This window comes from Symphalangus syndactylus, chromosome 12 (genome assembly GCF_028878055.3).
Source record: "Symphalangus syndactylus isolate Jambi chromosome 12, NHGRI_mSymSyn1-v2.1_pri, whole genome shotgun sequence".
Lineage (NCBI taxonomy): Eukaryota > Metazoa > Chordata > Mammalia > Primates > Hylobatidae > Symphalangus > Symphalangus syndactylus.
The window spans coordinates 81,686,719-81,753,774 of record NC_072441.2 but is presented as its reverse complement, the minus strand read 5'-3'; the positions used below and the strand labels follow the sequence as shown (position 1 = coordinate 81,753,774).

The following is a 67,056-nucleotide window of genomic DNA, read 5'->3' as shown; positions in this document are numbered from 1 at the left end:
GTAGAGACGGGGTTTCACCGTGTTAGCCAGGATGGTCTCGATCTCCTGACCTCGTGATCTGCCCGCCTCGGCCTCCCAAAGTGCTGGGATTACAAGCGTGAGCCACGCGACCGGCCAGGATTAGGTCATCTCATAGCACATGGAAAGCACTTGACACAGTATCTGATGCAGAATAAGCACTCAACAAACATTAGCAATAACAGTAAGATAATAATTCAGACAGGAGGTGACGATTGTAGCTGACCCACACTGCCACAGCACAATAGGTATAGATTATTTTAAGGGGTGGCTTGGATAGTTAAAGTTGACAAGTGTAAGATAAGGAACCAAGGGAATTTACGCAATATCTTCCTCTAAAGGCCTTTGAACTAGACTAAGCTGTTCTGCAAACTAGGTCACTCCCTTGATGCACTCACCTTGATTTGGGACCACTTCTGATATATATAGTAGTATTAGAATCTGTTAAAAAAAAACCAAACAAAAAAACCAACAACTAACCGATGAGAACAAAAGCCCAGCACATTTGCTATTGTGAAAACATTCACCAGCTGTAATTTTGTTTCAAAATAGCCCACTGAACCACAAATTGAACTTAAATCATGGCTAGAAAAATTTTAAGGGCTGCTAACCTTGGTCAAAATCCATCAGTCAGCGGCACCTAAGGACGATGACAAGGGCCCTTGACTTGGAATCAAATGAGCTTGGGCTTGGCTCTGTGAGTTTGGGCGGATGGCTTCCCTTCTCTGAGCCTCAGTTTTTTCATGTATATAGTGTGCTGTTTGCACAAGTGATCTCCAGTCCCTTCATGAATACACAGAGACTAGACCCTGTGACTGTGGCTGGTGTCACGGAACAAGCAAATGAACACAAGTGCTGTTAGATCCACAGAGCTCAGGGATTGGCCCTGTTGTTTCTGGAGGCCCTGTCTCACTGTCACCCTCTGTCCACCCCCAGAGGCCTTATTCTCCAGCCACTCCAGGACAGTCTCTAGTTTCTCCATGGCTTTCAAACTTCTTGGGTTTTGCTCCTGCTGTCCTCTTGTTCTCTTTGTCTGAAGTGCCTTTTCACCCCTTCATTCACAAACATTTTTTTGTGTCTGCTCTGTTGCAGACACTAGGCTACCTGGGCCCTTCTCTGGCTCTAGAACACCTGCTTATACACCATGGCCCGACTCAACCGTCACATCCTCCAGGGAGCTCACCTGTTCATATCTTCCTCATGAATTTCCATCAAGAGTAGACTTTAGGCCCCTCCCAATTTGGGGCTGACTCCCTCTTCTGCTCTCTGGCTGCTGCTGGAACGATCAGCCTGACAAAGCTGTCTGGGAAAAGGCATTGCTGAGTGATAAAGGACACCAATAACACTCTTTTGGGTGCTATATGTGCAATACTTTGCCCTCAGGAGGGTATTTCGGGCAGGCTTCCAGTACACCACAAGCCAAGCCATGCCAGCCTGTGCATCAGGCTCTTGGAGCTCAGGAGAAGGATCTGGGCTCAACAAAATGGCTATCAGAAGCCCCTGATGTGAGAATGGCCAGGTCTTATCATTTTGACTTGGCCAACACAAGAAGCCTTTCAAGTTAAGATAAAGCAAACTAAAAATCTGGAGGGCAAGAGCCCTTACTTCCTATGTTTCTCTGATTTCTCTTATTGCCTAACACAGCACTGGGCACACGGAAGTACAATCCTTGCCCTTTCAAAACTCAGCTTGGGCATTAGTCCAAGTAAGCTTTCCTTCTCCCTCCTTCCCTCTACCCCTGCCCCCCAGCTCCCCTCTACCCCCCTCCCCCACACCACAGCCAATAAGACGGCAAAAAGTGCCTTCTGTACTCTCAGGGCATCTTGTGCTTATCATCTGCCTTTGCTTGTCTTTTGCCCACAGCATTGTGTTGTAGAGAAAATATCTGTTTGGTAATTGTGCCCCCACTGGACTGAGGGCTCTGTGAAGGCAGGGAATCTAGTACACTATTTGACATAAGACCAGGCTCAGCAGCCTCCTAACTGGTCCTCATGCTTCTACTCTGGGGTTCTCCAGGCTACCCTCCACACAGCCACCGAATATTCTCCTCCAGATACATCATATCACATCACCTGCCTGATTAAACCTCTCCAAAGGCTCTCCAATGTGTTTGGGGTGAAATCTTTGTGGAGATGGCTTCTTGTCATCCAGGCCTCATTTCCAGCGTTGCTTCCTTGCCTGGCTGCCGGCCCACAAAGCAGTCCTATTAGCACGTCCCCTTTATTTTCTGTGTGCAACTCATCACCATCTAAAATGATCTGGGCTATCTATTTCTTGACTTGCCTCTTGTCTGACTCTCCCCTAGACGCAGTTTTGTTGACCCGGCACCTATAACAGTGCTCTGCATTTAGTTCTCACTCAACGAGTATTTACAGACTGAACAGCTGATGAATGTTGGCTTCTTTGCATAGAGCTGTTTCCTACCGGAGGGAATGAACACCTGCAGTAGAACGCGAGGGCGATGCTTGAGGCAGTGCTGGGAGAGTGGGAGGGCCTGGCAGCAAATGAGCCACACCACAGCGGGTTTTGGAGGCCTTGCCCCCAGGGTGGGCTCCTCTCCCTGGACCCTGGTGATATTTGAAGGCAGTTGTCATGGCTCCCTTTCTTACCTTTTCCAGACTTGATTCCCCAAGACCTTCAACAATTTTCCCTTGTGATTGTCTCCTTTCGTTATTAGGAGTAGACTCGAAATTGGGACATCCTGTGTTTTGAGGGAGCCATTTCTGGTTAGATATGACCCCTAGTTACTTCACAAAGTTTAGATATGACCCCCATTTGCTTCTCTGAAAGCACCCAGCCACATAGAACTGCATTTTACCACAGAGAACAGGAGGGCAGAAGGCAGTAAGTGAGAAAAAGCTCTGGGAGAGGATGTAGAAATGGTAGAGAGAGAAAGAGAGGGGGCAAATCAAGAGGGAAAAGGTTGGGGGAGAGACAGGGGAGAGGAGGGAGGATCAGACTCCAAGTCAAGGCGGGGGCTGCTGAAGGTGCGGGCTGCATGCTGGAACCCTGAAGCCCCTGTCGCCCCTGCCGGTGGCCACCCTCCTCTTCCTCTTCACCTTGGGTCTTGGCAAAAACCCCCTTCCTCACTGTACAGTCTACATGCAGCAATTTTGGGTACGTGGGCAAGAGTGGGAGAACTCATGCAGGAAAGGAAAGCCTAGATGTAGTTGTTTTGAGCCAGCACCAATAGCGGTGCTCTGCGTTTAGTTGGGACTCTGCATTCCGTGGGACACTCAGGAAGGAGGCCAGCTGGCTGTCCCTCAGGGGCTCCCTTTCCCTGTCTCCTCTGTCTGGGAGTGGATCTCTGAAGACAGGGGTGGTCTAATCATCCAGGGACTGAGTGTCGTCTTGGAATAGAGAAACTGTTTCAGGTCAGAGCCTCAAGGGGCAATAGGACTTGAGAAACTAGTTGTTTCAGTCCTGCTGTCACTTTGGTAATTGGAGTGTCAAAATCCATGACACAGGGCTTTCTAAAATATTGTTTTAAGCAACTGCTGGAAGAAGGGGCAGTGTATTGGGGTTGGATTACGGAGCTTACTTCAGAGCAGGGCTGCATCAGGGTTGTGTAAGGTTGGCTCACCGGGCTGGTGAAAGCTGAGATCTTTCTTCCTGGAAAGGTCTTGGCAAACAGCATGAAATGATCTTATTTATCATGTTGCAGTCACACCTCGCCTAATTGAGGTGAAGCTTGGGGTAGTTTGAGGCTCTAGCTTTACTTTTTCTGAGAAGCACCGCTTGTACTCTTAAGTGCTCACCTGTGCTATTGCAACAGACTCCCCACAGGCCATGTGCCTGGGGTCTCACTCCCACCCCAAACCCATCCCATAAAACACAGATAGAGAAACTTCTATGAAACGTAAATGTGATTATATCATTGCCCTCCCTGAAGCCTTCGGGGCTCTGCCCCTGTTCTGCTGAATGCAGTGTGAGCTCCTTGGCCTGGTACCTACCCTGTTCTCCTCTGTCTCTCTTACCTGTCCCTGCCACGCCCCCAGTGCTCCTCATTCCCCCTCAAACCCCACGCCTGCCCATTTCCAGGCCTTTGCATACACGGTCTCCTGAAGCACCATCATGTTTATCCCAGGATGTCTACAGGTACCAGCCTTGATGTCACACTGATACTCACCCCTCCATGGAGATGGCCCCAGTGAAGGGCATCATTCCCACCTCAAAGTCCCACCAAATTACATCCCACTGAAGTCTTTTAGCTGGACCTCCCTGGCCTCTCATTTTCCACATCAGATTAATTTGAGGAGCTTTCTTGTCTCCCTGCAGGCCCGAGAACTCCTTGACAACATGGACAAGCTTTATTTATCATGAAGGCCCCTCAGAGCATTATACTGTGCCTGACACATAGTAAGTCTGCAGTTAATGTCTGTTGACTGAATGAAGGGACATACAAGTGAATGGACAAGTGAATTCATTTCTCCCCCAAGTTCTGGAGCCATCCCACCACCACCCAGGCCCCAGACCACATTCAGAGCACTGTCAAGTGTCTGGGAAGAGTTTAGCAGCTTAGACCACTTCTGATCCTTCCTCATTCCTCCCAGAAAGGCATCTAGCAGTTCAGGTTCCACTGCTAACACCAGACTGGAGGGCAACTCATTGTTGCAGGAATTGTTGGATAGTCATCTGAAGACAGGTTGTCTCTGGTTCTTTAGTCACCATGGTGCTGGGAAGGTCCCCAAAGGTCATGTTTCCCCAAAGGACTCATTATTCACAGAGTTAGCTACTAATTCTCACTTGGAGTGGGAATCTTAACCTTGACATGGACATGGACATGCTTGCTCTATCTGAGAAAAGAAGCCCACTCTGCTCTACTCAACAGAATGAATTTTTTTTTTTGAAATGAAAGAGGCTAATGGGAATGAAGAGGTTAAGTCACCTTGATGAGTTCTGTTCAACTACGTTTAAAGAAAATTCCACAGGGTGCAAGTGGCTTGTTGTCAGACCTTCACCCGGGGTCTGAAACAATTGCCTATGTGCAGACTGAGTTACTAGAGACAAGGCCAGTAGAAGAATCCTTGGTACCTGAGGAGGTCTCTGGGTCATCCTGCTACTCAGCTGCTCTGCTCTCTGCCAGCCCGAGGTCTCCAGACAGCTGGCACCCCCCCATCCCAGTTCCTGAGAGCCACTCCTACCTCACACCTACATTTAAGCAAAGCACCCATTTCTGCTCTAGAACCATCCTATCTTCACTTTGTGGATGAACAAGAGGATGGTCCATGCTGGGATCTTGAATGTGGGGGAAAATCAGCCACAGTCCCTGCTTTCAGGGGTTCATAGTCTTGGCAAATGAGTATTTGCAATTCAGTATTTGAAGTGCAATGGTGGAATTATCAGAGTTCTGTGGGCCTGGAGAAGGAAGTCCCTATCTTCTTGAGAAGGGTGGATGGTGAGGAAGCAGTAACACTGGCTCTGAGGCTTGATGGATCCTAAGGGACTTACAAGAGACACCAGGATGGAGCACAGCATTTTTGGTGCAAAGGTGAAGAGGCTGGAGAAAGCCTGGATGTAATTTAGGGAGGGTGTTTTGAAGAAGCGGAGAAATAAACATGTGGATGGGAGGATGATGATAAAGGTTGGATTTGTTCTCTGTCCTCAAAGGGGAGGAAAAGTAGGACTAATGCTGGGTGGGCATGAGGAGATGGATTTTGGCTCAGTATAATGAGGGACATTCCAAGTGCCACTCCCAAAGGAGGAAACTCTCCTTTCCTGGAGGAATTCAGGCAGGGTTGGTTCAGTCACTTGGCAGGGATGTTGGCAAGAATCACTCTAGTGTGGGTGGGGCAGATTGGATTAAGTCCACAGTTTTCACACTTTTTTCAAGAAAAATCTCTTCCTTCAAATCAAATTGGTCTGATTGAACAGGGGGGTGGAGGGGCCCTCAGATTCCATCAACTTGCTGCTCCTTACCTTCAGGGTTGAGATTCTGTAATGCTAATGCAGAAGACTTTCATTTGCAGGTTTTGATCTCCTCTTGCCTTTTTTTCCCCACACCATCCCTTGAGAAGAGAGCATAGAACAGGTGGGAAATTTAGGCCATTATACAGGCAATATTTGCTGAGAACCTTCTATGTAGCAGCCACTGCTCTAGGTGCTGGGAATAAATCAGAAAAAAAACAGATGGACTTTGCTCTCTTGGAGTTATCAGTCTGGAGGGGTAGGCAGAGTCATAAACATATTTAGGCACATTGTGATAAGTAGTGGTGGGCAGAGGGCCTAGGGGGAGCACTTACCACTCTACTGGAAGCATCTGGTCTAAGGCCCTCCAATCCCCAGGATGCTTCTCTCTCCACAGTACCAAGCTGTGTTCAGAAGGGAGTGAAGACAGTGACTCCTCCTTGAATGTGAGCATGGTAGCAGAAGGGCTGTCAGAAGATGAGTGTCCCCAGCTGTCAGTTCTCCAAGTCAGGCACAGAAGGGACTGATGAGGGCTTCTAGACTCTGCTGCCTAAGCTCTCAGCCTGAGATGGTTCCTGGAAACATCCTCATACCCTTGAGTGGGAGCCCTTAAAAACCTGCACCCAGAGCGGAGCCCCCAGGCCCTTAGAGCAGGAGTCTGCAATAGGCAGGCTGGGGGCACAACCATAGCCAGGCTGTGAGGGGAGGGCTGAAATCCAACACTGGCAGCTCTATATCTTCCTGCTCTGCACTGGGGAAGGGGTTGGGGAGGTGCAGCCAGTGTGGCAGATATGATTCAAGCTACTTTTCGTACTGCACTATTTTGAGCAACTCTGTCATTTGTGTGACTTTAGACTAGTCTCTTCTCCATATTATGCCTTGGTTTCTTCACTTATGAAAAGGGAGAGTAGATGACTGCTAGTCTTCCAAGCTTCCCCAGATCCTAATTCTGTGAGTCTTCCTTCTGCTGAAAGGACAGGGGTCAGAGGACCTTGATCTGGACTCTGGTTTTTGGAAGGCCAAACTGCACTGGTTATAAACTAGGAAAGGGACTTTATAGCCAAAGGGCAGGAAGATGGCAGAGGAGTCCCTGAACTGAGCACTTGGATCTGGGGCAGCTTGAAGGGGGAGCAGCAGCAGTAGCCCTGAGGCAGCTGGGGCCAGGCCTGGTAGTAGGCTTTGCAGAGAGAAGCAGATACTTGTGCTGGCCCCAGCTCTCAGCTACCCACCAGAAAGGATAGCTGGCCCTCAAAGCTTAAAATCAGAATCTTCAGACCCCCAGGCTTTCTGGACCCAGAGCACAGACTCCTTCTGGTAGTCACTGAGTCTTTTAGCTGCAGAGCCAGGACTGGAGCTCGTTTCTTCACTCTGCCATTCTGTTGAGACCAGGGTGGGCATAGGGCTAAGCTCCCAGACTCCCACTTGTGTGAGCACTCCCGTCGATTAGGGTGGCAGGTCTGTTAAGAGAGACCCAATTGCTCTCTTGGATCCAGAAAAAGTCTGAGAGTAAACACACCGGATCTGTCCTTGTTTCCACTGCCTGAGTGCCAGTATTCCTCCCCAGACATGACACTGTCTAGGTCCATTTCTGGAAGACTTTCAGAGGAATAGAATTCTATTAGGAGAGAGAGGGCTGCGTAGACAGTGATGGGTGAAGACAGGGTTGGGGCTGGTTGGTGAGGTAGCTGGCATATCAAGGGGTAGGGATATGCCCTTTTGCTTTCTACAGTGTACAGTGACAAGGGCCATTTGTCAGGCTGGACAGGCTGGACAGGGTGTCTGAGATGGGGCAGGGAGCCTGGGATCTGAGCAATGGGGCCTGAAGTCAGAGGTGAGGACATGGTCAGGGAGGTGAGCCCAAGGGGCCCAGCACAGACCCATGTTTTGCTGCTTCTCATTTTGTTAATACTGAATGAGGGGCCTGAGTCACAGATAAGGACAGGGCTGTCTAATGCCCAGAGCCCTGGGAAGGAAGGGTTGGAGAAGAGTGGAAGAAGCACACAGAGCACTGACTTGGAGGAAGCGACTTTATTTGGCCCCAGCCCCTAAGCCCATAGCCAAGACAGTTTGGCATAACAGGCCCCGGGCTCTGGTTGGGTAGAGGCAGGGTGGCCTGGCCTCCTGATTAGTGGCTGTGGCCGTGGCCACCATGGCTGTGGCCGTGGCCGTGGCCACCGTGATCTTGGCCACTGTGGTCTTAGGCCTCCCCGAGGCCTGGCTTATGGTGGTGGCCGGGGCCCTCGTCACCCTCGTGCATCTTCTCGTGGGAGGCCCAGGTTAACCTCGCCATCAGCATGATGAACTCCTCGAAGCTCAGCTGCTTGTCTGCGTTTGTGTCCAGGTCCTCCATGATGTGCTCTATGACCTTTTCTTTCTTATTCTCCTTCTGCGGTGGGGAGAGAAGGCTGTGAGAGCTGGGTGTGGCCAGAGGTGGGGACTGGGAGCACAGTAAATGACCAGCTGGCAACTGTACAGGGAAGCCTCACCCTGGGGCTGGATTTAAAAATTAAAAATGACCATGGGCTGAGTGCCCACAATGGAGCAGACACTGAGCACACACCAAATGCTCTCCAGTTTATTCCCTCCATGACCCTGTGACTTGGATGCTGATTATTTATAGAAGAGGAAGCTGAGTTCCAGGGTCTTGCCCTGGTCATGGCATGAGTAAGCCTGGAAATGTCACCTCATTTGGTCCTTATAACAACTTTAACAGTTAGGAATGGTATCTTCCTGGAAGAAGACTCGAAACCAGTCGTAGAGAGGGTCATTAGTTTTCACAGCTTGACTACTCAGGGCATGCAAATTCAGATCTGACTTAGAGGCCAGTTCCACCCCGCTACCCCTCTGCACTTCACTCCTTCCCCTGCCCTCCCTTCCCTTCCCTCTGGAGGTTACCAATTAGTGAAACTTATTTCAACCAACACAACAGGGAAACACCTAGAAAAACTAGGTGTGGGCAGGGGAGATGGAGGGTCAGAGAGCAGAGTATGTGCTCCGCTAACCTTCAAGGGTGTGATAAAGTATAAAAGGGGAGACAGCCGGACAGGGTGGCTCATGCTTGTAATCCCAGCACTTTGGGAGGCCGAGGCAGGCAGATCACCTAAGGTAGAGTTCAAGACCAGCCTGACTAACATGGAGAAACCTCGTCTCTACAAAAAATATAAAATTAGCCAGGCGTGGTGGTGCATGCCTGTAATCCCAGCTATTCAGGAGGCCGAAGCAGGAGAATCGCTTGAACCTGGGAGGTGGAGGTTGTGGTGAGCCGAGATTGTGCCATTGCAATCCAGCCTGGGCAACAAGAGCAAAACTCCGTCTCAAAAAAAAAAAAAAAAAAAATGGAGAGACATCAGGGGAGGTGGAAGACTCAGGTGGGGTCCAAGAGAGCACTGGCTGGTTCCAGCTCTGCCACCCTCTGGCTGAGTCACCTCGCTAAGTCCCCTCCCAGAACCTGTGGGGCACCCAGCCAACGCGAGCACTCTCCTGTGCAGCCCATCCATGAGGCTCTGCTTCCTTTTCCACAGCATCGCTTTGCTTCTGGCGGGGAATGTCAGGTGGGGGGTGAAGCGGGCATAGGGGGTCACACGGAGGATAGCTTTGCCATGCAGCCTCTCCGCTGGGCCCTCTCTTGCCTACCCCACCCAGCATCCTGCCCGCCTGAGGCCCCCACCTATGGAGAGCTGTCAGAGCCCCTGACAGCTGCAATTCACCTTACCAAGGTGGAGGGAGGGGTACTGGGAGGGCTGGGGACCTACCCCAGGATGTCTGGCTCCAGGAGTGGAACTGAGACTGAGACCCATGTGTTCTACCCTTCTTAATGCAGGCCTCTGTTTCCCGACTTTCCCCAAATTTGAAAAGAAAACAAAAAGGCTGTTGGAAGTGCTCAGCCTGTTTCTTAGAACTGCCTAATCATTTTTGGAGCAGGGGAAAAACCTCCCAGTTCCCTGAGTGCTGTGCAGGTGCTCTCCATGTGCTATTTATGCATTCATTTTCCACCGCAGACCCTTAGGATTAGAAAAGCCCTCCAAGTCTTCCACCCCAAGTTCCCGCCCGAGGCTTAGGGTCTCCTCAGCTTTGTGCCAAGTGTCATCCTCAGGGGCTTCCCTCCCCAACATTCGGGGCTCAGCTCAAATGTTACCTCCTCAAAGAGGCCCTTCTCACGTACCCTAACTGGTCACCTCCCCCCTGCCCAGCCCCATTGCTCACAGCGCACTCTGTCTCATTTTCCTCCCCTCCGCCCAGCCCCATTGCCCACAGTACACTCTATCTCATTTTCCTCCCCGCCGCCCAGCCCCATTGCCCACAGTACACTCTATCTCATTTTCCTCCCCCCCGCCCAGCCCCATTGCCCACAGTACACTCTATCTCATTTTCTTCCAGGCACTTATTGGCATTTGGCTTTATCTGTGCTCTTTATTGGCCAACAACTTTATTGTGTGTCCCCCTCCACTGGAATAGTGGGCTCCCCATTTACCACTACATCCCTCTGCCCAGAACAGGGCCCAATAAATAGCAGGTGTTCAATTGAGCAATTTCTTGACCCTGTCGTCCCATGTAACTCTGAGCACCTGCCCTATATAACAGGACACCCGCTGTGTCTTGGGGCTGGGCTCCAGGAGCTCAAATCTTCCCCTCGATTGCTGTAGGCCATACTCCCACCCTCCCTTGTCAACCCAAACTGCTGTGAGGCTGGGTCAGACCTGCCAGAGTCCAGCCCTACCTTGAGAAAGTTTTGCAGGTCTTTTTGCACCAGCTCTTTGAACTCCCCCTGGTTCAGGGTGTCTGGGTGCCCCAGCTTCACAGAGTATTGGTGGAAGGTGTTGATGATGGTCTCTATGTTGCGTTCCAGCTGCGACATTTTGCAAGTCATCTTCTTGCACTCTGTCTGCGTAATGGAAAACCAAGAGTTGGGACACTTAGAAGAAAATGCTGTCAAGCTTCTTGGACACTTCCTACTAAGCACTCACAGAAATAGTGGGGGCAGTGCAAAATGAAAAGAAAGTACAGGCTGCAACTTAACTGGGAGATGGCCTGTCACACACATGTACAAAATGATTTTTTAGAATATCTACAGAGTGCCAAAAAGCAAAGCATTTGAGGGCAGGAGGCCCCAGGGGAACAAGACCTAAGAAAATGTGAAAGAAGCTTTAAAGTGGGCAGGGCCAATCAAGGAGGGCTTCTAGGAGGAGGATTTGGAAGGAAGTTGGGTCAGGGAAGGAAAGAAGGAATTGGCAGGCAGGCTTCTGCCTGGGGAAGCTGGCAGCTCACTTACCAAAGCCGAGGAGCCACACAGAGTGTTTGCCAGAGCTGTGCAGGCTCGGCATTTATAGGCAGCTCCTGACTGGGGCACTTGGCCTTTTGGCCCTGTCTCAGGAAGATTGCTTCACAGGTGAGCAGTGTGGTAATACTGCCAGGAAGGGGGCTGGGGTGGGGCAGGAAATGTTCACAGAGGGCCTTTTGCTTTTTTGTGAAATTCCCAGCCCTGGCCTGAAACTGGTTTGGGAGGAAGCTGGTTGTTTAGTTCATTTCCCTTCTGTCCTAAGACCTTGCTCTACCCAAGTGAGCCTGCTGCTCCTCTGGCACCATTCAGCTCCCCCCGTCCCCTTTGAGGTTGAAGCAGGCTGAGGACCTATGGGGGCCTGACCCTCTCGGCTGCCCCCCATGGGCAGTCTGTCACTTCCTTTTAGTCCAACAAGGATTGTCTGAGTCCTCCCCCATGCTTGCCTGGCTCTGTGATACTTAAGATGGCGAGGGGTTGGTGTGGGATTCTTAGATTCACAGGGTGAGAGTTGGGGTTAGAAGGGTTCTCAGAGGTGGGCAACTCTCTTGCATTGTAGATGAAGAAACTGACACCCGGAGATGGACCTGAGCAAGGTCACCTAGCTGGTTGCTGACTTGGCAGGAAGGGGACCCAGCTATTCTGGTTCCTGGTTAAGGGCAATTCTGATGATACCTCCCTCTTGCAGTCTGAGTGAGAAAGCCTCAGGGTGAATATGTTTCTAGCATCTCTCAGCATCATTTTTCTAAATCCTGCTCCCAGCAAGGGTTCCAGGAACTTATAACTTGGGAGACAACTGTGTTTACGTAGCCTCCTGCTGGGCGAGACGTGTCCTTCCCCTGCTACAAACCTCCAGTGGTTCCCCATTGCCTATGGAGAAAGCTTGGCTTAGCCCTGCACATAAAGCCCTCTTGAAATGGCCCTGCCTGTCTGGCCAGCTTCCCTTTCACTACCTCCCTGCCCACTGTGGGAACACAGGGCCCACCTCCCACCTTGCCATCCCAGGAGCGCCCTTCCCCCACTCCACAGTGATAACCTGCCCACCCCCACGGCTCAGTTCTAATGCACTCTCTTCCAAGGAGACTGCTCTGTGCTTCCCATTTGGAAACAGTTTCTGTCTTCCTAACAATGATTCTCATACCACTTCTGGCTCTCAACACTTGCTTTCCTGGAGTAAAATTATTTACATATTTTGCCTCTGTCCAACAATTGGCTGTAGATCCTCAAAGGTAGGTTCTCATTCATGTTTGCGTTCTCCTATGCACACAGCCCAGGGCTTGGCATGAGGGACACCCTCGGATTTGCTGATTGATCCTTGCTGAAGTCCTTGCTGGCATCCTTTCCCCTCACCTCTGGAAGCCAGTATGGAAGATCCACCCTGGGACTCCCTGTTGCTTGCTGCCCCCTCTCTCTATCAGGAAAGATGGTTCTCTTCTGCCTGCACTGGTTCTTTTGTTCTGTCTCCATGAAGCCTTCCTTTATTGCCCCAGCCCCTCCTGACTGCTTTGTCCTCTGAAAGCCTGAGGCAATCTCTGTGTGTGCTAAGCATTGGCCCTAAGCATGGCCTGCCTCACACTGCTGAGATGCACCTGGAGTAGTGGTTAAGACTTCAGATTGTCTGTGTGACCTTAGGCAATTTACTTCTCTGTGCCTTACTTTTCTTATCAATAAAATAGGATAATATCAGGACTTATTTTGAGGATTGCGACAATACATGGAAAGTTAGGAAGAGCTCAGTAAATAAAAGGTATTGTTACTAATAATCTTTTCATTCATTTATGCAACACATATTTGTTGAGCACCTACTGAGTGCCAGATATGAATGCTAGATGCTGGGAGAACTTGAAGAGTGAGTCGCAATACAAAGGGGAGACATAATCTTATATCTTGTCTTCCAAATTACATTTTAAACTCTTGGTAGCTAAGACAGGGCTTGGCACAGTGCTAAGCACACAGCAAGCATTTAACAAATGAATGAGTGCTTGAATGCGTGAGTCGTCTATGAATGAATGAACGGTGCAGACACAGCTCAGGAATGCATGAGGTAGATTTCTTATCCAAGTCCGCCTTCCATTGTTTAAGCTAATGGAGGAAACCCAGCCAGCAGCCAGCAGCTGACCCTGTGTGCCAACGCAGCCTGTTAGCCTGTTCTGCAGTCCCTGTGCAGCCCTGGGCGCCCTTCCTGTGTGCTCCCATGGCGCCCTCTACTGCCTCTGTCAAAGCACTTCTCCCCCTGGACCAAGGATCTCCAACTCACCCTTGCAGGGACCAGACCCAAGGTGAAGCTGGCGGGGCATGAGAACATCAATGGCAGCAGTAGGGCAACTTGTGGCCACTGATATGGGGCCTCAGGGTTGGGGACACTGGACAGTGGTGGCAACTGTAGGGAATGAGAACGTTCCTAACTTGAAGGGACAGCCAGTGTCAGGCCAGGGCTGCCACGTGGGAAAGTAGACCAGATGTTCTTGGACCTCCTGAGGGCCCAGGACATCTGAAGCTTTATGTGAAAATTCCTGTTTAACAGAATTCGTCCATTAATTTAAAATAAAACCAAAAAAACATGACAATGAAGCAGGGTGTGTGTTAATCAAACTCTGAGTGATGGTGTGCGGCAGGCATCTCTGCTTTTTCATGGAGCTCTCAACTTTCAGGTCGACTTTCTGACTCCTCCACACCACTGTGGCTCCTCTAGGCAAGGATGCTGCCTGCTCACCTCTGAAGTCTTAACACTGGGCAAGGGCTGGCTCAGTAGGCACTGGATGAACGCTTGTTGATTGAATAAATTCAGGAGTGCATGAATCAATGATGAAGTGAGTGAATGTGACATAAACACTGGCTTGTCACCCTCTGTTCTGTGACTTTCTGCAGAGCCACTGACTATGGTCATTTAGTGCTGATTCAGAATGAAAGTAAAATAGGGAGTGGGGGGAGAGAAGGCTCAGCAGTGGGTGGGAATGAGCAGCCCGTCAGGGTTTCAAAACAGACGGGAATCTGCACTTGGGGGATCTGATGCTGACAGTGGGCCCCCATCTTAGAAGGCCACTGCAGGCCCCCAGATTCCAGGCTAGCCCAGGCGCAGGTGAGGCCAGGGCTGAGCCATTCTGGTTCTGACTGGAGCAGACAATTCCTGGCATGATCAGTAGGTGGCCGACACCCACCTGCCTCCTCCCTGCCAGCCGAGGCCAGAGGTTGGACTGAGGGATGGTGGGATGGGGGTCTTCCCCTCTGGGTACTGATTTTTAGGGAAATTCAGAGCCTCCTGCTAGGGCATGAAGTGGGTGGGCCAATTTTCCTGGCTCTGTACAATGACTCGAGGTTTTCACTGGGAGAAAAGGGCGTGGCTTTTTGGGTTAAAAAACAAATAAGTGGCCAGGTGCGGCGGCTCACGCCTGTAATCCCAGCACTTTGGGAGCACGAGGAGGGTGGATCATAAGGTCAGGAGTTCGAGACAAGCATGGCCAACATGGTGAAACCTCCATCTTTACTAAAGATACAAAAAATTATCCGGGTGTGGTGGTGCGCACCTGTAATCCCAGCTACTCGGGAGGCTGAGGCAGGAGAACTGCTTGAACCTGGGAGGCAGAGGTTGCAGTGAGCCAAGATCGCGCCATTGCACTCCGGCCTGGGTGACAGGGTGAGACTCCATTTCAAACAAACAACCAAGCAAGCAAGCAAACAAGCAGGCAGAGTTTCCTGCAGCTACCATCAAATCATTGTGCTCTTTCCCAGATGCCTGGGACCCACTGTGGGTCTGTCTTTCCCTTCTCTGCAGCTCCCACTGTGGCCTTTCAGGGAGCTTTGCCCCTCCTGTGTTGTAATGGGGGTGTTACAGCAGGCACACAGTGGGACCCGGACTGACGGACTGAGCTGGGTTTTAGTCCTTAGCTTTCCCAGACTTGCTGGTGGTCTTTAGAAGTGATTTCCATGTTCGGGCCTCCATTTTCTTATCCATTACATGAGGAGATTGGGACAGCTGACCCTTAGGTCATTTCAAGCACAGATTCCAAGTTTTGATGGACTCTTGCTGGGCTTCATGACTACCACTAGCCTCATGGCCCCTGGGCACTGTCTCCTGGCTTACTTGCTCCACCTGCAGGTGAAGTCAGGTCCCTCTCCTCACAGGGACTCTGATGCCTGAGGCCCAGCCCCACTCAGGCTGCGCACGCCCTGCTGCCTATTCCTCCACTCCCTGTCTTCCTCCTTGCTGGGAGTCCCAGGTGCTCTTCCTTGGAGATCTCTGGTTGTGGGTCTCCTAACCACAAGCCCCCTAACATCCTCCATTTCCCCAGTGCTCATTCTAGACTCTAGTGCATTAGGATGACTTACAGAAGCTTCAGACCATTGTTCTACCACGTTTGGGCTCAGTCCGCATCAAGCTTTGACCACCCCTGGCATCCTTGTGGGCTCCATTGACTGGCCATCCTGAGGTCTCTGAGGCCCCCTGCTGAGAGCAGCCCCACTCCCTGCCCCCATGCTGGGCTGCTCCAGCATCCACAGTGAGGCCCCTCCAGTGATCTGGCTTCTTAGACATTCAACCTAAGCTTCCCCAAGTCTGGACCTCTCCCCCTGCCTCCACCTTGGCTGCCTCTGCTCATCATCCTCCCAATTTCTCAGACACACCACCTTCAAAATTGAGAAAGCTGGCATTCCCTTTTGTTGCCTGGCTTCTGTTGCTCCAATCCTTTCTCCTCCCTGATCTCTTGGGAACCTGGCTTTCATGCTCACTGTGTCCCTAGGTTCCAGATCCCTGCAGAAATTTTTGGCGAGCATCTCAGCATCTGGCTTTTGGCAGCTTCTGCTCTCAGGACTCCCTTTGAAGTCCATAGCCCTTTGTAAAGAATAAAGGGTTTTCACACTCAGCAGGCATTACAATCACTGGCCTTTGGATCTGTCTCCCTCATTGTATTATTAACTACTTGAGAGCAGTGTTCTCAATGTACTCATCCCTGGATGATAAGCTTTGCATATGAGTGACACCTGACAAATATTTGCAGAATAAAATGAATGATTGGCTTGATTTGGCCAGAACTTATGCTTAGGAGATGGCTACGTCCTGTAATTATGAAGGCGTTGGTGGATAAAGCTAGTTAGAAAAAAAAAAAAAGACGTGCAACACAGAAGCATGAAGGTAAGGAAGGAAGTGGAAGGGAGTGATGTATAAAAGAGGTTGCTCAGAGACTCCTAGTGAGTGAAAGGTGGCTCCGGAGTTATCAGAGGGCGCATGCTGCCACCTTGTGGCCTATCTGCATCAGGACAGCCTGTGGGATTCCTTTGGCTCCAGGTTTTTAATCTTTTTGCTCTCTGGACCCTTTTATATGTATTCGTAGAAGTTATTGAGTATCTCAAAGAGCTTTTGTAGATTATATGTATCAGTATTTACTACATTAAAAGTTAAAAAAATTTAAAATGATTTATTAACTCACGTAAAGTACCATTAATAAACACATTACGTATTACCGCATTTTTAAACAACGAAAAATAAGTATATATATATGTCAAAAGCTAGTCGGAGAGGCTGAGGCAGGAGAATGGCATGAACCCGGGAGGCGGAGCTTGCAGTGAGCCGAGATCGCGCCACTGCACTCCAGCCTGGGTGACAGAGCGAGACTCCGCCTCAAAAAAAAAAAAAAAAAAAAAGCTAGTGAGAAGAGTGTTTTTTTTTCACATTTTTGCAGATCTATTTAATGTATGGCTTCAAAGAAGACAGCTGGTTTATCACATCTACTTCTGCATACAAGGTATTGCTGTATGTTGCTTTGGTTGAAGATTTGAAGAAAATCCAATCTCCCACAGATAAGTAGTTGCAAAGGGGATAAATACGTTAATAGCTTTTAAATATATAATTGTGGATATTCTTCTCTCATATTACATCAAAACCCAACAAGTGATGGTTTCTCAAAGGTTAGTTGCAACATAGAGTCTGAAACCATATCTATGAATTATTTGTTCTCTGTTACATTAGAATCAATTGGTCCCTCTTAAAATTTAATGGATCTTTTACCCAAACTTTGTGACTTTGTGACTTCATATATTGATCATTTGGAAAATATTGGTTAACTGAGTTATGTACGTCTTCTAAATGCTGACATCATTTATTACTCAATATATATACATATTTATATATCACACACACACACACATATAAATAAACCACATTTGGCAGGGCGTGGTGGCTCACGCCTGTAATCCCAGCACTTTGAGAGGCTGAGGCGGGCAGATTATGAGGTCAAGAGATTGAGACCATCCTGGCTAACACTATGAAACCCCATCTCTACTAAAAATACAAAAAATTAGCCATGTGTGGTAGCACATGCCTGTAGTCCCAGCTACTTGGGAATCTGAGGCAGGAGAATCACTTGAACCCGGGAGGCAGAGGTTGCAGTGAGCAGAGATTGTGCCACTGCACTCCAGCCTGGGCAACAGAGATAGATTCCGTCTCAAAAACAAACAAAACAAAACAAAACAAAAAAAAGCAAAAAAGCCCCACCACATTTGTTAATATCACCACTGATACCATCAGTAGTCTTCAAGTATTGGGAAGCTGTCAAACTCATGGTGGCAGACACAAATTTTCCAAATTCAAATTTTTGCCTGAAAGCTCCAATTTTATTATGCTAACAAATTCCAGTTGTGTTCCTGGAAGTGAAAGGCTCACTTTGTTAATTTTCAAGAAAATGTATGCCGCATACCCAAATATGAGTATCCATAGTTTGGCTATCATTTGTTCTATGTTATTTGTTCATGGCGTCCATGAAAAAGTGGTTGGTTCAGCTCACAACTCTAGCACACAAATGCTTTTCCTTGAGAGAATCAGGGTTGAGATTTAATAAAATGAATAATTCTCACTGCTTCATCAAGAACATTCCTAAGTGAGGCTCCTTTTCTTGAAAGAATACGTTGTGAGGAATACAATGACTGCTAGTGCAGTTTGACGCTACACATAGGTTCATGTCTCCAACGGTTTTTTCTACCATTGTTTTTGTGTCATCAGTGCAAATATCAGCACAGTGAGAAAAATGAGGAGCCGGAAGTCTTGGTTTGTGGGCAGTTTCCTGTGGTGGGCAGTTCAGGGAATATTGTTCTGGAATTAGTTTGGATCTCATGGACCCCCCCAAGGGGTCTTGGGGTCCCCCAGTTTCCCCTGGGCCACTCTTTGAGAACCACTGCCTTAGGTACTTGAAAGTATGCATTATTTGAAGCAGGTCGGTGTGCTGGCTTGCTTTTCCTTTCCATTTCTTCTTTTGACACCTTTTAAAAGTGTGTCCTGTTTAAGTTTTTCTTTTCTTTTCTTTTCTTTTCTTTTCTTTTCTTTTCTTTTCTTTTCTTTTCTTTTCTTTCTTTCTTTCTTTCTTTCTTTCTTTCTTTCTTTCTTTCTTTCATTCTTTCTTTCTTTCTTCTTTCTTTCTTTCTTTTTCTTCTTTTTCTTTCCCTCCCTCCCTCGCTTCCTTCCTTCCTTCCTTCCTTCCTTCCTTCCTTCCTTCCTTCCTTCTTTATCTGACAAATACTTATTGAGTTTCTAACATGTGTCAGCATTATGCCAGACACTAAGCTAAACCCCGAGACTACAGAATAAAGTGTAATTCCCACCTCTGTGAAATTCACAGCTGGAGGGAAGCTTAAGACAGAGGACAAAAAAAATGTAAATATAAATAATGATATTATTAAAGGCAGGTAAAGAGATAGACTTGGGAACTGCTGTTAAGGAGATTATAATTACAATTCATACAGGTGCTAGAATGGAGAAGAGAGACTCTGAGGCTCTACCTGACCCGACAAGTCATGGAGCCCTTTCCAAAGATGCCAGGCTGAAGTGGAGCCTCTGGGCACAGGTGGGGAGCGAGGCTGGGCACTTGGGAAGGGTCCTGAGATGGTGGGAGGTGGGACAGAGAGCACTGGGAGCCTGCTCTGGCAGCGTGGAGTGAGATAGGGCTGGGGGCCAGATAATTTAGGACTTAGGAGGTCCTCTCGGGATTCTGAGTTCACAGAATCAGAGAGGGACAACCCACACTGCTCTCTTCCTCCCTCCTGATGCCCTCGTCCCGGACAGCCCTCAGTCTGTTAGTCCTCAAGAATCTGTTGGTCTCTGGATGGGGCAGAGAATCTGTTGGTCCCCTTAGGCAGCCACCACCCAATCTCTTCTTGGGCTTCCCCTCCCCAAGCTGCGCCAAAAAGGGGAACCGAGTCTCCTCAAGTCCTTGGTGCCCCAGATGCAAGCCCAGAAACCTTCTCATTTTGAGAGCTGTTCTACTTATTTAGGATGGGCGGCCAGCAAAAGGCATGGAGAAACAGCATGCTGCCAGGCTGGGGAAACTACCAGGGTCCCTACAGTGCTGGTCCCAGGCTCCAGTTCTTGGTCTCCTTCATCTCTGTCTCTGGCTCTGCCCCACGTTCACCCTCACCCCAGGATAGAGCTCACAGCTCCAGCATGGGTCTAGGTGCATGACTGGGATGAATGCCAGGTAGACCTGGCGCATGCTCAAGGGGCCCCATCCAGAGAGCGCTCCTGGGGAGCCCGGGCTAAAGGTGGGACTGCAGCTCACTGAGAGCAACTGTTCTGGATTCACGGCACTTCCTCAGTGTCTAGGGAGGCTGCCCCACTCTCTGGGACATGAGAGGCTCTGCAGGTCCCCGTGGAGACTGCACCCTACTGCATTCTTGGAAAGTGTCATGCAGAGTTTCCTCTGTGAAGACTCAAGGGCTGGAAGTCCAGGTTGCAGAATGTGGAATGAGATTAGGTGACAACTGGAACATGGCGAGGAGCTGGAGATTCTTGGTTTGTGGGAGGCCTTCTGTGGTAGGTGGCAGCTTGATGCCGACGGTGGGGAGTGGCAAGCGGGAGGATGATGGGCAGACATGTAAGCTATTGGGGCAGAATTAGGCATCATGAGCTGTTTCCTGAGATTGTACCTCCCAGTTTCTCTCTGTCCATCCTGACCCTGCTCATGACCCTGGTAAAAGGGGGTGTTGGTGAGTGACTTCAATCCACAGTCTTCAGGCTCCTGGAGCAGATCTTCACAGGCAGGAAGTTTCTAGATGTTGCAGACACAACCCTCAGGCCCTGCAGGCTTTCCCAGGTTAGGGCTGAGGATGAGCTCTCCAGAGTGTTGGGCAATCTTGCCCTTTTCCAGGGAGGAGCTACCTGGGCTTATTCACAGGGCGGGTCACCAGGTGCTCTCAGCCTGAGTCTGGTCCCACTTGCATTTCTCCAGGTGCTGTGAAAGGAGCTGGCTCAGAGCCTTGCCCTCTGTCTTCCCCTTCTCTCCCATCTTTTGTTAGGGATCCTGGGCTCTCCTCTTCTCTCTGGGAAGCTAGAGCCCAAGTGCTCCATTCCCAGGGAGGGAGTGCCCTCTAGGGCCAGGGGGAGTGAAGGCTGGAGGAGGAGGCACCAGCTGGTGAAGAAGGGCAGGGCCTGGAGGCCAAGTCTGGAAGGGAAGGAGCTGCTGGCCAATCAGGGGCAAGCTGACTGCACCCTGACCTGCTGGGCTGGGACAGCACAGGACCCACAGGTATCTGTGAGTTGAGTGTGTGTTTCTTCTTCAGAAGCCCTCTTCCAGCAAAGGGACTGGAATCCACCAGAAAGAGTGTTAAGGGTTGGATTTCTTCTGCCCTAGAACTAAGAACCCCTCCTACTCCTATATCTCCCTCATCTGGCGTATTCCCAGCTGGGAAGGGATTCTCTGCATCAGACCCATCCATATGAGTCTGGATTTCTCGGTTGTACCATTCTTGGCTCTTACTTCCTTTGTCTGTAAAAATGGGGGTTAACAGTCTTACATGACAGGATTAGTGTGAGGACTAATTAAATAAGACTGCACGTGCAAGTGTGTACACAGCCTTGCACGCGGTGGGCACGTGATGAAATTGAGTTGCTTGGGTAATAATAGGACAGGGATGCTGAGCACCTGCTGTATGCTGGGGGCCCTGAGAAGCCTGAAGTGGGTGCTGGGCCTCAGGAGGCCACAGGATGGTAGAGGAGGCAGATGGCACCCACTGCAGTCAGGGTTGGGGATGCTCTGCAGATTGAGAATGGTCATGTTAACAACTGTCAGCGTCTCTCTCAGGCCGCCATCCACACTCTCCGGATTGGTGTCCTGGGACCACGTGGGAATGCTGCCGTGGCTTCTTGTCTTCTCTGCACTGGGTCTCCAGGCCTGGGGTAAGTTTTCTTTCCCTGGGCCAAAGAGCAACTGAGAAGGGTGATCCTGAAGTCTCATAATAGGAATTAAAAAATACCTACTGTCCATCTGAGCCTGAGGAGTTCAAGGCTGTAGTGAGCCGAGATCCCACCACTGCACTCCAGTCTGGGTGACAGAGAAAGGACTTGTCTCAAAAACAAACAAACAAACAACAACAAAAAACCTACTCTCTCGGCTGGGTGCGGTGGCTCACGCTTGTAATCCCAGCACTTTGGGAGGCCGCGGCAGGCAGATCACGAGGTCAGGAGATCAAGACCATCCTGGCCAACATGGTGAAACCACGTCTCTACTAAAAATACAAAAATTAGCTGGGTGTGGTGGCACGTGCCTCTAGTTCCAGCTACTCGGGAGGGAGGCTGAGGTAGGAGAATTGCTTGAAGCCAAGAGGTGGAGGTTGCAGTGAGATGAGATCGTGCCACTGCACTTCAACCTGGGTGACAGAGCGAGAACTTGTCTCAAAAACCAAACAAACAAAAACAAACCCATTCTCTCTTGGCCGGGCGCAGTTGCTCACGCCTGTAATCCCAGCACTTTGGGAAGCCAAGGCGGGCAGATAAGGAGGTCAAGAGATAGAGACCATCCTGGTCAACATGGTGAAACTCCGTCTGGTGCGCGCCTGTAGTCCCAGCTACTCAGGAGGGAGGCATGAGAGAACTGCTTGAACCCGGGAGGCAGAGGTTGTAGTGAGCTGAGATCAAGCTACTGCACTCCAGCCTGGTGACAGAGTGAGACTCCATCTCAAACAAACAAACAAAAAACAAAACAAAAAGAAAAAACCCCCAAAACCTACTCTCTCTTAGGGAGAAAGAATAGATTGTACATAGAGCACAGAACTTGGAACCTACAGACCTGGATTCAAGTCCTCGCTCTGCCTCTAGGAATGATTTTAAACAAGCAATTAAACTCTATAAACTTTTATTTTCCCACCTGAAAATTGAGATAGTTATGACTTCCTAAACTCACTGTGAGGATTAAATGAGATAATGCACCTGAAGATATAGCAATACGTGGGCAGTAAAAGCAAATAAACAGGAGCAAGGATTACATTTGTATTATTATGATGTCAATCAGAGTCCAGCCTATGGCTTGGGTTTGTGCTTGTCAACAAGAGAAAGCTCCTCGCGGGTAAGGGTCTCAATCAATGCCCTGCCCATCCCCCATGGGCCTTCAGACAGGAGAATGGGCATAGCACATGTCCCTAAAATCAATCCTGGGGGAACTGGTCTGAGCCATGCAGGTAATTCTAACCCGTTCTTCACACACGGTTCCCCATTGCTTCGGTAAAATGCACACAAGAGAGGACTTTGTGGTTTTGAAATGTCTGAATACATTTCCAGGTTTTTTTTTTTTTTCACCAATTCTTTGTGTAGATACAGCTAATGAGAAAAGAATAACATTTCCAACTCCCTGCCTATCCCAGGGGATTTCCCAGAGTTGGCATGGGAGGAAGTTATGCCACCTGTTGCTATTAGAGGTGGCCCTCTGGTCAGCCCAGAGGGATTTCTTAGAGGGAGCTCTGGGATTTGAGGAGGCAGAGGGGCAGTGGAGAGGGGATGGATGTTTCTGTTCAGAGCTGGTGCCAACATGATGGCTGGTATTGGTGCTCTCTGATGCAAAATGGGATATTCCTTTGCAGGTGATTCCTCCTGGAACAAAACACAAGCTAAACAGGTATCAGCGGGGCTCCAGTACCTATTTGAGAACATCTCCCAGCTCACTGAAAAAGGTAAACTGGATCTGGATAGTAAGGGGGTTTTGGGACGAGCTGGGGTTTTTCATGTGATCGGAAATGTTTCTGAGGTCTGCAAAGCCACATGTGACTGGGATGGGGCAAATGGGATTGAGGTGCAGAGAGCAGTACCAGTAAACCACCTGCATTAATTGCCCTAGGTCCTTGGGATGGAAGGCTGGTGCTGGAAGGCTAGAAACCCAGGAAGGGGGGAAACAGCCTCTGCAGACAGGGACCCCCTTTGGAGGGAGACCCAAACCTTGCCCTCAGGGAGTCCTCAGACTGAGGGGGAGACATAGCCCCTGCTGGTGGGAGAAGATGCAGTCCCCTCAGGGAACACTGAGAACCACAGAGGAAATGATCAGAGAGCACACATTGAATGCTGAGGTGACACCAAGCCAGGCTGCTCAGGGCTTTCCCAGGGATAAGCAGGTGATGCTTCCTGAAGTGCAGAGCCTGGACCACAGCAGGGGAGGAGATGAGTAGGGGACATTATGGGATGGGGGAGCAAAGCATTAGGCTCCCTGGCCAGGTGCAGAGTCTGTATTCGGGGTGAGTGTTGGAGAGATGGGGATGCAGAGGTGGGCAGGGCAGGTGCACCTGCCTGCTGAAGGCTCTTCCACCACCATGGGGCCGACACAGCCCATGCCTGCATGTTCAGCTTGGCTGGCTAATGCGGTAGTGATGGGGCAGGTGCACTGAGTGATGTCCCCAAGGCCACCCCACAGATGTCTCCACCACGGTCTCTCGCAAGGCGTGGGGGGCAGAAGCTGTTGGCTGCAGTATTCAGCTGACCACGCCAGTGAATGTCCTTGTTATACACCATGTCCCTGGATTGGAGTGTCACGACCGGAGAGTCTGCAGCCAGAGACTGCGGGAACTGCAGGCCCATCATGTCCACAACAACAGCGGGTGTGATGTGGCCTACAAGTAAGAGCTGGGTCTGGGTCCCAAGGCACATGGTCAGTGTTGCTTCTCTGGGATGCTTCTCCTGTCCCTTCTCATCCCTTTTCCTCATTTTCTGGGTTGTGGTCCTATATGTTTTATAATGAATAAAATATTTAAAACCCCCATGAAACTCCCAATCCTTTGGATTTTTCTGTGAGGTGCCTGTCTCTGAGAGCTCCCAGAAGGAAGCAAGGAAGGTTAAGTAATAACTGTATTCTCTACCCTCCCCCAACCCTGGCTTGCACAGCACACCACAGATTACAAACGACTTCCTCATACACGAGGGCTTTAGCTCTCCCGACTGATAGGCAGGTGTCACCATCTCTTTGTCCTGGGAAGACGGGCCCAAGGGAGGGAGGCTGATTAATTTGGGGTCACATATCTATGGACTCATGGAGCCTAAACTGGCTCTCTTCATCCCTGGTGTGCTCCTCCACACCACACACATGGGCTCCAGCCTCAGTGAGGCAAATTTCCATCTGTTCCTGTAATGATCGCTCTAGTAGGTTGTACCGATGCTCATACCACATGCCCTTGGATCACCTCTGACTTTGGCTAGCTGTGGACAGTTCCTGAGTGTGATGACGGCTTCCTGCCTCAAGTGCCCAACACATCTCTCTGCTTTCCTGCTTCAGACCTTCCCCCAGCCCCTGACGACAAAAGGGAGTGAATGCCTTCCTGGGGGACAGGGCTTGGTGTGTAGCCTCCTCAACCCCAGCCCTTATGAGAGGCAGTTCTAAAGCACATGTACACAGCTCCTGGGAAGGCCACAGGGTGGGGTGGAGCCGCAGGTAGCCACTGTGAGCCAGCCCAATTTCACACACTTTGCTGGCTTTCTTCCTTCTGTCTCACTCTCCTCAGCCTGGCTTCTGGGATCCTGTAAGAATTAAAGAAAGAGGAAAGAAACATGAAAGGTGGCTCGACAGTCGAGGACTGGTTTATTTTAGAGAAAACAAAACTGAGAGAGGCTTTTGGCCAAGTTAGGTCAGAGACCACTGTCTTACAGACTAAGGGTTTTTAAGGTTTCAGGGTGGGAGAGTTTATCAGAGGCTTGGACTGCTTCTGCATCTTTGTTGTGCTTATCTGGGAGGGAGAGTTGTGTGTCTGTTCCCATACATCTTTCTGCAGCTGCAGGCGTACCCCCACCGCCCCCCAGTCTGCTTTTAGCTTCCTTATCTTAGTGCACCTGAAGGGAAAGGAATGTGCTTATTAAGGCCCACTGTTTTACTGGGGCCAATTGTATGAGGGTGAAGTTTGGCAGTTACTCAAGGGACTTTCCCCCCACCCCTCTCTGTGCCCGAGCTGTCTTATCTGTGTTTTACTGTCTGCTCTTTCTGGCTGCTTGTTTTTAGAAGAGAAGTGATTTCCTTGAAATACATGAGGCTAGAAAGGGAGCTGGAACTTCAAGTGGTGGTGTTTGTCCGAGATGAAGGTGCTCCTGCTCTGTTAGATCCCTTTGCAAATAAAGTGCCCGCATCCTCGTCCTTGTCTCAGGAGCTACTTCTTGGGAAGTCTATGTAGGATAGTTACGTGACAGGGAGAAATCAAATGAACAGCTCTGCGTGGATCACACAGGCAGCACACACTTTGGAGGAGGTAGGAGAGCCATGTTTAAGGAAGTGTGGAAGACAGAAGAGCCTTCCATTGTGTGGTCAGGTCAGTGTTAGTTATCATGGAACCTCTAGGACCTCTTCTCCTGAGCATGTAGAATGATTTCTGGTAAAACTGCAGCCTCTGAAAAGGGAAAGAGGTAGGGAGTGTGAGAGTGGGTCCTTCTGAATTCTAAGGACTAGTATAAATGACTTGTTCTTTCCAATGTCTGGGAAGAGTTAGTGCAAATTCCTTTTAGTGAACACAGCTTCAGCCCTTCTCCATTTTGAGGCTGGGTAAGTGGTTTCCCCTCTCAGGAATGTCCTACAGTGCCAGCCATGAAACCTGTATTATCTTGCTCCATAGCTTCCTGGTTGGGGATGATGGCAGGGTGTATGAAGGTGTTGGCTGGAACATCCAAGGAGTGCACACCCAAGGCTACAACAACATCTCCCTGGGCTTTGCCTTCTTCGGCACTAAGAAAGGTAACAGTTATCACAGCTGACCTTCTCCAAAGAGTTCTCTAATCCTTTGTTTCAGGGGCCACTTCATGGGAAGTAGCTATCTGCTACTCTGCTGTCTTCTTACCCTTCTCATACTTCTCTGAAGACCCACTCTCTTTTGGAATTCTCTTCTTCCTTGACTTCCAGGAAATGACTTTGTGAAGGGTCTCTTCCTACTGCCCTGGCTTCCTTCTCAACCCCTGTAAACAGGCTACTCTTCCTCTAGCCATCTTGTACGTGGAGATGCTGACCAGTCGTCTCTCTGCAAGCTTATCTGGGCTTCAACTCTCTCCTCTATGTCAATGACTAACACATCTTCCTCTTGAGCTCTGACCATTCTGTGGCTGTGGGCCATGCTTTCCAAGTTCCTGCCAGGCACCTCTTCCTTTCATCTCTTACTCCTAGATTTTCTATATATTTCTAAAAAAAGAAAAAAACACTCTGAGTCCCCTAATCTCTGACTCTCTTCCACTTCTTTCTGGACTGTTGCTCCAAGGCCCCTTGCCACATGCATCCTAACATATGTACTCCAGGACCATTCCTTTGAATTTGTGCACCCTTTCCCATTAACAGAGATCTTGCATACCTAGTTTCTCATTTTCCCCTCCCAGTACCCTTTGAGATAGTCCAGGTAGATTTCATGACCCCTGTTGTGCAGAGGTGCAGCCTGGGTTTCAGAGAGGTCGATGACCCCAAGTGACACAGCTAGAAGGAGAGGAATCAGAACATGGTCCATATCTTTTATCTCCAGCTCCTGGGTGGTTTCTCCAGCATTCCAGAGGACTCTGTGTTTATCTTGGTTTTGCTTTTGCTTTCATGACTACTCATTTCCATTTGTTGTTAGCTTGGGATCTTGAGCATGTTACTTCTCAGAGCCTCAAGTTCCTCTTCACAAATAATGCAGTTAATAATAGCATCTCTGAGAGGTTTGTGCTGCGGATTAAATGAGTTATTGTAGGCAAAGAGCCTGACACATGCCTGGAGGGGCCCCTTCTGATGAAACCCTGGCCTGGCCTTGCGGGTGCTGCTGGGCTTGGTGCTGCTTCTGAGCTCTTTCATGGAGAGAGGGGGTGAAGTTTGGCAGGTATTTGGGATGGGAAAGGATTTCCTTCTGAGCCACTGAGAGATCTTTCCAGGCAGATCCTTAATTCTCAGCCTCTCCAACTGGGGGCATAACCTGTTCCCTTTTCTTCCTCTCCATCAGCTGTGCAGGGACTGGCAGAGCATCTTCTCCTTCCCCACAAGATCCCCTGAAACTCAGGCCGGGTGAAGGTTTCCCACAGATTTCTCTCTTCTAGACCACAGTCCCAGCCCTGCTGCCCTGTCGGCCATGGAAAACCTAATCGCCTATGCTGTCCAGAAGGGCCACCTGTCATCCAGTTATGTTCAGCCACTTCTTGTGAAAGGCGAGAACTGCCTGGCCCCTCGGCAGAAGACAAGCCTGAAGATAGGTAAGACCTTTCTTCAACCCTACTGGGCCTGCCGCTGGGCTCACTCCAACTAACTCACAAATACCACTGGGAGTGACCTTTTCAGTAGGGCCCATTAGATTCCTTCTGGAAGGCAACTGGCCACCCAACTCTCTGAACTCTTGGGGCTGGCAAATCTTGAGAGGAAACCTCCAGGCCACCTCTTTGTCCCCCAGATTCCTCATATGAAAGAGCCATAGCATTATCCCTGGTGTCATATATGCACACTCCTTTCTTCCATCACTCAACAAGCATTTACTGAACACCTTCTAGACCCTGAAAATATACTCAGGAATGAAAAGCAAAAGTTCCTGGCCTCATGAAGTTTCAGTCTAGAGGGCAGAGAAAGACAATAAGCAAATAAATAAGGACATATTTGGTATGTTATATGGAGAAAAGTGCAAGGGAGGAAACAATGGAAAGGGACTGGATACATTTATACACATATTTATACACTCATATGTTTACACATGAACACACACAAACACACATTTCTGAATACAAAAACCAAAACAACACGAATAGACTGAAGTGCTGCAGAAAACTTAGACCACTACTTACACAGACTTTCAAGAAAGAGCTTAACATAATTCAGATAATAAAAGGTGGATACCATTTTGGGTTTAACAAGCAGCAACATCAAGAACAGTAAATTTAATAAGCACTTTCAGCCTTTTCTTGGGCTTAATCAAGACTGAAAGAAGATTCATCTCTATTATATTAAAGCCTTGGGTAAATTTGATCTCTGGTGCCATCTGTCAATATAAATGATCACTTACATTGACAGAGAGTTTCATGGATTACAAATGACTCAAAGACATATTCTTAGAATAAAATGTCCATGTCCCACTGTGGGACACTGTCTGCTCTCAAGTCCCACTGTTGGGGGCAGGGTGGGAGACCCAGAGGGGTTTGGGAAGTTGAGGGTCTGGGACATTATATCAGCCTACAGTGGAGAAGTGGCTGACATGGATGGGGAAGATGAACCCTCTGTTGTTTCTCGCCCTGCCTCAGCTTGCCCCAGCATTGTCCCACGGTCTGTGTGGGGAGCCAGGGAGACCCACTGTCCCAGGATGACTCTCCCAGCGAAGTATGGCATCATTATCCACACTGCCGGGAGGACCTGCAACATTTCTGATGAGTGCCGCCTGCTGGTCCGGGACATCCAGTCTTTCTACATAGACAGGCTCAAGTCATGCGACATTGGGTATAAGTGAGTGGGTCTGGGTACCGTGGGCTTCTCTTCTCTTGGGGGCAGAAACTGAACCTTTGAAAGGAAGGGGAAAGCGAACTAATATTTACTGGCTAGTCACCATAGGAGAGGCACTGTATGGATAACCAAATGAATTCATCACACGACCCTGCGTGGGTCTTTCTTAGGAGATAGCCAAGGGGGTAGTCATTTGCCCAAACATGTTCTCAAGACGTGTACCTACTAAAGGTAGTAAACTGGCATGATGGATGCTAAAACTCTGCCAAAAAGTCACTGGAGGAAGTAGTACGCATGCAAGATTCTGACACCTGTAGAAAAGATAATCGAAAGATTGTGCTTTGTTTGTGTAACCACCGCCTCCTACTCAGAGGCTGGGGCTCTGCTGCTCACTTTGGCCACAACCTGAAGTGGTTCCCCCTCATGGTAGACCTGTGCTGCTTCTCTGCTTCAAGAAACCACCAACCTCCTTGGGAAGAATATCCTTCCTGTCTGAAGGCAGGGGAGAGACCAAGTACTATCTTTTGATTTCTCTAATGCTAAGGTCTGTGATTCTTTAATAAGGAACACACCGACGTAAGTGGAAGAGTAAACATTTATTTATTTTTTCCCCATTAAGCATTATCTTAAAGGGTCTCAAAATTCTGTGACACATTTTTGATCAAGATGTTTCCATTAAAAAGTACTGATTTTAAAAACTGCTACACAAACATACAAAATAAATAGTCCACAAAACAAGCAGAAATTTCTTGAAGGATGCTTTCAGAGTTTGCAGATAAGATATCCGGGGTTAGACGCCATGTAATGTCCCATCAGGAACAATCACACTAAATTTTAAATCTCAGAAAAGGCTACTGGTAGCCCATCTGGCATATTCATGCACATTCATAGAAGGAACCCTTAACTCTAGGGCCATTTATGGCTTAGTGATGAATTTACCATCGCTTGGTACATGATTCTGGGCTGACTGTCTCTCCCCTCTCTGGCACCCCGCTCTCTGTCCCCATTTTAGTAGCATCCTTTTCAAGATAGGAGAAAACTTTCCCTCCAACATCTATGACGTATCAGAACCTACCAAGTGCTTTGCTAGGTCCTGCCATACAGGATTACTTGCAGCATTGCTGTCTTTAATAAGAGTGGATACCTGAAAACGGACTGTAAATTTGGAAAGCCTAAACTGGAAAGTGGTGGAAGCTGAGGGGAGGCCCTTTACCTTTTTCTATTCAGGTCTCAGAGGGTAGTTACCTGTCCCTTGACTTGGACCTTCTATTGTATCCTCTTCTATTATAGCATTATGACCATGTCATTTTCTTTCATTGAGGTGGTCGGTAGTCAGGATGACACACTCCCTGCCTCATAGATTACAATTCACTGAACATGTAATTGAATGTGTACTCTGCGTGGCACAAGGCTACTCTGGGGATGCCATCAGATGTGCCTCACAGATATGGTTCTTGCCTGCATGGAGCCAATGCTTTAGTGAGGAAGAAAAGTAATTCAAACAAATAAGTTCTAGTAGGGTAGGTTAAACATTATGATAGGGGACACGTGGAGGGTAGACGGGAGGTTTAGGATGCCAGGAAAATAGGCGTGAAGGAAGCAATCCCTGTGGGAGCATCAGATTAGCTGAGGCCTTCCAGTTGAGTGGGAGAAGGAAGCAGGAAGAGTGATTCAGGAAGGGGGAAGTGGCCTCTGTGGAAAGGACTGAATTCCAGCCTGAGAGAGGTGCCTGTGGGGAGCTGAGAGAAGTTCATTGGGATAAATATAGATGTCAAAGAGGAGTCTGGTAGAGCTGATGCTGGGGAGGCAGACAGGGTCCATGTCAGAAGGATCTTGTAACTTAAGCTGAGGTGTGTGCACTCAGTGCTGAGGGACTGAAAACAGGGTTTTGACATAGTAAGATTTGTATTTTAGAAAGACCAGTCTGGCTACCCTTTAGGAATGGACTGGATGGGAAAGGGTGGAACTGGAGGCCGTGAGATCTGAGGACTGTGCAGCAATCCAGGCAGGACTGAGTGGTGACATCCCTGTGATGGTAGCAGAGGTCACAGAGAGAAGTGGAAGAATTTCAGAGGTCAGTGGAGGTTAATGGTTAATGACCACGGTGCAGGGCAGATCAGGGAGAGTAGTTGGGAGACATCATTGACAAGCCTGGGTTAATGAGTGGATGAAGTGGGTGGGCTGATGCCTGTATTCCTGGCTGGGGCCAATGGGTGGGTGGGTGACCATGCCTTTCACCAAGATGGGGATCCCAGAAAGGGGAACAGGTGAGGATGAAGATGGGTCCAGTTGTGAACATGCGGACTTTCATGGATGGCAACTGAAGCCAAGGAAGTGGATGGGTTAGTCCTGCGTGGAGTATGGGGAGAAGAGGGCTCAGGATAGCATCCTGAAGAACCCCATATTTAAGGAAAGGGTGCAGGAAGACGAGGTGTGGAGAGAGAGCAGCTGGAGAAGAAAGCCAAGAGAGTGTGGTGTGATGGAAGCTAAGGGAAGAGAATGTTTGGAGAAGTCAAGGGGTGGCAGAGTCAAATGTACAGAGAGATCAAGTCAGGAAAGATTGGGGAAGTTTACATTGTATTTAATGGTAAGGAGATCCTGGTCACCTTGGGGGAAACCGTTTTCTTGGTGAGAAGGAGAAAAGGCCTAGGGATTGAAAGCTGTCATTCTCTTTTATCTTCATTGACTGTGAGCTACTTGGGGGCCACAGTGGTGTGCTGGAGCCGAATGGGCTTGTGCCAGCTCATGAGAGCTGATTGTTAGAGATTCTGGAATTTTGAGAGCTGGTTGTTAAATTGTTGGTTACCTGAAATCTGCTATAGTGAGAGGTTTACACCACAAAAATCAGCATATGCCGTAAATTGGGATTCCCTCTCCATACCCTGCTTCCCTCATTCCCCCTGAGCTAGTTTACCAGCACTCCATTGGCAAGGACTCTGTCTTGTTTCTGTAACCCAGTGCTTAGAATCCAATAGATAATCAAAGTCTGAAGCAGTAAAGACATGAATAAATTAATACATGAAAGAGAGAAACAATTCCAGAATTTCATGCTGGTTTCCGTCTCCCCTTGTGGTCCTCTAGCTTCCTGGTGGGCCAAGATGGTGCCATTTATGAAGGAGTGGGCTGGAATGTCCAAGGCTCCTCCACCCCTGGCTATGACGACATTGCCCTGGGCATTACCTTCATGGGCACCTTCACAGGTAAGTGGATGCTCTGGGTAGTCGGGTCATTGCATGGTATTTGAAAGAGAGCATATGACATGGAAGACATTGTCTCAGTCTCAAGGGTCATTTTAGTGCCCGCATATGCTTGATTGACCCAGCTTCCAATCCAACATTTGACTCAGCTGAGTGTGACCAGAGGTGACCCCCAGACACAATGCTCACCCTACGTCTACCCTCCTTTACACCGAGCCAAATGTCTCTTTCTTCCAATATGTAAGGAACATGCAAAGTAAGGGGAAAAGATCTTTGTGCTTATTTTTAGCTCGTCTTGGTCAGCAGATGCATCTTCTCTTGGTTACCATGACAACAATGTAGAGACAGTTTGGCTTATATGCCAAAGCCACAGTGAGCCCCAGTCTTTGCACTGAGAGTGCACACTGAGAATTGTCATGGCTCAGAGCTCTATTTTACTTTGTTTTTTCATTTTTATAGATTTAGGGGCTACAAATCCATTGTGTTACATGTATATATTACACAGTGGTGAAGTCTGGGCTTTCAGTGTACCCATCACCTGAGTAGTGTACATGGTACCCATTAAATAACATCTTGTCCCTAATCCTGCTCTCACCTTCCCACCTTTTGAAGTCTTTGATGTCTATTATTATACTCTGTGTGCCAATATGTACCCATTGTTTAGCTTTCACTTGTAAGTGAAAACATGTAGTTTTTCGTTTTCTGTTTTTGAGTCATTTCACTTAGGAATATGGCCTCCATTTCCACCTATGTTGCTGTAAAAGACATGATTTCTTTTCTTTTCTTTCTTTTTTTTTTTTTTGAGATGGAGTCTCGCTCTGTCGCCCAGGCTGGAACGCAATGTGCAGTTTTGGCTCACTGAAACCTCCGCCTCCTGGGTTCAAGCGATTCTCTGGCCTCAGCCTTCTGAGTAGCTAGGACTACAGGCATATGCCACCACACCTGGCTAATTTTTGTATTTTTAGTAGAGACAGGCTTTCATCATGTTGGCCAGACTGGTCTCGAACTCCTGACATCGTGATCCGCCCGTCTCAGCCTCCCAAAGTGAGCCACCGTGCCATGATTTCATTTTTTAATGGCTGAATAGTATTCCATGGTGTACACACACACACACACACACACACACACACACACACACACACACACATCCTACCTTTTCTTTATTCAGTCATCCATTGATGGACATTGAAGTGATTCAATGCCTTTGCTGTTATGAATAGTGTTGAGATAAACATATGAGTGCAAATGTCTTTTTGATATAATGATTTCTTTTTCTTTGGGGTGATACTCATTATTTGGATTGCTGAATCAAATGGCTATTTTATTTTTAGCTCTTTGATAAATCTCCATAGAGGTTGTACTAATTTACATTCTCATCAATATTGTGTAAGCATTCCCTTTTCTCTGCATCTTCAGCAACATCTGTTATTTTTTGACTTATTTATTTATTTATTTATTTAGACAGAGTCTTGCTCTGTCGCCAGGCTGGAGTGCAGTGGTGTGATCTTGGCTCACTGCAACCTCTCCTCCTGGGTTCAAGCAATTCTCCTGCCTCAGCCTCCTGAGTAGCTAGGACTACAGGTGCATGCCACCACACCCAACTAATTTTTTTATTTTTAGTAGAGACAGGGTTTCACCATGTTGGCCAGGATAGTCTTGATCTCTGTCAATCTGACTGTTGTAAGATGGTATCTCATTGTGATTTTAATTTGCATTTCTCTGACGATTGGTAATGTTGAGCATTTTTTCACGGTTTTTGGCTGCTATCATGTCTTCTTTTGAAAAATGTCTGTCTAGGTCCTTTGCTCACTTTTTAATGAGCTGACTTTTTTCCTTAAAAGTTGTTTGAGTTCCTTGTAGATTACAGATATTAGCTCTTTGTCAGATGCATAGTTTGCAAACATTTTCTTCCATTCTGTAGGTTGTCTGTTTACTCTGTTGTTTATTTTTTTTGCTGTGAAGAAACATTTTAGTTTAATTAAGTCCCATTTGTGTTTTTCTGTTTTTGTTGCATTTGCTTTTGAGAACTTAGTCATAAATGCTTTGCCTAGGCCCATTTCTAGAAGAGTTTTTTTCCTAGGCTTTCTTCTAAGATTTTTATAGTTTGAGATCTTAAATTTAAGTCTTTAATCTATCTTGACTCAATGTTTGTATACAGTGGGTCTAGTTTCATTCTTTTGCATGTGACTATCCAATTTTCTCAGCACCATTTGTTCAATAGGGTGTCCTTTCCCTGGTGTATATTTTTGTCAGCTTTGTCAAAGATTGGTTGAGTATAGCTATGTGGCTTTATTTCTGGGTTCTCTATTCTGTTCCATTGATCTATGTATCTGTTTCTATACCAGTACCATGCTAATTTGGTTACTATAGTCTTACAGTATAATTTGAAGTCAGGTAATACGATAGCTCCAGCTTTACTCTTTTTACTTAGAATTGCTTTGGCTATTTGGGTTCTTTCTTAGTTCCATATGAATTATAGAATAGTTTTTTCAAATTCTGTGAAAAATGATGTTTGTAATTTGATAGGAACTGTGTTGAATCTGTAGATTGCTTTAGGTAGTATGATCACTTTAATGACATTGATCCTTCAAATCCATGAGCATGGGATGTATTCTCATTTGTTTGTGTCATCTACAATTTTTTTCGTCAGTGTTTTGTAGTTCTTCTTGTAGAGATCTTTCATCTCCTTGGTATGTGTGTATATATATATATAAATATATATATATACACACACACACACACTAGGAATACATATATATATACTAGGAATACATATATATACACACTAGGAATACATATATATACATACAAACATATACACACCTATACATAACAGCTGTATTTATCTATTTATATCTATCTATATGTAGCTATTGTATATGGAATTGAGTTCTTGATTTGGTTCTTAGCTTGATTGTTATTGGTGTATAGAAATGCTGCTGATTTTTGTACATTGATTTTGTATCTTGAAACTACTGAAATTATTTATTAAATATAGGAGTCTTTTGAAGGAGTCTTGAGGGTTTTGTAGATATAAGATTATATCACCAGTGAACAGAGATGATTTGACTTCCTCTTTTCCAATTTGGGTGCCTTTTATTTCTCTCTCTTGATTGATTGTTTTATTCAATACTGTGTTGAATAGGAGTGGTGAAAGTGGGCATCTTTGTCTTTTTCTAGTTCTTAGGGGGAATGTTTTCAACTTTTTACCATTCAGTATGATGTTGATTGTGATTTTGTCATATATGGATTTATTATTCTGAGGTATGTTCTTTTGATGCCTAGTTTCTTGAGAGTTTTTATCATGAAGTAATGTTGGATTTAATTGAATGCTTTTTCTGCATCAAAACTATTATATAGTTTTAGTTTTAATTCTGCTTATGTGGTGAAGCACATTTATTTATTTGCATATGTTGAACCACCTCCGCTTCCCAGGAATAAAGCCCACTTGATTGTGGGAATTAACTTTTTGATGTGTTGTTGGATTTAGTTCGCTAGTTTTTTGTTGTGAACTTTTGCATCGATATTAATCAGGGCTATTGGCCTGTAGTTTTGGTTGTTGTTGTTGTGTCCTTACCTGGCGTTGGTATCAGAGTGGCTTTGTAGATGAGTTGGAGAGGATTCCCTCCTCCTCAATTCTTGGGAACAATTTTAGTAGGGTTGGTATTCTTCCTTTTATATCTGGTAGAATACAGCTGTGAATCCATCTGGTCCTGGGCTTTTTGTTGTTGGGAGAATCTTTTTTTAATTACTGATTTAATTTAATTATTTGTTATTGGTCTATTAATGATTTCTATTTCTTCCTGGTTCAGTCTTGGGATGTTGTATGTTTCTAGGAATTTATCCATTTCCTCTAGGTTTTTTAGTTTATATGCATAGAGATGCTCATAGTAATCTCTGACAATCTTTTGTTATTTCTGTGGTATCAACTGTAATGCAACCTTTATTATTTCTGATTGTGGGTGTTCTAATCTTATCTCTTTTTTTCTTGGTTAATCTAGCTAGTGGTCTGTGAGTTCTGTTTATCTTTTCAAATAACCAAATTTTTGTTTCGTTGATCCTTTCTATTTTTTTTTTTGGTCTCATATAGAGACCGAATGCTCAAAGAAGTTCTACACAATATCATTTAGTTCTGCAGTGATCTTTCTTATTTCTTCTGCTAGTTTTGGGTTTTGTTTGTTCTAGATTTTCTATTTTTTTGAGTTGTGACATTAGGTTGTTAATTCGAGACCTTCCTATCTTTCTGATAGAGGCATTTGATGCTGTAACATTCCGTCTTATCACCGTTTGTTGTTGTATCCCAGACGTTTTGGTATGTTGTGTCTCTATTTTCATTCATTTCAAAAAATCTTTAATTTTGGCCTTAATTTTATCATTGACCCAATGACCATTCAGGAGCAGGTTGTTTAATTTCCATGTATTTGTATAGTTTTTAGAGTTACTCTTGGTATTGATTTCTAGTTTTCTTCCACTGCGGTCCAACGAGATACTTGATATGATTTTAATTTTTAAAAAATTTATTGAGGCTTATTTTGTGGCCTAGCATACGGTCTATTTTTGAGAATGTTCTGTGTGCAGAAGAGATGATATATATTCTGCCATTGTTGACTAGAAAGTTCTGTAAATGTCTGCTAGGTCTAGTTGATCTAGAGTCCAATTTAAGTCTAGAGTTTCTTTGTTGATTTTCTGCCTTGATGATCTGTCTAGTGCTGTCAGTGGGGTGTTGGCTCAGATAATTCATTGTTGTTGAAGGCTGTCCTGTCCTAGGATGTTTAGCAGTATCCTTGGCTTCTACCGACTAGCATTCCCCTGCATCCCAGTTTTCACAACCAAAAATATCTCATGACATTGCCAAATGTACTCTGGGGGGCTAAATTGCACCCTTATTAAGAACTACCAGGCTAAACATTTGCAGTGGATAAAAGCTTTGTGTAGCCCCAGAAGAATATATTATCCCAGGCTTGGCTCTTTTGATTCAGGAAAACTTTGACACTAAGAAATCTGAAGTCTTGACCTTGTTTTTTTTGCCTGTCTCTAGGGAGGCTGCCAACAGTGGAATCTATTAGCTTGGTGATGAGGGTGGGTTCTGGGGATATGTTCTATCTTGCAGGGTGCCCTGTAATCCTGTGGACAATGGGCTGCTGTGTTTTGCAGGTATACCACCCAATGCTGCAGCACTAGAGGCAGCCCAAGACCTGATCCAGTGTGCCATGGTCAAGGGGTACCTGACTCCCAACTACCTGCTGGTGGGCCACAGTGATGTGGCCCGAACCTTGTCTCCTGGGCAAGCTTTGTACAACATCATCAGCACCTGGCCTCATTTCAAACACTGAGAGAAGCCCCAGGTCTTTCTGAGACTGCTCTCCCTCCCCTGTCAGGTCTCTCCTGTCCTCACCATCCACCTTGGCTCAACACCTTGTGCCCTCCTCCCCTGCCACACCATCCCATGCCTCCTTTTTCAGGTTGGGATGATCATGCCCTCTCCTGCCAACATCCTCCAAGGGCCTCCAACCCTCATAGCTGGGCATTCACAGCCCTCTGAGTCTGAGTCCAGACTTCTTCTCTCCTTACCTTCCTCTCCCCTGGAAACCCAGCTCCTCAGCCAGGTGAGACAATGGGCTGGTTCTTGTTTCATTTCTCTCTCTCTCTCCATGCCCCTCTGCCTTGTGAGCCTTCCCCTGGTGTCTGCCTGGCAGCCCTCACCTCCCACCTATCACCCCTCACCCATAACTCAGGTCAACGTGACCACCCTTCCTTGCTTACACATAAACTTGTATATATTTGGATGCAGCACTTATTTAATGGCTGTCATTATTTATAGATATGTCTATCCTTGCTACTTGGTTGTGAGTTTCTCCAGGGGAGGAACTGTGTTTTATTCATCTCTGTGTCCTCTGTTTCTCAGCAGTGTCTGAAATTTAATAGGTTCTGCTGATGTTTATTAGAGAAATGGATGAACAAATGAATGAAGAGATTCAAATTCATGTTCACCTTGCCAATTCACTACATCATCCCCTATTTGGAGAAGAACTCTCTGGACAGTGCTCCCATACCACCAGCATTTTCTGTGTTTCTGTTCCCTCCCAGTCCAAGAGCCATAAGATCTCTATGGTACAACAGGGTGTCTGGTGGACATGAGAACCTAAAATAACCAAGATATTTTTACCCCAAATTTTTGACAGCTTAGCATCCAAAATCAAGAGGCCTTTTTGCACACTCTAATGGTGTGTAAACACAAAGGATTCTGTAGTAAGATCTGTAGGAACTGGAACGGTCTGGGTCCTATGCTTCTCAAAACTAGCCAGCTAAAATTCCCTTCTAGAACAAAGCCCCACAGGGGAGAACTGCTGGAAACAGAATCTAATTCAGTCCAGGCCTAAGAGATTAAAAAAAGAAAAAAGAAAAAAAGAAAAAAGAAGCTCACATGAAAGTGTGGAAAGGCAGTGGATCAAGAAGCTCTCTGAATATAAGCCATCATAATGTTGAACATTTACTTGAAAAAAAAATAATAGAAGGTGTTCCAGAGTGATTGAATTAAAAATGCCTCTCAAAACCATACATCTTCTTTAAAGTTGAGGAAAGCTAATATATAAAATAAACAACAGAAAATAATTGAGGTTCAAACCCACATAAAGTCATTTTAAGATAAAAATAGAATCAGGAGCAGAATCAATAAAATAAAAGCATTACATGAAGACATGCTTATGGGTGAAAACTATAAGCTACAATTTCAAACTGAGCTAAAATAATTAGGAAAATAATACAAGACATGAAAGAACAATTAATGGAAAGTGCAAAAACTCAGAAATAAGGTAATGGGGCTCAGAAGAGAATAAGAAATAAAGGAAATATCAATTTCAGAAATAACCAGTAAAAAAAAAATGTTAAAAGTGGATATACATAATGGATAATACCTTCAAAGAAAGATACGATAAAACGAAGGAAAAATTTTTTTTTTTTTTGAGACGGAGTCTTGCTCTGTTGCCCAGGCTGGAGTGCAGTGGTGCGATCTCGGCTCACTGCAAGCTCCGCCTCCCGGGTTCATGCCATTCTCCTGCCTCAGCCTCTCCGAGTAGCTGGGACTACAGGCGCCCGCCACCACTTTAAAATAAAAAATAAATTAAAAAGTAACATTAAAATAATGAGAGAAAGTGATAAATATAAAACATAGGCAAAGAAGATACAAGATACATGTATACATATAACTGGAGTCCCTAAAGAAGAAAACTGAAGTAAAGGAACAGAACAAATTTTCAAAACTGCTATGCTAGAAACATCTCCTGAAATAAAAAAAAATTTGAAATTTTGTTTTTAAAGGGCACACTTCATACCAGAAAAGATGGACTCAAAATGATGAATGCAAACATATGGTCTACTTGAACAAATGGATTTTTAAGAACTCATTCTCTTTAGTGGAAAATATCCTTTGGGCATTCAGGAAAAAACAACAAATTACTAATAAAAGAGAAAAATATCATCAGACTTATTGACAACAACATTTTGAGCTAGGAGAAAATATAATAACACATTTTAAAAATAAGAAAAAATGTGATCCAAGGATTATGTTCAATCAAATTGACTTTTATTTACAAAGGTCACAGATAAACTCTCATGAACATGGAAGACTCTGTGAATATTATTCCCATGAGACTCTTTGTAAGAATCTACAGAATGTCTTTAAAAGTGACCAAAATAACTTTAGAGACACTGGCATTATGACTGGTGGTAAGCATTTAATACATATTTACTTGTAGAATTAAGACCAAATGAAAGTTATTAGAAAAATAGTATTGTATGTAATGGTTATGAACTCTGACAATGTAGTATAAGGTAGAACTGTAAAAAAGTGGGGAGAGAATAAGGAGAGCATCTGCAAGTTAGTTTTAAAAATCACTTTAGTGAGGATACAAACAAATGGAAGAACATTCCATGCTCATGGGTTGGAAGAATCAATATCGTGAAAATGGCCATACTGCCCAAGGTAATTTATAGATTCAATGCTATCCCCATCAAGCTACCAATGACTTTCTTCACAGAATTGGAAAGAACTACTTTAAAGTTCATATGGAACCAAAAAAGAGCCCGCATCGCCAAGTCAATCCTAAGCCAAAAGAACAAAGCTGGAGGCATCACGCTACCTGACTTTAAACTATACTACAAGGCTACAGTAACCAAAACAGCATGGTACTGGTACCACAACAGAGACATAGATCAATGGAACAGAACAGAGCCCTCAGAAATGATGCCGCATAGCTACAACTATCTGATCTTTGACAAACCTGACAAAAACAAGAAATGGGGAAAGGATTCCCTATTTAATAAATGGTGCTGGGAAAACTGGCTAGCCATATGTAGAAAGCTGCAACTGGATCCCTTCCTTACACCTTATACAAAAATTAATTCAAGATGGATTAAAGACTTATATGTTAGACCTAAAACCATTAAAATCCTACAAGAAAACCTAGGTAATACCATTCAGGACATAGGTGTGGGCAAGGACTTCATGTCTAAAACACCAAAAGCAATGGCAACAAAAGCCAAAATCGACAAATGGGATCTCATTAAACTAAAGAGCTTCTGCACAGCAAAAGAAACTATCATCAGAGTGAACAGGCAACCTACACAATGGGAGAAAATTTTTGCAACCTACTCATCTGACAAAGGGCTAATATCCAGAATCTACAATGAACTCAAACAAATTTACAAGAAAAAAACAAACAACCCCATCAAAAAGTGGGCAGAGGACATGAACAGACACTTCTCAAAAGAAGACATTTATGCAGCCAAAAAACACATGAAGAAATGCTCCTCATCACTGGCCATCAGAGAAATGCAAATCAAAACCACAGTGAGATACCATCTCACACCAGTTAGAATGGCCATCATTAAAAAATCAGGAAACAACAGGTGCTGGAGAGGATGTGGAGAAATAGGAACACTTTTACACTGTTGGTGGGACTGTAAACTAGTTCAACCATTGTGGAAGTCAGTGTGGCGATTCCTCAGGGATCTAGAACTAGAAATACCATTTGACCCAGCCATCCCATTACTGGGTATATACCCAAAGGACTATAAATCATGCTGCTATAAAGACACATGCACACGTATGTTTATTGCGGCACTATTCACAATAGCAAAGAGTTGGAACCAACCCAAATGTCCAACAACGATAGACTGGATTAAGAAAATGTGGCACATATACACCATGGAATACTATGCAGCCATAAAAAATGATGAGTTCGTGTCCTTTGTAGGGACATGGATGAAACTGGAAAACATCATTCTCAGTAAACTATCGCAAGGACAAAAAACCAAACACCGCATGTTCTCACTCATAGGTGGGAATTGAACAATGAGAACTCATGGACACAGGAAGGGGAACATCACGCTCCGGGGACTGTTGTGGGGTGGGGGGAGGGGGGAGGGACAGCATTAGGAGATACACCTAATGCTAAATGACGAGTTAATGGGTGCAGGAAATCAACATGGCACATGGATACATACGTAACAAACCTGCACATTGTGCACATGTACCCTAAAACCCTAAAGTATAATAAAAAAAAAAAAAAAAAAATAAAAATCACTTTAGTAATCATATTATAGTTCTAATATTAATATTGTTATTAGAAGAAAGTTTAGTATGAGATGTTGAATCAAACAAATGAGTAATTATGTGATATTCTAATTCCATCATCCCCAGTGTTTTTGAAAGTAGGATTCTCAGTGTGGGAAAAGGAGATACAGATGAATACAGCAGAGGTTAAGTGATACACTGTGTCCCTGGATGTGAATTAAAAAAACAACAGGGTGAACTCATTTATGAACATATGAGGTATTTCATCTTAAATAATTTTACCTTTGCTCACTGAAAGGGCCCAGAAACATGATCAATATGGTAGCAATAAGTATCTGTAGCACCCAAGTTTTGATCTTAAAATACCATTTCCCAGTAAAAGAAATCAACAGTTCTTAGAGAAATGGCTGATTTCAGGTCTGGGATTGGAAACATATAAGTTAAAACATTTTATCATATCAGGTAGCAATGAAGCTATTAAATATTTCTCATATTGGGTCAAAAGACTTGGGAAATTTCTACTGTCTAATGGGAAATTTCCAATGTCTAATGGCTAATGACAATATGAGCATCAATAGCAACAATAACTGCAATGGGTCTGATCTTGTTAAGTTTAAATCAACACATTCATAATAATACCAAAAAAACCCCGAATTGTTTTTTTGCTAGGAATTCATCACTGCTAGGACATCCACTGAATCTACTTTTTTACTTTAAAACTTGTAAAAAAAGGGAAAGAGAAATGTACCTATTCTTCCTTTCCTACACAAAGAATACAATTGAATAACCAAATAGTAGAGAACTTCTCCTAATAGATGTACTCTAATAAATACATGAAAAAGTAATGGTAGAAATGGAATATCATCACCTTGCAAGCCCTAATAAAAAATCTAGGCATTAATGACTGTTAACGTCACACACACAGCTCCCAACTGATGAAAGGTCTGTGGACTGTTTACCTACTCAAGCTTTAGCAATGGTGGACGCCCCTCCCCCAGCCTCGCTGCTGCCTTGCAGTTCGATCTCAGACTGTGCTAGCAGTGAGTGAGGCTCTGTGGGCGTGGGACCCTCTGAACCAGGTGCGGGATATAATCTCCTGGTGTGCCATTTGCTAAGACTGTTGGAAAAGTGCAGTATCAGTGTGGGAGTGTCCCGATTTTCCAGGTACAGTCTGTCATGGCTTCCGTTGGCTAGAAAAGCGAATTCTGTGACCCCTTGCACTTCTCAGGTGAGGCGATGCCCCACCCTGCTTTGACTCACAATCTGTGGGCTGCACCCACTGTCCGACAAGCCCCAGTGAGATGAACCCAGTACCTCAGTTGGAAATGCAGAAATCACCTGTCTTCTGCATCACTCACTCCGGGAGCTGTAAAACTGGAGCTGTTCCTATTCAGCCATCTTAGAATCCATTGTGATGTCTAAAATTAATCTTAAAAAAGATTAATTGGTAAAATTCTAATGAATCTAACTGAGAAAGAGGGGGTGGAGGAGAAACATATATAACTAATGTCAGAAATTAAGCAAGGAAAATTACTGAAGATCAGTAAAGACATAGTAAGAAGATAGTATGAAAAGCAGTATTCAATACATTTGCAAACTGACATTAAACAGAAAAACTTCTAAAAAGGTGCACATCACCAAATTTGACACAAGAAGAAATAGAAAACCTAACTTGTCCTAAATGTTAAAGAAATGGCATCTGTAATTAATACCTTTTATAATAACAAAACAAAACAAAACAAAACAACAATTAAAAAAGTTAGTCTGAGGAATCTTCACTAATGAATTCTACAAGAGAAGAAGTTAGAAATAACATCCATTTTAAAAAACATTTTTATAGTAGGAAAAGAGGAACACTCTCCAACTTGTTGTATGAGGCAGCATAATAAAAATACCCCCTTATGGAATATTTTAAATTTATACAAATGTATAGAGACTAATATATTTAACTCATATGTACCCAAAATCTAGCTTAAATGATTAATTCATGGCTAATTACATTTAAACCATACTCCCCACACATTTCCTCAAAAGAAATTCGTATGTATCATACAATGTCACCTATATTTCATTATATGTTGCTGAAATAAAATGACAGTAAGAAATAGTCAATATCATTTCATGCCTAAAAGAATCAACAATAAATAATAATTTCTGAATATCATAAAATGCTGAGTCTGTGCACAAATTTGTCTTGCTTTTTTTCCTGTTTGTTAGAATTGGCATCCAAATAAGGTCCATATACTGTGGTTTTATAAATTTATTTTTTATTTTTTATTTTTTTTGAGACAGAATCTCACTCTGTCACCCACGCTGGAGTGCAGTGATGTGGTCTTGGCTCACTGCAACCTCTGCCTCCAGGGCTCAAGCGATTCTAAGGCCTCAGCCTCCTGAATGGCTGGGATTACAGGTGCCTGCCACCACTCCTGGCTAATTTTTCTGTTTTTAGTAGAGACAGGGTTTCACCATTTTGGTCAGGCTGGTCTTGAACTCCTGGACTCAAGGGATCCACCCACTCCGGACTCCCAAAGTGCTGGGATTACAGATGTGAGCCACTGCACCCAGCCCGTACATTGTGTTTGATATGTCTTTTATAATTCCTCTAATCTGTAGGCTCCTAGCATCTCTTTTTTTCCCTGCTATTTATTTGTTGAAGAAACTAGTTTGGTTTGCTATAGTTTTCCACAGCATAGATTTTGCAATTTTGTATCCATGGTACATTGTAACACATCTCTCTGCTCTGGAATTTCCTGTAAGTTGGTAGATCTAGAGGTTTTTGGTTCAATTTTTTTGAGGGCAAGAATACTTAATGATGGGGTTAGATTCTTCCATCAGAAGTCACATAATGCCTGATGGCCTATTTAGCTCTTCTTTTTGATGTTAGAAGCCACTGATAATTATGTTCAGAATTTATTAGGGATGATAAAATGCTGATATTATAATTCAATCATTCCAGCTTCATTTAATAGCTGGAATACTTTTATAAAGGGAAACTTCCCTTTACCAACCATTTGAATACCATGAGATAGAGTTTATACAGAAAAAATAAAAAACAATATGTACACACACACACACACAATCACACACACACACACAGCCCAAACAAAAGCTTGATTCTTTAAAATAATATATTGGTTCCCCAATGTATCACTGGCCACAGTAATGTTGCCTCACAAATCACCTCAAAACTTAGCAGAATACAGCAATAAGCATTTATTCTCACACTGAGAAACAAGTGTGAATGAGCTGCTTTAGAGTTGACTGACAGGCTTTGCTTCAAGCTGTGGCTCTGTCTGGGTTTGGCTTCTTGCTCCAGACTAGACACAGATCATCCCCATGCATATTTATTCTGGAGCCCAACTGCACAAGTAAATTTCAAGCTTTTGCACCTCACTTCCATGATCTACTTATTGGCCAAAGCAAGTCACATGGCCAGATCAATACTACTAACACAGAAAAGTACACTTTTCTTCTTCTTCATCTTTTTTTTTTTTTGAAGACAAAGTCTCACTCTGTTGCCCAGGGTGGAGTGCAGTGGTGCAATCTCGGTTCACTGCAACCTCCTCCTCCCAGGTTCAAGCGATTCTCCTGCCTCAGCTTCCTGAGTAGCTGGGACTACTGGTGTGTGCCACCACGTCCAGCTAATTTTTGTATTTTTCGTAGAGACAGGGTTTCACCATGTTGGCTGGGCTGACACTTTGTTACTATTAGGAAAGGGGAGTGAATATTTGTGGAATTGCCTTTACAACAAATGCTGCTAGAATAATTGGATTTTCCTATAGAAAAAATACAACCTATCCTTCACACGATGCACGAATATCAATTCCAGGTGAATTGTAGATCTGCATACAATGGGCTAAACATAAGCGATGTAGAAGATAATATATCCATCTTCATTTTTTATGGCTTAAGAAAAGACTTCTTAAAAATGATGGAAAAAACATTAACCCTAAAAGAAAAGATTATAAGTTGGATTATGTTAAAATTAATAACTACTGCTCATCAAATGACACTATTAAGAAAGTGCAAAGGTAAGCCGCCAAGTTAGAGAAAGCATCCGCAAAGCACAGATGACAAAAAGATCATATACAGAATATTTTAAAGATCTGGAATTTATAAAGAGGTGAGATTCATAAAAGTAAGTCTAACCAATTTGATTGGTTAAAAATGGCATTTATGTGAAATTTTAATATACATTTTTCTTATAAGTGACCTTGAGTATTTTTTCATGTGTTTAAGGGAGATTTGTATCTCTCTTTCCATCCTTTCTTCTTGTCCTTTGCCCATTTTTCTATTTGATTGTTGGTCTTCTGCTTCTAAGTGCTTTCACGCAAAAATATATACATTAGAGAAATTAGCTTTTTTTGTGAAACTAATTGCAAATATTTTTCCCATGCTTGTTATCTGCTTTTTGCCTTTGCTCATGATACATTTTTAGTTTTTGTAGTATGCAAGAGTTTTTTACTTTAAGTAGCCAATTTATCATCTTTTATGATTTCTGAGTCATATTTAGAAAGGCCTACCACTCCCATGTTATAATAAAATTAATTCATGTTTTCTCAAGTAATTCAATGTTTTAATTTTTGTATGTATTTTTTGATTCATTTAGAGTTTATTTTTGTGTTGTGTATGGTATGGATAAAAAATTTATCTCTTTCCATATGATTATCTACTTGTTTCAATAATATTTATTAAAAATGCCCATTTACTTGTTGGATCTACTTTTGTGTCCTTCAGACTTGTTTTAGCCCTAGTTCTACAGTTAAACACATTCGATGCTCACTACAAGTTTTTAGTTTTTTTGGCCGAAATTTCTCCAATAACCTGTTGACTGGATAAAGATTATTCTCTAGTAAAGTACTTAATAAAGAGCTTGCCTTAGTCCATTTTGTGCTGCTATAACAGTATACCTGACACTGGGTAATTTATAATAAACAGGAATTTATTGACTCACCATTCTGGAGGCTGGGAAGTCTGAGACTACGGCACAAGCATCTGGTGAAGGCCTTTTTGTTACATCCTCACATAGTGGAAGGCAGATAGGCATGAGCCCTCATGACTTAAACACCCCCCATTAGGCCCTACCTTTCAAAATTATCACATTGGGAATTACATTTCCAACACATAGATTCTGGGAACACATTCAAACCACAGCAGGGCTCATGGAGCAACAAGATTTACCTAGTTACTACATATTCAAAACAGTTTTTATCTGTAGCCTTTATACTTTGAAGAACAGATTGGCTGGACATAAAATCCTTGGCTCATGCTATCTTTTCTTTGATGAGTGTCCTGTAGGTTCTTCTTCACAATCTGCGTGTGAATGTTGTTGTTGAGAAGCCTGATGGCAATCTAATTTTTTCTCTTATAAATGGCTTGGTCTCTTCACATGACTGTCTAAAAAGTTTATATCTTCATATTTTAAGTACCATAACATGGTTTAGCAGTTACTATTGCAAGTTAATTCTCACAGGTAAAAGTGTGGCCTTTCAATATGTAGAGTTGTATCTTTGATTTCAAAACATTTTTTCTTAAATTATTGTTTAAAGTATTTACTCTTTTACATTGGCTTTCTTCTTTTGGTACATGAATTACATATATGTTGGATCTCCTTTGCCTGTCTTCTACATTGATCACTTTTGCTTTAATTATTTTTTCCTCCAATTTTTTATTGTGGTGAAATACACATACAGTTTACCATCTTAAGTAGTAAGCGTACAGTTCTGAGATAATAAGTAAATCATATTGTGTACAAACTCTAATTCCTTTTTATCTCTGTCTTTTTAAAAATTTTAGTTTCTTTGGACTTTTAAAATTTATTTTCTCTAGACCTCTGACATATGTTTTCTGTGGCACATGCTCTCCTTTGTACTCCTTGTATTTTAGTCTTAATTCCTGAGATGATTATGTCACTTCTCTTTCACATCCTCCTATTGCCTAGTTAAATTTTTCTTTGAGGTCTTTTACTCCTGTTTTGTGAATTTTTTTATAGGTAGACTATTAGGAAAATTATGTTGAAATATGTTTCCCCTCTGCCTATTGGAACCTTTTTTAATGATGAGTTTTTTGTTAATAAAATATGATCTTATGCCATATATTTAAATGGAGGCTTTGTTTGGATGTGACAGTTTGCCTTTTTATTATTCATATTTGAATGAGTTGGTTTTTTTCTGGTCCAGTTGCTACAGGAATATCCTGTGGCAGTTGTGTTTGGAGGTGGGAGAAAATTAATGTAGCTTCTCCTGTTTCTCAGCTCATTGGCTCCTCCATCTGTTGCACTCAATTGGTAGTTTATTGGATATATTGTGATACTACCTTTGTTCTCCTTGCACTCCCAGTCATTTCTGTCAATCTACACCAGTTCTCATGCAATACCCTTTTCATTCTTAGAACTGTCCAGAGCAGTGCCCCTCTAGGTGGTCCCTCACATTCTGGTGATGAATATCTGCTGTGGATTCCAGATTATAATGGTCTCTTTTTCCATCTCCACGTTTCCTCATAGCACTGACCATTCCACTACCTCACCATTCATTGTTATGGCTTCTAGTATTAGTTTCCTGACTTGCTCTCTCCCCTCTCCACACTTACTTTCATATACCTAGAAGTTTGTGGCCATTTTTGTCTTCTTAAATTATATATATTTACAGCATACTACATGTTTTGGTACATGTATACATTGTGAAATGGTTAAATCAAGCTAATTAACATATCTATCACCACGCATACTTGTTATTTTTTTGTGGTGAGAAGATTTAAAATCTACTCTCAGCAATTTTCAAGTATACAATATATTAGTATTAACTATGATCACCTTGAGGTACTACGGATCTCCCAAACATATTCATCCTTTGTAACTAAAATTGGATTTTTTTTCATCTGCTAATTTTGCTAAAGATGTAGGATTTTAAGATATTAATTCTTCTTGTGTCTTTGTATAGTTATGAGAAAGATACATCAAATTCCATTCTAAGCTGTTGACGTGCTCCTATATGGCCAGGAGACTACCCAATTATCTTACATACTGTATTTGTTTTCTATTGCTGCATAACAAATGGCCACAAACTTAGAGGCTTAAAACAACAACATTTATTATTTCATAGTTTCCATGGGTCAGAAATCTGGGCACGACTTATGTAGGTCCTCTGCTAAAGTCCTTACAGGGCTAAGTTAAGGTCTGAAGGGCTGCATTCTCGTCTGGAGGCTTGACTGGGGAAAAATCTGCTCCCAAGCTCATTCAGTTTGTTGGCATCATTCATTTCCTTATGGCTGTGTGACTGAGGCCCGTGTTTTCTTGTTAGATGCTGGCCTGGAATCATTCTTAGCTCCCAGAGGCCTCTCTCAGATCCACTCTGGGGCCCCCTTCATAGGCCTTCTCACAACATGACAGGTTACTCTTTCAAGCAGGATCATTTCTCTTCAGGAAGTAAGACAACTAGGTTGGGCACAGTGGCTCACACTTATAATCCCAGCACTCTCGGAGGCCAAGGCAGGTGGATTGCTTGAGCTCAGCAGTTCAAGACCAGCCTGGGCAATATGGTGAAACCCCATCTCTACAAAAATACAAAAATTAGCCAGGTGTAGTGGTGCACCTGGAATCTCAGCTATTTGGGAAGCTGAGGTGGGTGCACACAAGCCTGGGAGGTCGAGGGTGCAGTGAGCCAAGATTGCACCACTTCTCTCCAGGCTGGGTGACAAAGCAAGACCCTATCTCAACAAAAAAAGAAAAAAGAAAGAAAAGAAAGTAAGGCAACTAAACATATTGAGTATGCCAAGAGAGTGCTCTTCCAAGATGGCCGAATAAGAACAGCTTCGGTCTGCAGCTCCCAGTGAGATTGACGCAGAAGATGGGTGATTTCTGCATTTCCAACTGAGGTACCTGGTTTATTGGTTCATCTCATCAAGACTGGTTGGACTTACATACAGAACGGGAGAAAATTTTTGCAACCTACTCATCTGACAAAGGGCTAATATCCAGAATCTACAATGAACTCAAACAAATTTACAAGAAAAAAACAAACAACCCCATCAAAAAGTGGGCAAAGGACATGAACAGACACTTCTCAAAAGAAGACATTTATGCAGCCAAAAAACACATGAAAAAATGCTCATCATCACTGGCCATCAGAGAAATGCAAATCAAAACCACAGTGAGATACCATCTCACACCAGTTAGAATGGCCATCATTAAAAAGTCAGGAAACAACAGGTGCTGGAGAGGATGTGGAGAAATAGGAACACTTTTACACTGTTGGTGGGACTGTAAGCTAGTTCAACCATTGTGGAAGTCAGTGTGGCGATTCCTCAGGGATCTAGAACTAGAAATACCATTTGACCCAGCCATCCCATTACTGGGTATATACCCAAAGGACTATAAATCATGCTGCTATAAAGACACATGCACACGTATGTTTATTGTGGCACTATTCACAATAGCAAAGACTTGGAACCAACCCAAATGTCCAACAATGATAGACTGGATTAAGAAAATGTGGCACATATACACCATGGAATACTATGCAGCCATAAAAAATGATGAGTTCATGTCCTTTGTAGGGACATGGATGAAACTGGAAACCATCATTCTCAGTAAACTATTGCAAGGACAAAAAACCAAACACCCCATGTTCTCACTTATAGGTGGGAATTGAACAATGAGAACTCATGGACACAGGAAGGGGAACATCACACTCCAGGGACTGTTGTGGGGTGGGGAGAGGGGGAGGGACAGCATTAGGAGATATACCTAATGCTAAATGACGAGTTAATGGGTGCAGCAAAACAACATGGCACATGGATACATATATAACAAACCTGCACATTCTGCACATGTACCCTAAAACCTAAAGTATAATAATAAAAAAAAACTGGTTGGACAGTGGGTGCAGTCCACGGAGGCTGAGCTGAAGCAGGGCGGGGCATCATCTCACCAGGGAAGTGCAAGGAGTCAGGGAATTTCCCTTTTCCAGCCAAGGGAAGCTGCGAGAGACTGTACCAGGAGAAACGGTACACTCCTGCCCAAATACTGCACTTTTGCCATGGTCTTTGCAACCGGCTAACCAGGAGATTTCCTCTGGTGCCTGGCTCGGTGGGTCCCACGCCCATGGAGCCCAGCAAGCTAAGATCCATTGGCTTGAAATTCTCGCTGCTAGAGCAGCAGTCTGAAACTGACCCGGAATGCTGGAACTTGGAGGGGGGAGGGGGCATCCACCATTGCTGAGGCTTGAGTAGGCAGTTTTATGCTCATAGTGTAAATAAAGCTGCTGGGAAGCTCGAACTGGTCAGAGCCCACTGCAGCTCAGCAAGGCCGACTGCCTCTCTAGATTCCACCTCTGTGGGCAGTGCATATCTGAACAAAAGGCAGCAGCCCCAGCCAGGGACTTATAGATAAAACCCTCATCTCCTTGGGACAGAGCACCTGGGGAAAGGGGCAGCTGTGGGCACAGCTTCTCCAGACTTAAACATCCCTGCCTGACAGCTCTGAAGAGAGCAGTGGTTCTCCCAGCATGGCATTTGTGCTCTGATAATGGACAGACTGCCTCCTTAAGTGGGTCCCTGACCCCTGTGTAGCCTGACTGGGAGACACCTCCCAGTAGGGACCAAGAGACACCTCATACAGGAGAGCTCTGGCTGGCATCTGGTCACTGCCCCTCTGGGATGAAGCTTCCAGAAGAAGCACCAGGAAGCAATATTTGCTGTTCTACAGCCTCTGCTGGTGATGCCCAGGCAATCAGGGTCTGGAGTGGACCTCCAGCAAACTCCAACAGACCTGCAGCTGAGGGGCCTGACTGTTAGAAGGAAGACTAACAAACAGAAAGGAATAGCATCAACATCAACAAAAAGGACATCCACACCAAAACCCCATCTGTAGGTCACCAACATCAAAGACCAAAGGTAGATAAAACCACAAAGATGGGGAGAAACCAGAGCAGAAATGCTGAAAATTCCAAAAATCCGAACATTTCTTCTCCAAAGGACCACAACTCCTCACCAGCAAGGGAACAAAACTGGATGGGGAATGAGTTTGACGAGTTGACAGAAGTAGGCTTCAGAAGGTGGGTAATAACAAACTTCTCCGAGCTAAAGAAGCATGTTCTAACTCATCGCAAGCAAGCTGAAAACCTTGAAAAAAGGTTAGAGGAATGGCTAAATAGAATAACCAGTGTAGAGAAGAACATAAATGACCTGATGGAGCTGAAAAACACGGCAAGAGAACTTCATGAAGCATACACAAGCTTCAATAGCCGATTTGATCAAGGGAAGAAAGGATATCAGTGATTGAAGATCAAATTAATGAAATAAAGTAAGAAGACAAGATTAGAGAAAAAAGAGTGAAAAGAAATGAACAAAGCCTCCAAGGAATATGGGACTATGTGAAAAGACCAAATCTACGTTTGATTGGTGTACCTGAAAGTGACAGGGAGAATGGAACCAAGTTAGAAAACACTCTTCAGGATATTATCCAAGAGAACTTCCCCAACCTAACAAGGTAGGCCAACATTCAAATTCAGGAAATACAGAGAATGCCACAAAGATATTCCTCTAGAAGAGCAACCCCAAGACACATAATCGTCAGATTCACCAAGGCTGAAATGAAGAAAAAAATGTTAAGGGCAGCCAGAGAGAAAGGTCTCACAAAGGGAAGCCCGTCAGACTAACAGCGGATCTCTCGGCAGAAACTCTTCTACAAGTCAGAAGAGAGTGGGGGTCAATATTCAACATTCTTAAAGAAAAGAATTTTCAACCCAGAATTTCATATCCAACCAAACTAAGCTTCATAAACGAAGGAGAAATAAAATCCTTTATAGACAAGCAAATACTGAGTGATTTTGTAACCACCAGGCCTGCCTTACTAGAGCTCCTGAAGGAAGCACTAAACATGGAAAGGAAAAACTGGTACCAGCCACGGCAAAAACATGCCAAATTGTAAAGATCATTGACGTTATGAAGAAACTGCATCAACTAACATGCAAAACAACAAGCTAGCATCATAATGACAGGATCAAATTCACACATAACAATATTAACCTTAAGTGTAAATGGGCTAAATGCCCCAATTAAAAGACACAGACGGGAAAATTGGATAGAGTCAAGACCTATCAATGTGCTGTATTCAGGAAACCCGTCTCACATGCAAAGACACACATAGGCTCAAAATAAAGGGATGGAGGAAGATCTACTAAGCAAATGGAAAGCAAAAAAAAAAGCAGGTGTTGCAATCCTAGTCTCTGATAAAATAGACTTTAAAAGAACAAAGATCAAAAGAGACAAAGAAGGCCATTACATAATGGTAAAAGGATCAATTCAACAAGAAGAGCTAACTATACTAAATATCTGTGCACCCAATACAGGAGCACCCAGATTCACAAAGCAAGTCCTTAGAGACCTACAAAGAGGCTTAGACTCCCACGCAATAATAATGGGAGACTTTAACACCCCACTGTCAATATTAGACAGATCATTGAGACAAAATTAACAAGGATATCCAGGAATTGAACTCAGCTCTGCACCAAGTGGACCTGATAGACATCTACAGAACTCTCCACCCCAAATGTTGCAACAGAATATACATTCTTCTCAGCAGCACAACGCACCTATTCTAAAATTGACCACATAATTGGAAGTAAAACATTCCTCAGCAAATGTAAAAGAACAGAAATCACAACAAACTGTCTCTCAGACCACAGTGCAATCAAACTAGAACTCAGAATTAAGAAACTCACTCAAAACTGCACAACTGCATGGAAACCGAACAACATGCTCCTGAATGACTACTGGGTCAATAACAAAACGAAGGCAGAACTAAAGATGTTCTTTGAAACCAGTGAGAACAAAGACACAATGTACCAGAATGTCTGGGACACATTTAAAGCAGTGTGTAGAGGGAAATTTATAGCACTAAATGCCCACAAGAGAAAGCAGGAAAGATCTAAAATCAACACCCTAACATCACAATTAAAAGAACTAGAGAAGCAAGAGCAAACACATTTAAAAGCTAGCAGAAGACAAGAATAACTAAGATCAGAGCAGAACTAAAGGAGATAGAGACACAAAAAACCCTTCAAAAAATCAATGAATCAAGGAGCTGGTTTTCCGAAAAGATCAACAAAATCGATAGACTGCTAGCAAGACAAAGAAGAAAAGAGAGAAGAATCAAATAGGTGCACTAAAAAATAATAAAGTGGATATCACCACTGATCCCACATAAATACAAACTACCGTCAGAGAATACTACAAACACCCCTACGCAAATAAATTAGAAAATCTAGAAGAAATGGATAAATTCCTGGACACATACACCCTCCCAAGACTAAACCAGGAAAAAATTGAATCTCTGAATAGACCAATAACAGGTTCTGAAATTGAGGCAATAACTAATAGCCTACCAACCAAAAAAAGTCCAGGACCAGACAGATACACAGCCAAATTCTACCAGAGGTACAAGAAGGAGCTGGTACCATTCCTTCTGAAACTATTCCAATCAATAGAAAAAGAGGGAATCCTCCATAACTCATTCTATGAGGCTAGCATCATCCTGACACCAAAGCCTGGCAGAGACACAACAAAAAAGAGAATTTTAGGCCAATGTCCTTGATGAACACCAATGTGAAAATCCTCAATAAAATACTGGCAAACCGAATCCAGCAGCACATCAAAAAGCGTGTCCACCACAATGATGTCGGCTTCATCCCTGGGATGCAAGCCTGGTTCAACATATGCAAATCAATAAATGTAATCCATCACATAAACAGAACCAATGACAAAAACCACACGATTATCTCAATAGACGCAGAAAAGGCCTTTGACAAAATTCAACAGCCCTTCATACTAAAAACTCTCAATAAACTAGGTATTGATGGAACGTATCTCAAAATAATAAGAGCTGTTTATGACAGACCCACAGCCAATATTATACTGAATGGGCAAAAGCTGGAAACATTCCCTTTGAAAACCGGCACAAGACAAGGATGCACTCTGTCACCACTCCTATTCAACATAGTATTGGAAGTTCTGGCCAGGGCAATCATGCAAGATAAAGAAATAGAGGGTATTCAATTAGAAAAAGAGGAAGTCAAATTGTCCCTGTTTGCAGATGACATGATTGTACATTTAGAAAACCCCTTGTCTCAGACAAAAATCTCCTTAAGCTAATAAGCAACTTCAGCAAAGTCTCAGGATACGAAATCAATGTGCAAAAATCACAAGCATTCCTATACACCAATAGCAGACAAACAGAGCACCAAATCACGAGTGAGCTCCCATTCACTATTGCTACAAAGGGAATAAAATACCTAGGAATCCAACTTATAAGGGATGTGAAGGACCTCTTCAAGGAGAACTACAAACCACTGCTCAATGAAATAAAAGAGGACACAAACAAATGGAAGAACTTTCCATGCTCATGGATAGAAGGAATCAATATCATGAAAATGGCCATACTGCCCAAAGTAATTTATAGATTCAATGCTATCAAGCTACCACTGACTTTCTTCCCAGAATTGGAAAAAACTACTTTAAAGCTCATATGGAACCAAAAAGAGCCCTCATAGCCAAGACAATCCTAAGCAAAATGAACAAAGCTGGAGGCATCATGCTACCCGACTTCAAACTATACTACAAGGCTACAGTAACCAAAACAGCATGGTACTGGTACCAAAACAGAGATATAGACCAATGGAACAGAACAGAGGCCTCAGAAATAACACCACACATATACAACCATCTGATCTTTGACAAACCTGACAAAAACAAGAAATGGGGAAAGGATTCCCTAATTAATAAATGGTGCTGGGAGAACTGGCTAGCCATATAGAAAGCTGAAACTGGATCCCTTCCTTACACCTTATACAAAAATTAAATCAAGATGGATTAAAGACTTAAATGTAAGACCTAAAACCATAAAAACCCTAGAAGAAAACCTAGGCAATACCATTCAGGACATAGGCATGGGCAAATACTTCATGACTAAAATACCAAAAGCAATGGCAACAAAAGCCAAAATAGACAAATGGGATCTCATTAAACTAAAGAGCTTCTGCACAGCAAAATAAACTATCAGCAGAGTGAACAGGCAACCTACAGAATGGGAGAAAATTTTTACAATCTATCCATCTGACAAAGGGCTAATATCCAGAATCTACAAAGAACTTAAACAAATTTACAAGAAAAAAACAAACAACCCCATCATAAAGTGGGCAAAGGATATGAACAGACACTTCTCAAAAGAAGACATTTATGTAGCCAACAGACACATGAAAAAATCCTCATCATCACTGGTCATTAGAGAAATGCAAATCAAAACTACAATTAGATACCATCTCACGCCAATTAGAATGGTGATCATTAAAAAGTCAGGAAACAACAGATGCTGGAGAGGATGTGGAGAAATAGAAACACTTTTACACTGTTGGTGGGTGTGTAAATTAGTTCAACCATTGTGGAAGACAGTGTGGCAATTCCTCAAGGATCTAGAACTAGAAATACCATTTGACCCAGCCATCCCATTACTGGGTATATACCCAAAGGATTATAAATCATGCTACTATAAAGACACATGCACATATATGTTTACTGCAGCACTATTCACAATAGCAAAGACTTGGAACCAACCCAAATGTCCATCAATAATAGACTGGATAAAGAAAATGTGGCACATATACACCAAGGAATACTATGCAGTCATAAAAAAGGATGAGTTCATGTCCTTTGCAGGGACATGGATGAAGGTGGAAACCATCATTCTCAGCAAACTATCACAAGGACAGAAAACCAAACACTGCATGTTCTCACTCATAAGTGGGAGTTGAACAATGAGAACACATGGACACAGGGAGGAGAACATCACACACTGGGGCCTGTCAGGGGGTCGGGAGCTGGGGGAGGGATAGCATTAGGAGAAATACCTAATATAAATGACGAGTTGATGGGTGCAGCAAACCAACAGGGCATATGTATACCTATGTAACAAACCTGCACGTTGTGCACATGTACCCTAGAACTTAAAGTATAACTAAAAAAAATTATATGTGAGTGACTTTGAGTTCCTAAATATTGTGACTAAAAATTCAAAGTGTTATTTTGTTTAATAATTCAATTTAAATAATTTATACAAAGTAGCTGTTTATCTGAATTGCTTTCATTAGCATTAACATATTAGCTATAACTTTTACCTGTGGAAGGAACACTTTCTCTAATTTTAATGAAAATACCATTTGGGTAACAGTGGTCTTGCTTCAGACTTTCTGCCAGCTAATCCCTTGGTGTCCTTCGATCTCTAGTTGGGGACTGCAGGATCCTACCCATTTTCCTTTCCTTTTGTGGGCTGTCACTGCCCCCTTTATCACTTGGGTTTCTTCTCTTCCATGTCTGGTCTTCAGAGTGAGACAGTCTCTCAGTTCTCCCTTACTTGCTGTTCTAAAGATGAGCTTATAAACCATTTTCATTTGAATGACTTAATCATGATTGCAAAAGATCCAAAGTCATAAATAAAAATTTCAGACTCATAAGGTAGTGTCTGTCCTTGTCAGCAACTATAATTCCCAGTTCCCTTGCTAGATGTCTGTCTCTGAGGTCCTCATCCAAGATTCCCCACCCTATGGAAAATGGAGGTCACTCAGCATGTCTCCCTCAGATGCTGGCAGCCATGTGAGGCTGTGGGGTCTAGGAGAGGTCTCCTCAGCTTTTGTCCCTGAAGAGTGGTTTGGGCTGATCAGTGTATAGAACAGAGTGGGTATCCAAGTATCTTCTAAAGAGTGCATGGTACTTTCCAAGACCTCTGGCCTGAGCATTCCCCATCCAGGGTGCTGCAGCTCAGGTACACTTGGCTGAGCCTGACTGGAAAGTCTTATGCATCAACCTCTTCAGAGAAGAGACAGGGATTCTTGGAGACCAGAGTTGAGGATTGAGGGCCACTGTCAGGAATGCGTGAGGAGGGCAGAGCCTTGGTATGTTTCAAGGGAAGAGTTTGAAATTGAGATGCAGTTTTTGGATGAATGGGCATGATAGCTACAGGGTCAGAATAAGTTCTAGTGATGACATATTGCTAGCTGCCTCCTGGGAATGTGCCTTTCAATTTCTGTCCCTTCCTCCTGCCCCTGCTGGCGACACCAGTGGAAACTGGAACAGATAGATCTTCATTGGTAGGAAGTTCCCAGATGTCAGGGACAGAACCCCCGGGGCCCCAGGTCTACAAGGCATAAGGGCTGGGGATGAGGAAGGAACTCAGGGAGTGTGGGGCAATCACGCCCTTTCCCAGGGAGGAGCTACCTGGGCTTATTCACAGGGCGGGTCCCCAGGTGCTCTCAGCCTGGGTCTGTTCCCACTTAAGTTTCTCTGGGTGCTGTAAACAGAGCTGGCTTGGAGCCTCAGCCCTCTGCCTTTCTCTTCTCTTCCACCTTTTGTTAGGGATCCTGGGCTCTCCTCTTCTCTCTGGGAAGCCAGAGCCCAAGTCCTCCATTCCCAGGGAGGGAGTGCCCTCTAGGGCCAGGGGGAGTGAAGGCCTGAGGAGGCACCAGCTGGAGAAGAAGGGCAGGGCCTGGAGGCCAAGTCTGGAAGGGAAGGAGCTGCTGGCCAATCAGGGGCGAGCCGACTGCACCCTGACCTGCTGGGCTGGGACAGCACAGAACCCACAGGTATCTATCTGTGAGTTTGAGTATGTGTGTGTGTGTGTTTCTTTAGAAGCCCTCTTCCAGCAATGGGACTGAAGTCTATAGGGTTAAAATGTGTACATGGTAGGGAAAGCTCCCCTGATCTCCCTTTTGGAACTCTTTCTCCAAATAAGAAAACTTTCTTCATTCTAAATTCTTCTAAATGAGTTGGGTTTCACCACTGCTGGATCTTTCTTGGCAATGCTGTGGGTTCTGGGGTTACCTCTACCCAATTTCTTCCTTTTCTGTAGAGCCCTAAATTCTTATCTATTATGTCTCACTTGTCTCCTGCTCTAATGTTTCTTTAAGTATACAGGATGCACAGCAGTGTGAGCCAAGGTGGTAAATCCTTGGCTCCAGCTAATCCTACCAGGTTAGTGTTTGCAGTTCATGGTGTGGATTGGAGACACTATCAGTTCTGTCTCTGGCAAGGTCAGGGGCTGGGCTGAAGCCTTGATATTTTGGATGTATGATATGACAAGCTTGGGGCAGGATTTGCCATACTGACGTTTCATGGTTGTGGAAGCACCATGGTTAAATGACCAGGGTGCAAACCAGAATTGATAGTGGCTTCCAGTAGCTTTGCAGAAGGCCAGCTCCTCACAGGGCTTCAATCTTGGGAAAGTGAATCTTTACCTCTCATTTAACTAACGAGGGAGGCTGAACATTTTTCCTTATATTTATTAGGTGCCTGCTGCATTTGTAATTGGCTCATTTTGTCTTCACTGCAGTTTTCCTGAATGAATGGAATCCTGGGTGTTATCTGCTAAGTGGTTGCTTGTCCTGACCCAGGAGGCTTCCGCATGCTCTACTCTTAAGACACGGTTTTAAAAATTTTCCATCTGGGGACTGCTGATCGCAGTTTAAAAACCCTGGAGGGCAATGATCTATCCCATTTGGTTTCAAACTCCACTTTATATTTTCTCAGTAGGAAAACTGGGGGGAAAGTTGATGTTTTGGGTGGTAGCTCATAGAGCTAAAGTTTCAGTCTGACTGAGTATGAGTAAGCAATTCACTTCTACCTGAAAGAGCAGGAAAGATTCCTGGAGCTGGAAAAGACTATAGTGATCCTATAGTTCAACCTCTTGGGCCCATGTTGAGAACGTCCATCAGAAACTCAAACAGGTTGTGAAGTCTCAGGCAGAGGCTCTGGAGTCAGACAGACCTGGGTATGAATCTGGCTCTGACCCTATTAGCTGGGAAACTTAGGACAAGTGACTCAAACTCTCTGAGGCTCAGTGTTCTGATGATAAGTGCGGGTCTCATAGGTCATTGTGAGACTACTTAGTGAATATCCATGGAGTCCTCAGCAAAAACCTCGGAGCACAGAATGCAGTCAGTAAGTGGTAGCTGTTATTATGATTCTCACTAAAGAAGAGGTTAGTCGAGCATCTGTCAGGGATCTTTGCAGAGTAGAGGACTGAATTGAATGACTTTACATACCTGGGACTCTCAAATGGTGCAGGGGGCGAAGCCAAGCCTGCTTCTGCTTGCAGTTCACTCCATCTGAGCCTCAATGTTCTTACCTTTAAAAATGGGATCAAATATGAAATTGCACCACTAGATACGAAAATACATACACAGGGTTTTTTCATAACAGCTACCTCAAGGATTTTAGAAATTGTTATTTTCCACCCTGAAAGGCCTAAGATCAGGCACTGGGCTTCTATGAGGAGCCAGGAGTTGCCCAGGGCAACAGGAGGTGGGTGGGGAGTGGGGTGGCTAGACACAGGCAATAGTGTCCTCACATTTATTGGGCACCTGATGTGTTTAAGGGGCCCTGAGAAGCCTGAGCCAGGTGCTGGCCCTCAGGAAGCCACAGGATGGTAGGGGAGGCAGACAGTGGTGCCACGTAGTAGGGGGGTGCTCCACTTGTGGAGTTAGCATGGTTGTGTTAACTGTTAGCCTCTCTTCCAGGGCCGCCATCCACACTGTCCCAGTCAGAGTCCTGGGACCACATGGGGATGCTGCCGTGGCTTCTTGCCTTCTCCATTCTGGGTCTCCAGGCTTGGGGTAAGTTTTCTTTACTTGTATCAGAAGTGCCTTTGATGAGCAAGAGAAGACCGTTCTCAAGTTTAACAATAGAAACCCATCCAAGTGCTTTCCCTTTGTTAGTGGATAGTGTAGCTTTGCAATTTGGAGCCCTGTTCTAGAGTTTACAGATTTTTGTTCAAATCCTTGCCTGCCCTTTGTTATGGTCTTCAACAAGTTATTCAATTTCTTTGAATCTTATTTGCTCCCATGATAAAAGGATAATATTGCTCATTTCTTAGGGTTGTTTTTGAGGATTAAATTAGATCACAAGTGTGCGCCATTTAGCACAATGCCCAAACAGTAAGTGCTGGATAATTTGTAGCTATGATTTAATTATTACCACCATCATTATTATACCAATCGTAGTTAAACCCAGCACTTGGGTCTACATTTGTAAATAAAAGCAAATTCCCCAAGAGTAGCAATGACCTTTCTCTACATTAAAAAAATTTCTTATCGTTTTATACATAAGAGTAGACACATAGCAATGTTCAGTAAACAAATGCTGTCGAATTAAAATGGAAGTGAGCTTGGTGATTCTTAAAGATGACATGTTTTTCAGTTTGTCTTACATACACAGACCCCCTTCTGAAGGAAAAATGTAATATAGCTTTCTCTCTGTCCTCTGCTACTCAGACAGCAAATTTAATGGGATTACCTGGAGTTAGTGTTGGAGAAACTCACAGGCCTTTCATTGTATGAATGGAAAAGCTGAGGCCCTGATGGGGAAATTAACTTGCCCAAGCAAGGCAGGGAGTTTTGTGTGGTCCTCATCCCTGCCTCTTGGTTCCTGCCCTGCCCCTGTCCTGCCTGCCAGGTGTCAGTGTTGGCCTGCGGGTTGCTCTTCCACTCTGAGAATCCTGTGGGTTTCATTTGTAAAGTGTCCTCTCAACGCTCCTCCCTCCCCATCCCCAGTCCTCTGTGTCCCCTTCACAGCCCAGCTCAGGCCCTCTGCCTGCTGAGGTGGGCTCCTGTACTCAGCAGTCTCTCCAGCACACCTTGGACTTGGTGTCCTGGTCATGTATTTGCTCTTGATTTCACAGAAGGACAGAACCCCAGAACCATGGTGGAGACCCTCGGCGACTTTGTCTTGTAGGAAGAGAAACAGGTCACATTGTGGCAGTGACTAACCCAAGTTCATCTGACAACTTTGGGGAGGTTGCAGAGTACAGTTGTTATGAACAGGGGCTTCGGGGCCAGAGATTCTGATTGGAATCTAAATCTACGCTTAAAACCTCTGTTATGTTAGACAAGTAACCTAACTTCCCTAAGACTTGGTTTCCCTTCTGTATAGACAGCATAGTTGCTTTGCTTAACTCATGAAGTTGTTTTAAGCCACAGTTCTGATAGCATCCTTGGATGTGCTTTGTAACCACAGGGCTGGTCTGTGGGAGGTGGGGCTGCTGACAATGTCACTGCTGCCACTGGCTACTGCTCCCAGGACCCCTGGTACTGAAAGGACAGGCTGGCAGTGGCTAATCCACAGTAAAAGGTCTCTAAAACGTCTAGTTTTTGAAGGCAGTCACAATGATCTGTATATTTCTGTTTCAAGAACCTTGTCTGGCACCCATAGGTGATTAAGACGTGTGTTAGCTCAACATGTCACGACTGTCTTGGTATGTGACACTCTGTTGGGTACCCATGGTTTGATTAGTAGGTCTGCAGGTGAACCAGGAAAGGTGGCTCTGCCCAGATAAGGCAGCAGGCGAGACTGCAGTGCTCCTGGAATGGAGGGAGGCTGGGGGAGGTGGGAGGACAAAGGCCTTTCTGGGCAGATGTGGAAGGCAGAGGCAGGCCGAGGCCAGAGACTTCGGTGGTTCTCGTCTGTGTGCTTGCTAGAAGACGTTAGGTGACCTGGGGAGGAGGAGAGGCTATGCACTGCGGAGTGGGATGTCTGGCCCAGCCTCTGAGCTTGCTGGCCACGTGCACTCCAAGGAGTGCACCAATGCACCAGTGCTCTCTTGCAGGGGATTTTCCACAGTTCTCCTGGAATGAGACCCAAGCCAGTGGCTTGTCCCAGAGGCTTATGGACCTGTTTGTCAGTATCTCACAGTTCATTCACAAGGGTCGCAATGGTGAGGCGGTTTGGAGATTGGCTGGGGCTTCTTAAGTGGTCAGAAATGTTTCTCAGGACTTGATAATGTCTGGGCTGAGAGTCAAAGGGTTGGGGAGGAATCCCAAGAGGTTCGTCTCCAACCACTCCCATGGATCATCCTGAGTCCTTAGGCAAAGGGGAGTTCCTCAGCCTAAGGAGAGAAAAAGAAGAGAAACTCAAATGAAGAAAGAGAAGGAGGCCGGGCACGGTGGTTCACGCCTATAATCCCAGCACTTTGGGAGGCCGAGGTGGGTGGATCACGAGGTCAGGAGATCGAGACCATTCTGGCTAACACGGTGAAACCCTGTCTCTACTAAAAATACAGAAAATTAGCTTGGCATAGTGACACGCACCTGTAATTCCAGTTACTCAGGAGGCTGAAGCAAGAGAATCACTTGAATCCGGGAGGTGGAGGCTGCAGTGAGCCGAGATCACGCCACTACACTACAGCCTGGGTGACAGAGCAAGACTCCATCTCAAAAAAAAACAAAAAAACCAAAAAAAAAAAACCAAAAAAAACAACAACAACAAAAAAAAAAGAGAGAGAGAGAAGGAGAAAAAACCCAGAGAGAAAAGACATGTCCTCCACTCCCAGCTCCAGCATGACAGTGTCTCCATTGTCCCTCAGAGCGCTCCTGGGGCTCCCGTGATGAGAATGGAGAAAGGGAGCCCTCAGGTAGCCTGCTGCCATGGGTGGGATCTCACAGCCCTGCAGCTAGGGAGTGTTCACCCAGAAGAAAGAGGTGCAGATCCCGTGTTTATGGAGACTCCTGTGGGCTCTGGAGTCCCTAGTTGAGGAGACTGATAGAGCTTCCTTCAAAGAGTCACGGTTCTTAGGGGAGGGGAAGACAAGAGACACAGTTGAGACCAGGGCAAATGGCAGTGAAGAAAATGCATCCTCAGGGTTCTGGGCTAAGGAGGCAGCTCAGAGCCCCATGGTGGGCGGCGGGGTTGGCTGGGGTGCCTTCTGAAGGAGGGGAGCATGTAGGCCAGGAGGCAGTAGGGGATGGGATTTGCCCTTCAGGGAAAGACAAGGAGAGGTTGTCTGGGAACAAGGCGGTACGACTTCCCAGGCTGAGTGCAGCGTGTGTCCGGGCAGTGGTTCAGCCACAGTGGAGAGGAAGAGGGGGCTGTGGGGGTGAAGGGCTCCCCCAGGGTGTCTCCCATGCATGGGGCAGGCCTGCCCTGAGCATGAGAGGTCAGGGCACATGGTCGACCTGTTGGGGGAAGATGGGCAGGGCCTGCTACGTGCCATTCTGTGGTCTTCCCTACAGATACTCCCACCATCGTCTCCCGCAAGGAGTGGGGGGCAAGGCCGCTCGCCTGCAGGGCCCTGCTGACCCTGCCTGTGGCCTACATCATCACAGACCAGCTCCCAGGGATGCAGTGCCAGGAGCAGAGCATTTGCAGCCAGACACTGCGGGGGTTGCAGTCCCATTCCATCTACACCATAGGCTGGTGCGACGTGGCGTACAAGTAAGAGGCTAGCCAAGTCCCCGAGGCCCACATCCAAAGTCACCCCCCCTCTCAGGGTGCTTCCCATTTCCCCTTCTCTGTGGCTCTTATTTTCTGGGCTTCATTTACATTGCATTTGTAATGAATAAAGATGGTAAAAGGGAAATCAAACAAAATCTGAAACCTCCGGGGATTGTAAGAGGGATGACTCTAAGCCACTTATTTAAGTGGCTTTCGATTCTGGTGCTCCTGTGAAAAAGCAAGGAAGCTTATGTAACAACTGCAGTTTTAACTGAGCCCTTGGAACTCATGAAATGTTACAGTTTACAGAGGTCTTCACAAATATCACCCAATTTGGCCCTCCCAGCTACTCTGAGAAATGGGTTCCTACCCATATTCCTACCCTTATTTCACAGGTGGGAAAGCCACGGTTCAGGGGAATTAAAAGCTCTGCTCAGAGAGGGGAAGCATGTACCCAGAGCTGTGTGAGGGTGCCTGCCAGTGCAGCCCTTGCTCCTCCCCACCTCACAGGGACTTGCACCTGGAAAGCAGTGTGTCTCACTTGTTACCCTGAAGGACCACTCTGACAGCAAGTCCAGGGACCCCACCGGGGAGAGTGGGCATTGGGAATGGGGGGGAGGTGAGACCTGTAAGAAAACAAGGGAGGGCATGAAGGAGCTGTGCACTGTGCATTGAGTTTCTGCTCTGGGGATCATCAGTGGAAGCCCAGAAGCTTTTCTCCCTTAGCCTCAAGAATGAGGAGACATATGTAGAAGGAGAGGGAAAGAGAGAGTGGGAATGGGGCTGTCCTCCACGGAACTCTAGAGACAAACATAAATAATTTCTGAATTATCCATTTTGGAAATGGAAATCTAAGTCTTCTTATTTATTTATTTAATTTATTTTTAAACACAAATAAATAAGAGCAGTTGCAGGCCCTGGTTGTGGCCCCCAGCACCCCTGGGATGGCTGGGTCTTCCCTGTCTGCCCACGGTGCATGCCGTGTCAACCACGACTCACCTGCTGCCCCTGCCACCAGCATCTCCACTGTCCTGCTGTTGTTGCTGCTGTGTTATCTGGTTTGGTCACTATATTCCTAAGTTATTTCAGCCACTGCATCTCTAAGTCAGGTTTCTACAGTGACAACTTGACAATCTCCAGTTTTGCAATGCAGCTGACAGTAGCTGTAAGGGACTGCTCACACTGGACTAACTGCAGGCTGCTGCAGGAGTGACCAAGGAACTTGTGAAAGTACTGGCAGCAAAGCCAGGGAAGGGGTGGACACACCAGGCTCCACACCCATTCCTCAGGTCGACATCGGTGTAGGGTGGAAAGTCGGCCTGACTCAGTTCAGGCTCTTTCCTTGACCTAAGGGAGGTGTTCTTTCTGTGTTTAGTTTGCTGTGGAAACTCATGTTCTAGTAAAAGATGAATACGGCAAAGTTGTGAAAACATCAATTCTGAAGACTGATTGGAAAGTGGAGGAGAGAAATTATAAAGAGGCAGGAATAAAAGAAGTAGAATAAAAAATTGATTTAAAAAGTAAATGTTAAAAAGGAACATTCTAAACAAATTTCTATGATAAAGAAGAGCTTAAGGAAATTCCTAAAGAGAATCTGAAGAAAAACATCAATACAAAAGGAACTACTGAATCTGGCATAATTGTTTTAGAGAATGTTCAAGTGTTTGGTCCTATAATTTAAAAAACATGATGTATTAATTTTTAAGCTCTTGAAAAGCGTTGGACTAATGTCCTCAGGTCCTTGAGTGTCATGCAGTCAAATTCCACTTTGAACCAAATGAGTATTTTTAAAGTGAGGTTCTGGAAAACACATGCAAGCTAAATCACAACAAAAATTAAAATATATTCCCATGTCTCTTGGAGGTCTAAAACTGATTATTCTGCACCTCCCATTGTTATGTTATTGGAACATAGTACTTATTTATGAGCCTCCAGAACCCCTTTTCCTTTTGAGGATCAGTGAGAGGTTTTCATTTATGGGGATTTGCCAGTAAACCCATTATTTCCTTCTTGTCAGCTTCCTGGTTGGGGATGACGGCAGGGTGTATGAAGGTGTTGGCTGGAACATCCAAGGTTTGCACACCCAGGGCTACAACAACATCTCCCTGGGCATCGCCTTCTTTGGCAGTAAGATAGGTAAGGGCCACTCCCTGTGGACCCCGTGCTGGAGAGTTGTGTACACGCTCTTCCTCCACTCCCAAGGCTCAACACTCATCTTTTCACCCTACATCATACTTACCTTCTCTGATGATCGCCCTTCTCTTGAAGTTCTTTTCTCCTTTGGATTCTGTGACATGCATACTTTTTGTCCTCTGCCTCTCATTACTGGTCTGTACTCTTGTGATACTGCTGAAGCCTGCATGGGCATTGCTTGAGCTCACGGTCGTTGCTGTCACTTCTAAAGTCTGAGGTTGTCTGACATAGACGCTGTGACTGCCAGAGGCAGAGAAGCACGGCTCATCTCTTATTCCAGTTTCTTCCATTGGTGGAAACTGACCAGAAGGCAGCAGGCAGGGAAATCTGGAGATATAATTTGCAGGCTTCTAGCCCCTAGAAAAATAGAGAAAAGCACAGAACAGGGATGGAGTTGAGAAATAATCCATACAGAACCAGCACTTGCCAGCATCCTCATTTGACAGATGGGGCTAGGTAACAGCATTTCTCTCAGAGGTTTTCTGTGAGAATTATGAGTGAACAGATATAAAGAGCCTATTGCACACCTGATCAGGGGAGCTATGAGTAAATTCTGGTTGCCTTTTATCCTGTACTAGTGCACAGCGGACTTGGTCAGGTGGGCTTCCCTTTGCATGTATCCTTCACTGCCTTCCAGCTCTTCTGCCTAAAGATGGAGTGGATAACGTCTTAGCTCGGCTCTTGGAAGAAGTTTTCAACCTTGGCTGCTAAGAGATCTAGGTAATTTCTTGCCTCTTAGGCACTCTGTTCTGGCAACTGGGCCAGTTTCTTCTCTTCCAATCCAGTTATTCAGGCTCAAGTGGTAATATCATCCTCCCTTCAGGTGTCTGGTCCAGGTGGAGTTTCTTACTGACATTTCTGTGCTCCCTGTCCTCCTCTTTAAGGCAGCAGTCCTAGCCCTGCTGCATTATCAGCTGCAGAGGGTCTGATCTCCTATGCCATCCAGAAGGGTCACCTGTCGCCCAGGTATATTCAGCCACTTCTTCTGAAAGAAGAGAC

The 67,056-nt window shown here is 44.9% G+C and overlaps 3 protein-coding genes across 3 annotated transcripts in view; 2 read left to right on the top strand and 1 right to left on the bottom strand.

Moving 5' to 3' along the window:
* Positions 1-7,938: 7,938 nt before the first annotated feature.
* On the bottom strand, positions 7,939-11,245 carry S100A9 (S100 calcium binding protein A9). Its single transcript, XM_063628111.1, has 3 exons — positions 11,195-11,245; positions 10,643-10,807; positions 7,939-8,311 (listed from the first exon to the last, which is right to left on the bottom strand). Exons 2-3 carry the CDS (start codon positions 10,790-10,792, stop codon positions 8,123-8,125), a joined length of 339 nt encoding a protein of 112 aa, XP_063484181.1. The 5' UTR covers positions 10,793-10,807; positions 11,195-11,245; the 3' UTR covers positions 7,939-8,122.
* A 9,148-nt stretch (positions 11,246-20,393) lies between these two features.
* On the top strand, positions 20,394-38,022 carry PGLYRP4 (peptidoglycan recognition protein 4). Its single transcript, XM_063628110.1, has 9 exons — positions 20,394-20,712; positions 21,262-21,356; positions 23,033-23,122; positions 23,842-24,055; positions 26,030-26,148; positions 27,465-27,617; positions 28,650-28,848; positions 31,927-32,045; positions 37,197-38,022. The coding sequence occupies exons 2-9, from the start codon at positions 21,308-21,310 to the stop codon at positions 37,373-37,375; spliced, it is 1,122 nt and encodes a 373-aa protein (XP_063484180.1). The 5' UTR covers positions 20,394-20,712; positions 21,262-21,307; the 3' UTR covers positions 37,376-38,022.
* Positions 38,023-57,934: 19,912 nt separating this feature from the next.
* PGLYRP3 (peptidoglycan recognition protein 3) overlaps positions 57,935-67,056 on the top strand; it is a 15,991-nt gene continuing 6,869 nt past the window's right edge. Inside the window, exons 1-5 of the mRNA XM_063628109.1 lie at positions 57,935-58,244; positions 60,177-60,272; positions 63,663-63,864; positions 65,882-66,000; positions 66,942-67,056. The exon at positions 66,942-67,056 is cut by the window's right edge and continues 38 nt beyond it. Of these exons, the coding sequence (XP_063484179.1) occupies positions 60,218-60,272; positions 63,663-63,864; positions 65,882-66,000; positions 66,942-67,056 (491 nt within the window). The 5' untranslated portion in view covers positions 57,935-58,244; positions 60,177-60,217. The remainder of the gene's footprint in view (positions 58,245-60,176; positions 60,273-63,662; positions 63,865-65,881; positions 66,001-66,941) is intronic.

Bases quoted from the DNA above. Each gene is read 5' to 3' on its own strand.
- S100A9 (XM_063628111.1), bottom strand. From the start codon at position 10,792: ATGACTTGCAAAATGTCGCAGCTGGAACGCAACATAGAGACCATCATC. The intron at 8,312-10,642 runs GTAGGGCTGGAC...TCCCCACCGCAG, and splicing joins ACCTGCAAAACTTTCTCAAG to AAGGAGAATAAGAAAGAAAA.
- PGLYRP4 (XM_063628110.1), top strand. From the start codon at position 21,308: ATGCTGCCGTGGCTTCTTGTCTTCTCTGCACTGGGTCTCCAGGCCTGG. The intron at 21,357-23,032 runs GTAAGTTTTCTT...ATTCCTTTGCAG, and splicing joins ACTGGGTCTCCAGGCCTGGG to GTGATTCCTCCTGGAACAAA. The intron at 26,149-27,464 runs GTAACAGTTATC...TCTCTCTTCTAG, and splicing joins CTTCTTCGGCACTAAGAAAG to ACCACAGTCCCAGCCCTGCT.